This window comes from Nyctereutes procyonoides, unplaced genomic scaffold (genome assembly GCF_905146905.1).
Source record: "Nyctereutes procyonoides isolate TBG_1078 unplaced genomic scaffold, NYPRO_anot_genome, whole genome shotgun sequence".
NCBI classification, from domain to species: Eukaryota; Metazoa; Chordata; class Mammalia; order Carnivora; family Canidae; genus Nyctereutes; species Nyctereutes procyonoides.
This window is the reverse complement of record NW_026575020.1, coordinates 42,266,726-42,327,673: the sequence shown is the minus strand read 5'-3', so window position 1 is coordinate 42,327,673 and position 60,948 is coordinate 42,266,726. Positions and strand designations below refer to the sequence as shown.

Here is a 60,948-nt window from a genome sequence, read left to right as displayed (position 1 = left end):
TGGGACACTGGCAGCCCCAACTCATTCAGAGTGCAGCTCAAATGTCACCTCCTCAGGGAGGCCTTCCCTGACCGCCCTGCATGAGCTAGCCCACCTACTGGCAGTCTCTCCCTCCCACTCTAATTTTCTTTGTGTCACTTATCTCTAGCTGGTTGCCTCATTTGTTTTCTTATAAGCATCTTTGTTTCCTGCACATGGACCCCTGCCTCCCAGAATGTGAGCCACGTGAGGGCAGGGACATAGTTTTGTTCACTGCTGTATCCCAGGGCCTGGAACCATGCTGGGTACATAGTAGGTGCTCAGCAAATACCTACTGAACGAACAAACCAAGAATAGGCCTTCATCTTTGACCCCTGAACTTGGAACTTGACCTTGAATCTCTTCTCTGAGCTGAGATTTACCATCCCTGACCTCCACCCTCTGGTTTGTCGGGGATCCTCTGCACTGAATCCACATTCCTGGGTAAAACTCCAGTTTCTTTCTTTCTTTCTTTCTTTCTTTCTTTCTTTCTTTCTTTCTTTCTTTCTTTCTTTCTTTCTTCTTTCTTTTCTTTCTTCTTTCGACTTTATTTATTCACAGAGACACACACACACACACACAGAGACAGAGACAGAGACAGAGAGAGGCAGAGACACAGGCTGAGGGAGAAGCAGGCTCCATGCAGGGAGCCCGACCTGGGACTCTATCCTGGGTCTCCAGGATCACACCCCAGGCTGCAGGAGGCGCTAAACCGCTGCGCCACGGGGGCTGCTCAAAACTCTTCTTTTCTTTTCTTTTCTTTTCTTTTCTTTTCTTTTCTTTTCTTTTCTTTTCTTTTCTTTTCTTTTCTTTTCTTTCTTTTCTTTTCTCTTTCTTTCTTTCTTTCTTTCTTTCTTTCTTTCTTTCTTTCTTTCTTTCTTTCTTTCCTTCTTTTTTTCTTCCTTTTTTTTTATTGGAGTTCAATTTGCCAACATATAGCATAACACCCAGTGCTCATCCCATCGAGTGCCCCCCTCAGTGCCCGTCACCCAGTCATCCCCACCCCCCGCCCTCCTCCCCTTCCACCACCTCTTGTTCGTTTCCCAGAGTTAGGAGTCCTCATGTTCTGTGTCCCTTTCTGATATTTCCCACTCATTTTTTCTCCTTTCCCCTTTATTCCCTTTCACTATTTTTTATATTCCCCAAAAGAATGATAACATACACTGTTTGTCCTTCTCCGATTGACTTACTTCACTCAGCATAATACCCTCCAGTCCCATCCACGTCGAAGCAAATGGTGGGTATTTGTTGTTTCTAATGGCTGAGAAATATTCCATTGTATACATACACCACATCTTCTTTATCCATCATCTTTCGATGGACACCGAGGCTCCTTCCACAGTTTGGCTATTGTGGACATGGCTGCTAGAAACACGGGGTGCAGGTGTCCCGGCGTTTCATTGCATCTGAATCTTTGGGGTAAATCCCCAACAGTGCAATTGCTGGGTCGTAGGGCAGGTCTATTTTTAACTCTTTGAGGAACGTCCACACAGTTTTCCAGAGTGGCTGCACCAGTTCACATTCCCACCAACAGTGTAAGAGGGTTCCCTTTCTCCGCATCCTCTCCAACATTTGTGGTTTCCTGCCTTGTTAATTTTCCCCATTCTCACTGGTGTGAGGTGTAATCTCACTGTGGTTTTGATTTGTATTTCCCTGATGGCAAGTGATGCAGAACATTTTCTCAAGTGTGTGTTGGCCATGTCTATGTCTTCCTCTGTGAGATTTCTGTGCATGTCTTTTGCCCATTTCGTGATTGGATTGTTTCTTTGCTGTTGAGTTTAATAAGTTCTTTATAGATCTTGGAAACTAGCCCTTTATCATATATGTCATTTGCAAATATCTTCTCCCATTCTGTAGGTTGTCTTTTTTTTAAAAGATATATTTATTTGTTTATGATAGACATAGAGAGAGAGAGAGAGGCAGAGACACAAGCAGAGGGAGAAGCAGGCTCCATGCCGGGAGTCAGACGTGGGACTCGATCCTGGGACTCCAGGATCGCGCCCTGGGCCAAAGGCAGGCGCTAAACCGCTGCGCCACCCAGGGATCCCCTTGTAGGTTGTCTTTTAGTTTTGTTGACTGTTTCATTTGCTGTGCAGAAGCTTCTTATCTTGATGAAGTCCCAATAGTTCATTTTTGCTTTTGTTTCTCTTGGCTTCATGGATGAATCTTGCAAGAAGTTACTGTGGCCAAGTTCAAAAAGGGTGTTGCCTGTGTTCTCCTCTAGGATTTTGATGGAATCTTGTCTCACATTTACATCTTTCATCCATTTTGAGTTTATCTTTGTGTATGGTGCAAGAGAGTGGTCTAGTTTCATTCTTCTGCACGTGGCTGTCCAATTTTCCCAGCACCATTTATTGAAGAGACTGTCTTTCTTCCAGTGGATGGTCTTTCCTCTTTTGTCGAATATTAGTTGACAATGAGACTGAAGAAAGAGAAATTAAGGAGTCAATCCCATTTACCACTGCACCCAAAAGCACAAGATACCTGGAATAAACCTAACCAAACAGGTAAAGGATCTATACCCTAAAAACTATAGAACACTTCTGAAAGAAATTGAGGAAGACACAAAGAGATGGAAAAATATTCCATGCTCATGGATTGGCAGAATTAATATTGTGAAAATGTCAATGTTACCCAGGGCAATTACATGTTTAATGCAATCCCTATCAAAATACCATGGACTTTCTTCAGAGTTGGAACAAATCCTCTTAAGATTTGTGTGGAATCAGAAGATACCCCGAATAGCCAGGGGAATTTTAAAAAAGAAAACCATAGCCGGGGGCATCACAATGCCAGATTTCAGGTTGTACTACAAAGCTGTGGTCATCAAGACAGTGTGGTACTGGCACAAAAACAGACACATAGATCAACGGAACAGAATAGAGAATCCAGAAGTGGACTCTCAACTTTATGGTCAAAACTCCATTTTCTGGTGTTCACTCTGCTGCCTGGATTGTATTGCCTTAGGCTTTCCTCTGGGAGCTCAAGGCTGACTTCTGCCTTCAAATCTTTGATCCTCTCCCCAGGCTTTGCAGTGGGATTTTGGCCGAGTCCCTGCCCTTCCAGAGCCAGCAAACTTCTTTAAACAAAAGCTTATATGGGAAGGCCAGTGTGAGACAGATGAAAAGTCAAAGCTCAGGAAGGGGACCCAATCCCTGAGCGCCTGGTCTTTCCCTATCACCAACACACGTTTGCAGATCCCTATAACTTTGGAGAACACGGTTGGAAAACCCCAGACTTGATGTTTTCTCAATCTCTCTTAGCTCTGTAATCCCACAGAGGCCCTTGCTTTCCCTTCTCTTTCCTTTCTTTTGGGGTCCCTGAATCTCCTCTAAACGCTCTTCATTCATACCTCTTGTGTGTTGATGCCGTTTCTTGGAAGATGAGGGCAGTGAGCTTTAGGGCTCCTTTTCTCCTTCCCCTTCCCCACCAAACTGCTCTCCTTTTATTTCTTTCACCTAATTCTTCTCTGTCAGCCCTCCCCTTTATATGCCCCACTGATAACACTGGGACCACCCCTTACCTGATAAGGGATGAATGGATCAAAGGAGTGAAGTTGCTGAAAAACATCCTTTTCCCTGCCATCCCAACCTTTTCTCTTCCTGATTGCTTCTAGAGTTGCTGCAGTTCCGACAGGGGCAGTTCTATTTCCCGTGTCCCTTAGGGGAAAGAAGTTTTCCACTCTTCCTGAAGAGGGTATCAGCACTAAACTTCTTTTGCCCCCTTTTTGTCCCTTTTGGGGGCATTTAAGATGGAGAAATCTGTTTTGGTTTCATCGAATCACGATCACCTGTATTTATGGCTGGGAGAAGGCTGAGGGTGGGGGGAGATGATCATGTGTGCCCAGGGTTGGTGGGAAGCTCTGGGTGAGGGGTGGGGGAAGACTGACTGGGGACAAGGGGGAATATTTGTGGCAATTTTTTTTACTTCCTCTTGGCCCCCAGCTGTGACAGGTTTTGATAAAAGGAGAAACAATAAAGAGATAAACCATAAATAAAAAATTTTTTATAATAAATTTATTTTATATTGGTGTTCAATTTGCCAACATACAGAATAACACTGACTGCTCATCCCGTCAAGTGCCCCCCTCAGTGCCCGTCACGCATTCACCCCCACCCCCCGCCCTCCTCCCCTTCCACCACCCCTAGTTCGTTTCCCAGAGTTAAGGGTCTTTATGTTCTGTCTCCCTTTCTGATATTTCCCACACATTTCTTCTCCCTTCCCTTATATTCCCTTTCACTATTTATATTCCCCAAATGAATGAGACCATATAATGTTTGTCCTTCTCCGATTGACTTATTTCACTCAGCATAATAACCTCTAAGTCCATCCACATTGAAGCCAATGGTGGGTATTTGTCGTTTCTAACGGCTGAGTAATATTCCATTGTATACATACACCACATCTTCTTTATCCATCATCTTTCGATGGGCACCGCGGCTCCTTCCACAGTTTGGTCTATTTTTTTTAATTTATTTATTCATGAGAGACACAGAGAGAGAGAGAGAGAGAGGCAGAGACATAGGCAGAGGGAGAAGCAGGCTCCATGCACGGAGCCCGATGTGGGGCTCGATCCCAGGACTCCAGGATCATGCCCTGGGCCAAAGGCAGGCGCTAAACCCCTGAGCCAACCAGGGATGAGTCTTCAGCGCTCACTTGGCCATTCGTTTACTCGCCCATCAAACATTAACAGGCTACAGTTATGGGCTAGCCTGCCTTCATCCCTGCTTTCCAATGTCTTATGTCCAATTTCTGGTCCCCTTTTGTCATTCAACAAAAAGTCCACGAGTGCAGCTCACGTGCCTGGGTCATGAAATCTTAGAGAACTCAGACAGGGCTGCCACTGGCCAATACCATAACTTTGTGTGACTTATGGAATAGTCACTCCCTTTGGGGCAGATGCAGCCTTCCTGCATCCAACTTGAGCAGTAGACGGTGCCCTTGAATGAAGAAAAAAGTGACTGTGTTGTTGGCGGACAAAACTCCACATTTGGGTGCAGGCTGATTACATATCAGACCCCTTGTGTAGTGCAGAAACTTCATGGGTAGCTTGATGGGAGTACGATCTGTGTTTGGCTCAATGATATACTATTTTGGCTTTAATTTCTATTTATTTTATTTTTAAAGATTTATTTATTCATGAGAGACACAGAGAGGCAGGGATATAGGTGGAAGGAGAGGCAGGCTCCCTGTGGTGAGCCTGAGGTAGGACTCCATCCCAGGAACCTGGAATCATGACCTCAGCCCAAGGCAGATGCCACCCAGGCATCCCAAATTTTAAGTAATTTTTGAACAAGAGGCTGCATGTTTTCATTTTGCACTGGACCTCACAAATGATGTAGCCAGTCCTGATTCTATACAGAGTCCTGCTTAGAAAATAGCAGCCCCCATTACGCAGAGGGCAAAGCAAAGACCCAAGAAAGATCAGCTATCTGCTAATGTGGATTGAGGAGGCCTGCTGGGGCAGAGGCTGGTCTGCTAGCCCCAGCTGTGTGAGGCTGTACATACTCTACTGGGGGCGGGGAGTGGGGGGGAGCCAGGCGTGGTCCCCACCTGGAGGTCCTCAGGAGCAGGGAGAGAGGTGTGTGAGTGTACATAGAACATGAGACCTTCAGAGCAAGAGGAAGTACTGTTGGCTTGTTGGAAGTGCCTGGCCACAGCAGGTGCTTGGTGGCTGAAGTGTGGGGCAGTGCAGAGGATGGAGTGACTCTTTCCACCAAGGGCTTTGGAAGAGCCTTCTCAGAGGAGGTGATGAGGGACCTGACAGTAAGGGAGGAGGAGGATTTGAATCAGGAGGGGAGCAGAAGTGCGTTCCCAAGGGCAAGTCCAGTCTGAGCTGAAAGAGTAGAAGGGTGTGGTCTGGGTAAGAAAAGGCATGGAGAGGTAGTGAGCAAAGGGCTTGAATGCCAAGGTGAAGGGTCTGGATTTCATCCTCTCTGTGGGCTCTACTTGAGCTGGAGCACATCAGTATGAATTTTTTCTCTGTGTTATACATGAGGCACTTGGGATTTTGTAAAAAGAAAAAAAATTGCTGCCTTTAGAAATATATTTGAAAGCCACAGATATTAGGGGTTGAAGGGTAGAGATGCAGTTCAAAGTCCCCTGCCAGCTTCTGGCTCCTGTGCAGGGCTAGTGCTCTTTATAGGGGAGAAACCAAGAGGGGCGGGTGCTGGCTGTGGACCAGAGGCAGTTTCTAGAACCCAGGACTCCTGCCTCCTAGATCCGGGGATCTTTGCATGCTGCACTTGCAGGAACTCACATGTACAGGCCCCTGGGTGAGGCTCCTTTGTCCATTTTCGGAGGTCTCTCCAATGTGTCTGCATCTGAAGCCAGGAGATGCTCCGGTCTTCCTCCTTTCCCTGGCCTTCCTGGGAAAAGGTGGCCTATGCTGCCACCTGGTGGCAACTCTGAGGTAGGTGAGGCACAGCTTTCCTGCTCTGAAGCTGGCAGGCTGTCCTGGTCCAGAGCCCTTGTGCCCTTGTGCCCTGGGGTGAGGGTAGCCCTGGCCCTCAGGACTCTGGGGTCGTTAATGGTCGTATAGTCCACCCCAAATATGTTCTTCTTTGGTCTTACCCTATCTCAAGGACTTAACACCATGATTGTCTAGTCTGGAAGCCTGGGTGTTACCCTGGGCTGCCTCCCACTGCCTTACTCCCTAAATCCAGTCTGTCCCCAAGTCCTGTCAAGTCTGCCTTTTAGGTAGACCTGGAATGTGTCCACTGCTCTTTATCACCAAGACGAAGGCTCAGGTCCAACCACCACTATCCCCCACCTCCCCCCCATGCCCCATCTGTTGCAGTAGCCACATTTGGTCTTCTCCGCATCCAGGAGACCTTGCTAAAATGTGCAGCTGCTCATGTCACTCCTTGCTCAAAATCACCCCTGGCTTTCCATTGGTCCCAGGACAAAGTTCAACTTCTTTACCAGGGAAGCCCTCTGGAAACTCTCCCCTGCCAGTTCTCACGGGTCCCCCTTCGGCATCCTGAGGTGAGCAGTGCCACAGCACAGTGGTTACAGCTGTAGACTTCAGTGCCTGGCTGCCTGCTTTCACATTTCACCTTTGTCATTTGCCCCTAGTGCCTCCTTGGTTAGGTTCCCTAACTCAGTTTCCTTTTTTTTTTTAATTTTTATTTATTTATGATAGTCACAGAAAGAGAGAGAGGCAGAGACATAGGCAGAGGGAGAAGCAGGCTCCATGCACCGGGAACCCGATGTGGGATTCGATCCCGGGTCTCCAGGATCGCGCCCTGGGCCAAAGGCAGGCGCCAAACCGCTGTGCCACCCAGGGATCCCTAACTCAGTTTCCTAAACCATAAACCAGGACTGATGGCGATTGCACTTACTGCAGAGGGTTGTTGTGGGTATTGCATGAGAGGAGTTGCAGTGACATGGGGCCAACTACAAGGGCAGGGAGCAGCGTCTGCAGGAGACTGCCTGCCATCATTCTGACACTACTGTGAGTTTGGGAGGTGCTGCAAACTCCCCTTGGCTTTCATCATTTGCTAAAATACACAAAACTCACTGGAAGTCTTATGCTCATAGTTATTATTTATTACAGGGAAAGGATACAGATTAGGATCAGCCAGGGGAGGAGATACATGGGGCAGAGTCACGCAGGTCACACGGTTGGTGGTAGCTGAGGCAGGATTTGACCTTGGAGCCTCCTGAAGCAACAGTGCTGTCAGGGAAGGTGCACGGCTTACCCACCTCTGAGGGCACATCAGGTGGAGGAAGGTCCTGGAGGCAGCAGCAGAGAATCCAGGGAAGCAGATTTCAGTTTCAAGAGTTTAAGGACCTTCTAAGAACAAAGGCTGCCTGGTGGTGGCAGGGGTAGCAGGGGAGTGAGTGGGTTCCAGCCCTGCGAGGTCTGCTGCAGGGACAGGGACCAATCTGGGGGTTCAGGGAGGGCCAAGAGTGGGTGGAAGCAGGGCCAGGCCCCTCTGCCTGCCTACCCCAGGCTCCACTGGGCCCATGGTGGCAGTGGGGAGAGAAGGCTGGGGAAAGAGGAAGGAAAAGCCAGGCCAGGTGGAAATCAGAGAACAGTGGCAGGAGGAGCAGAGGAGAGCCTTGCCTTCCCAAGGCTTCTGCGGAGAGCTGGAATTCAAGCTTAGTTGTGTGTTCTGAGGAACAGGGCACTGTCGGGTTAGGACAGTTCACATGAGAAGGAAATTACTTGAAATTGGCCTTTTGGGCATATGGGGCAGGCTTGGGACCCAAAAAGAACCCTAACCCGAGAGCCTGCTGGTGAAGGAGCAGGGCCTAGGAGGGCCAGGAGCCCAGATTCTGGCTCCTTCTCCTGCTACTTGTCCTTGGGCAGTTTCTTTCCTTCTCTGGGACACAGTCTCCTAATCTGTTCCTTTTTTTTTAATTTCTTTTTTTTTTAAGATTTATTTATTTATTCATAAGAGACACACAGAGAGAGGCAGAGATTCAACTGTGGTTGAGCCTGATGCAGGACTTGATCCCAGAACCTTGGGATTACGATCCGAGGCAAAGGCAGACACTCAACCACTGAGCCACCCAGGTGTCCCTCCTGATTTGTTCAATAGAGTTTTGGGGCCAAGGATCTGAGGTCCCTTGTACAGAGAGGCAGCTTAGGCAAGAGGGGTGGGAGAGTACTGGAGGTCAGGCCAGCACTGGTTCTGGTGGTGTCTGCCCACGGCTTAGAACCAGTTCCCCTCTTTCCCCAAGTTCTCCTCAGTCCACCACACTGACTACAGCCTTCTCTTCTCCTTTTCTATTTTCGGACCTTCTAGGGTTTTGAGGAAGCCTGGGCTGGCGGCAGCCCAGGAACTCTATGCTGCTGAGGGAGGCAGCCCCAGAGCAGTTATATGTGTGCCAGTCACTGGCTTCGGAGGAGGTATTGGGGGCCTCCCTTCTGGGCTGGATAAGGGTCGTTTCTCCAGCCTGGCTCTGGCTCAGGCCCACCAGGGGTCTCTGGTTCCTGCTGGGGCCCAGATTGGCCAGGAGCCTGGTGCTGGGTGGGGCTAAAGAGGAATGCAGTCCTGGCCTTTAGCCAGGTCCGAAGCTTCACCTTGATCAAGACCCAGACAGTCTTGGGGCTGTGCCTGGCTGGGCAGGAGCCTGCAGCTGAGAGCTCAGGGGCTGCTGGATTCTGGCTCCAGTCTGACTAAAACCCCAGCCCTGTCCCCTACTGCAGCAGGAGACCAGACCCTGGTCTCCTCCTTTCCCCCAAGCCTTTTGAGGGCCTCCTGCTTGTTCTCTCAAAATTGTCAGGAACGGTCAGGTTCAGTGGTAAATGACTTTCACCAAAAGGGCACCCAGGATGCTTCTTGTCTCCTTTCTTCCCACCATCCCTGCCCCCCAGAGCATACATGTTACTATGAGACAGACAGGCAGAGAGACAAGGAAGTGCTGCTCTGAGACGATGTAGAAGGCAATTAATTTCCATGTTCATGCAGATGGCTTCTGGGAGCAGGTGTCACTGTCCTTCCATCTACCTCCCAGCTAGTCTGGTACCCAGACCTTCCTACTCTGGCTTCAGAGTCTGAGGTCTCTAGTTGATAGTGTCTAGTTCTTGCTCTACTAACTCTAAATGAACTTTGGCAGGTCCTTTGCCATTTCTGGGGCTCAATTTCCTCATTCATAAAACAAGGTGATGGGCCTGAACTCCTTTCCAGCGCTATGTGCACAATTGTGATTTCCTGAGCGAGGAATCAGCTTGAGCTCGGGGTTCAGCAACCTTGGGGAGGCTCTCAGGTAGCCTGGGATGACTGCTGCTCCCTTGGTAGGGAGAAAGTGGAGGGGATGAGGAGATGGAGGCATCTGTGTTCAGGAGAAAGAGTTACCCAGCCAAGGCTGGAACATGAAGCAGATTGTGCCAGAAATAGAGACAGGGATGGAGAGGGACTGAGCAGCAAGAGGGAGCTAGCAGCAAGAGAGATACTGAAAGAGGAAGAGAGTGTTCCAGACAGAGATGAAAAGATAGGGCCACCCACAGATAGAGGCAGAGATAACGAGAGGACAGAGAGAGAGAGAGTGAGAAACAGAGATACAGAGATACAGAGACCAAGACCGAGAGATAAAGACAGGAACAGAGCAGCCATAAATGATTAGAAAGAGATCCAGGAGGATGGGTAGGAAAGTTAGCAACAGAGTGTCTTGCCCCCTAGGGGTCAAGCCAGATCCTGCTGTTGCCCACACTGTGCCTGGGTCTGGTGGTTGCTCTTCTTCTCGGATTTCCTTTGGGACTAGAACCCTCTGGCCTCCCAATCTAAATGTCCTCCGACATAATGCCCCTGGGAGTAACGTGTGCAGACAGGAGAGCCTGCACAGGCTTGGGATGTCTGAGGCTTCATGGCCTCAAGTCTTCATTAAAGGGTAGAGACAAATGGTGGGAAATGAGAGGTAAATGGAGGTTATTACCTACAAGAAGATGCGGTTAGGGTTGAGGGAAGAGCAAGAAGGTAGAAAGTCCAAAGAAAATGTCCTCATCTTCCTTTAAATGAGGCATTAACTTTGTGTCTGACTATTTGGGGAAAGATAGGAAAATCTGGTAGTGGGAGTCAGGATTGGAATGTAGGTATCAAGTTTAGAAAGAAGGAGGAGATACAAAGGGAGAAAAACTGAGCTGGGCAGGATGGGTTTAGTTGGGTTGAGCATGGTTGGTTTTGTTTTGTTTTTTTTTTTGTTTTTTGTTTTGTTTTGTTTTGTTTTTTGGTTGGTTTGGTTTTGGTGGAATAGACTTGTGTTATATCATGTAGGGGTGGGTGAGGTGAATAAAATTCAGTTTGATTGGAATGAATGGAAGTTGGGTTTGGGTTTGGTCGAGTGGAGTAGAGCTGAGCTGGTTTACTTCAAATTGAACTTTGTAGAATTAAGCTGAGTTGTTTTGTGTTGAGTTGAGTTGACTCGAGTTGAATTTAGGAGAATTGTGGGAGATTGAGTTGAGTTGATTAGGTTGGGTTGGTCTGGATAAGAAAGTTGAAGATTGGGATCCCTGTGTGGCGCAGCGGTTTAGCGCCTGCCTTTGGCCCAGGGCGCGATCCTGGAGACCCGGGATCGAATCCCATGTCAGGCTCCCGGTGCATGGAGCCTGCTTCTCCCTCTGCCTATGTCTCTGCCTCTCTCTCTCTCTCTCTGTGTGACTATCATAAATAAATAAAAAAAATAAAAAAATCATTTGAAACAATATATTTATTAAAAAAGAAAGTTGAAGATTTCAAGTAGACAGGAGTAAGGAGGAGCCCAGATCCAACACAATCCAAATTATGTTGCCAGGGAAGGAAGATGAAGTGAGATACCAAGGACAGACCTGGTGAGGGGAGATATGCCAGGCTGAGATCTTGAGATCTCAGCAGATCTGCGAGTCTGAGATGGTTTGGCATATAAATGATCTATGTCAGTGTTTTCCCATCTTCTACCTTTCTGCACTTCCACTGGTATGGAAACTCACTAAGGATGTGATTTGCATCTTGCTATCAGAAGAAGGGAATATCAAAATCTCATTGAATGTGTGCATGTGCTTGTGTGTGTATGCGATTTGAAAAAATACCTAGAAGTGATTCTTAAATGCCTCCGTAGCAAGGACACACTCCTGTTGAGAATCAATATCCCATAGAATTTTTTTCCAGCTTATTGAAATCTATTTGACATACAACATTTATAAGTTTAAGGTGTACAACACGGTGATTTGATACAGGTGTGCACTGTGAAATGCTTAGCACAATAACCTTAGTTAACACATCAGTGGCCTCACATAGTTACTGTATCTGCGTGTGTTGAGAACCTTTAAGATCTACTCTCTTAGGGATCCCTGGGTGGCGCAGCGGTTTAGCGCCTGCCTTTGGCCCAGGGCGTGATCCTGGAGACCCGGGATCGAATCCCACGTCGGGCTCCCAGTGTATGGAGCCTGCTTCTCCCTCTGCCTATGTCTCTGCCTCTCTCTCTCTCACTGTGTGCCTATCATAAATAAATAAAAAACAAAAAAAAAATAAAAAAAAAAAAGATCTACTCTCTTAGCAACTTGTAAGTGTGCAATACAGTGTTATTAACCACAGTTACCACAATGTACATTGATACTTCCAAGGTATTCATCTTGTAACTGGAAGTTTGTATACTTTGACCACCACTCATTTCCTCCACTTGCCAGCCTCTGGCAACCACCAGTCCGCTTTCTGTTTCTGTGAGTTTGGTTTGGTTCAGTTTTGTGTTTGGGGTTTTTTTTAGAGGGGGGAGGGGCAGAGGGAGAGAATCTTTTTTTTTTTTTTATAAATTAATTTTTATTGGTGTTCAATTTACCAACATACAGAATAACACCCAGTGCTCATCCCGCCAAGTGTCCCCCTCAGTGCCCGTCACCCATTTTCCCTCCTTCCCTTCCACCACCCCTAGTTCATTTCCCAGAGTTAGGAGTCTTTATGTTCTGTGTCCCTTTCTGATATCTCCCACACATTTCTTCTCCCTTCCCTTATATTCCCCTTCACTATTATTCATATTCCCCAAATGAATGGGAACATACATTGTTTGTCCTTCTCCGATTGACTTACTTCACTCAGCATAATACCCTCCAGTTCCATCCACGTTGAAGCAAATGGTGGGTATTTGTCATTTCTAATGGCTGAGGAATATTCCATTGTATACATAAACCACATCTTCTTTATCCATTCATCTTTCGATGGGCACCGAGGCTCCTTCCACAGTTTGGCTATTGTGGACATGGCTGCTAGAAACATTGGGGTGCAGGTGCCCCGGTACGGGAGAGAATCTTAAGCAGATTCCACATTCAGTGAAGAGCCCGACATAGGGCTCCTTCTCACCGCCCTGAGTTCCTGACCTGAGTCCACACCAAGAGTAGGATGCTTAACTGATTGAGCCACCCAGGTGCCACTGCCAGTGAGTTTGGCTTTTTAATATTCTACATGTACAGACAGTATTTGTCTTTGTCTGAGTTGCTTCATTTAGCATAATGTTTTCAAGTTTGTTATAAATGGCAGGATTTCCTTCTTTTTTATGGCTGATTTTTAAAAATATTTTTAACGTAATATTCCGTTATATATGTGTGTATATATACATATATTTGTATATGTTTCTTGGTTATATGTTAATGTCCCCCATAGAACACTAACTTTTGCAAGAAGGAGTTCTCTTTGTGTGAACCCCTGGCAAGATTAAAAAGGAGAATAAAAGGGGAAAGCAAAAGCCAGAAGGCTTTCCCTGTTTGTCTCTTAATCCAATTCTTGGGTAGCAGCCCTCGAGGAAAAGGAAATGTAGCATCTATTGAACACCTACTATACACTGAGTGTTCCAACAGCCTTTTAAATCATCACATTATCCCTCTTTTTATAGTGGAGAAATTGTGACCCAAGGGATCTAAGCAATATGGCCAAGGTCACACAGCTAGTGTGATGGAAACCCAGGTGCGCATGTCTCTAAAGTCCATATTTTTTCCTTTATGCCAAGAGTGCAAGAGAATATTTAAAGCACATGGATGGGCAAAGGAGGTGAGAGGGTCTGAGGAGCTAGAGCAGGGAGGGGGGTGTACGGGGAAGGTGAGCAGGAGAGAAGCTGAGGGAGTGGGCACCCAGAGATGCCATGTTAGTCAAAGCCTGGTCATGGGACCTGTAGCCTCAGCTAGGCAGCAGGATCAGGTGCGGGTTTATGAACCTGCAGCATCTGGCAATTGCAATCCTCCTAAGGATCTGGGCAGGTGGGCCTTGCACGGAGATCCCCAAGGCTCCTTCCCCACCCTTAGTCTTTTGTTCCTCTGAGGCTCACCTCCGTGTCTGAGAGTTTTGTGAGGGCAGAAGTCTCCAGCAGCTGGCCTGGAAGTTGGCCCAGATTTATCTCGTGATTATTTGTAGGATGGGTGGGTGTGGAATTGAAAAATCATAGAGCAGTGAGGCCACTCCTGTGCTCTGGCTGTGAGATGACCCCAGGAGAGAGAGCCTGTTGCTGTCTGGAGGGTGGCTTGGGGGAGGGGACCAGATCTGGGGATTCTGGGGCACTTGCAAACCCAGCACTCCTCTCTGGCTGTGGGCAGGCAGCTGACCAGTCCTCACTCACCACCCAGTTCTTTGATGTGGTCCTGTGGTCCTGGCCACATGGCTGGGCCCCTTTCCTCCCAACCCGTTGGTCACACACACACACCCCACAGAGCACTGGGCAGCCCAGTGAGAGAGCCTTGGGTTGGATGGAAAGGAGAGTGGTCCTTTGTAGCAATGGGGTCAGACAATCTGTTCCTTTCCAGGTGCTCTGAGAGGTTGGAATGCCTGCAACTCCTTCTTCCCTCCTTCATTCTTGGCTTACAAATGGATGTTTTCAGGGGATTTAAGCAGAGAAGCCAGAGTCTGAAATTCTGGAGCTGCATTTGAACAACCAGAAGACCCAGGCCACCTCACCTCTCTGAGCCTCAGTTTCCTGTAAAATGTGTGTAACATTCCCTCCTAGGGTAATGGAAGTGGTCCAAGGAGATAACAAACTCACAATGTTTGTAAACTCCTGATTGTGTGTGTGTATAAATAATAGTCATTCATTTATTAATTTTTTGGCTCATTTAAGAAACACTGATACAGTGCTTGTTAAGCATTGACCAACATACCAAGCATTTTATAAGCAGTAGCTCTTTAATCCTCATAACAACACTATGAGGATGGTACTAATATTGTCCCCATTTTGCAGAGGAGGAAACTGAGGCACAGAGGGGTTAAGTAACTTGCTCAGTACATATAGCTACCAAGTGGTAAAGCTGGGAGTCACACACAGTCCTGTTTGATTACAGGGTATTTCATTCGTTCATTCATTCATTCATTCATTCATTCATCAAATATTTATTAAGTACATGCTCTGTGTCAGGCCCTGAGCCCACAAAAAGGAAACAGACTTGGTCCTCATGGTATTACGGTTCCCCTCCAAGCCAGAGGTAGCCTCCTGGAGGGAAGAGAGTTAGAAATGCATGGGGCAACTATGGACTGTTGCCCTTACTGGGCTTAATATTAGCCAGAGAAACTTCTTGCCCTGTGAGGGGCAATCCTACACAAAATGTCAATAGTGCCCCATAGAAAAGCATTGAAGAAAAGAGCACAGGCTTTGGAATCATGCCAGACCTGGATTGTTCCCAGCCCTGCCATTCCAAGACTGTGTGTGACTTGGACAAGTTGCCTTACCTCCCTGTACCTAAACTTCTATCTCTGCAAAACACGGTCAGAAAGATATGTCAAGTGCCCAACAGTATCTGGCAGGCCTTGAAATTGTTCAGCAAACGTGCGCATTCTCTCTAGCTCGAGCAAATCCCAGGAAGTACACAGGAGAAGCAGCTTTGGCTACTAGCATCCCTCTGAACCCTTCTCCCTCCCTCCTGGGGAGGCTCTGATGCTGTGAGTGTCCAACAGGCAGGCATACACTCACAACATGTAGCTCTTTCCTCTTCTCTCCATCCAGGCTGAAGCCAAAGGCAAGAAAGCCCCCCTTCTCAACAGCCCTGAGGCTTCAGGAGAAAGCCACTTACCTCTCTGAGTGTTGGCTTCCTTGTCTGCCAAGTGGAGAAATAGAGCATGGTTCTTTCTGCCTACCCTGCCTTCCTTCCCTCTTTTTTTGATAGCAGCGCCCAGTTTTCTTTTGGGGAACATCTCTCTCCCATTCTCAGTTCACATGGGTACATGGTCTAGGACTGGCCGGTCTGAATCAGGATATTCCATCTTCCTGGTCAAAATATTTGGTTTAGGGATGGGCACATGAGCTGAGCCAGAGCAATCAGAAATTTCCAAGAAGGAGGCATTTTCTTTTCATATGAGATTGGGGTGCTAGGGCAGTGTGAGTCTGGAGCAGCCTGAGCGCTTGGGGAGCACCTTCCTGAGGGTGAAGCCAACAAGAGGGAATAAACACACAGAGAGAGACAGAGAGAAACAGAGAAAACTTGACACCTGGCTGTAGCCATACCTGTCCTCAAATTTTCAGCTTGGGAGCCAACTCTTCCCCTTCTTTGCCAAAATCAGTTGGAATTGGGTATCTCTCATTTGTAATGGAAATACTGCTGACTTATTTAGGGCTGAAAACACCGACGTCAGAAGACTGCTGACAAAAGAAATGATGATGTAAGTGAAAATATTTTCCTAAACTGGGTACAGCGCAGTGACGGTAAGTTATTAATGAGGTGCTTAAAGCAGGAGCAGACATTCTATGCCAGTGATGAGTCAGTCCAGTTCTATCTGAAAGGCTCAAGAAAATGCACTTTTAAGGCTCTAGCCTGAGAACTGAAGGCTTGTTTGGAAGTGCATATTCTTGCCCACTAAACTTTCAGGCCATTGGGTATGAGGTTTCAAAGGATGAGATGTTCTTGCATCTGGGCACCACTGTTTCTACTGTAACTCATTCCAAGGCTGGTCATTTTACAAGAGGTCACATGGGTGGCTCAGTGGTGGGGCACCTGGGTGGCTCAGGGGTTGAATGTCTGCCTTTGGCCCAGGTCATGATCCTGGGGTCCTGGCATTGAGTCCCACATTGGGCTCCCCATTGGGGATCCTGCTTCTCCCTCTGCCTGTGTCTCTGCCTCTCTCTGTGTGTCTTTCATGAATAAATAAAATCTTTAAAAAGAAACAAACAAAAAACAAGAGGCCAGAGGACACAGGAGAGATACCTGGCCCCTTTGGGCAAGTCCCTGCTTCACCCTGAGTCTCTGAGTCTGTCACTGGAGAGGGGTAGTTGGTTTGGACCTTCTCTTAGGGCAACTCCTGGCTCTGACCTACTGCAGACTTGCAATTCTCAGACCCTATCCTGGGACAAAAAAAATTCTGCTCATCTTTGGATTTTGCAGCATATACTTCTTCCTGGATTCTCCTGGGGAAGCCACACACCGGAAACCACACCCCACACCAGAAAGAAATCCTTCAGCGCCTGGCAGACACTAGAGGTTGACTGGACAATCTCCATTTCCAACACTCAGTCCTTCCTGCTTAACCCAAAAACTCCATTTCCCATTTTCCTTTGCAGCCAAGCAAGGTCATGTGACACAGTTCTGGCAAGAGGAATGGAAGGGGGGCTCTGCTGAGGCTGTGGCTCCCCCTTCTACCCCATTCCTGCCTGGAACATGGCTTGAGGACATAACCCATCCCAAGGGTGTTGCAGAAGAACAATGGGAAGAAACTTCAAGAAGAATCTACTCCTTTTCCTCTCCAGCTTCCATATTTGGGACCTTGTTATTTATGGCCAAGTGCATTCCTTGTGCACAAGGCTAACACTTGACAGCAACCATTCCCTCTTACATTTTGTGTGCGTGTCTAGAACACGCTTTTTTTCCCCCACATCTGGGACCAGGCTGACAGAACTGGATTAGTTGTATAATAATAATTATTATTATTTTTAAATATTTTATTTATTTATTCATGAGAGACACACACACAGAGAGGTAGAGACATAGGCAGGGAGAAAGGCAGGCTCCTTGTAGGAAGCCCGATGTGGGACTTGATCCTGGGTCTCCAAGATCATGCCCTGGGTGTAAAGGCAGGTGCTAAACCACTGAGCCACCCAGGGATCTCCCTATATAATTATTAATTATAGGAATTCCATCAATGATGATCATCGACCAAGTGCTTCCTGAGTGCTGGGAATTTTGCTAAGTGGTCTTATCTTCACAGTGGTCCCCAGAAATAGATATTATTTTTGTTTATTTTCAGATGAGGATACAGTCTCAGAGATGACATATGATAGGTTCCCAGTCATACAGCGAGAATAATGAACCTGGGCTCCCAATCTAGTTCTGCCTGACTCCAAAAGCTCTGCATACCCCCCACCCCCCGCCCCGCAGAACATCCAATTCAACAGACTCATTTAACAGAGAAACTCAGGTCCAAGAGGGTAAGTGACTTGCCAAGGTCACATGGTGAGTTCAGGAGGTTGTGTTACTAGAAATGGGATCTTCTGGGTCTCCCTATCAGGGCTCTTTTCTATGGCACCTGCTGCTCAGGGAACCAGGAAACTTGAAGATGGAGCTAAGGTCTGGGGACCCTGGGAGCTACCAAATTTTCTGGGTAGAATTAGGATGGTATTTCACATTTCACATACCGAAGGAGAGCTATGAACATGGCTCCTCTTTCTTCACCTGTGGTGCAGAAGGAGAGGGGGGCAGAGACTGAGACTTTGTCCCAGCAACTTCTAGAGCAGCTACTGTCTCTTTAGCAAGACCACAGTTCATTTTCCCAGCTTGGTTCCTCCAGCTCCTCCCTTGTCACAGGCAGCCAGGCCCCCAGATCTCAGGAACTGATGATGTCTGATGCTCCGCAGATTCCGTTGTTGGTGGGGGTGGGCTGGGGAGGCCGTGTTGCCAGTGGCGTGACTGCTTAGCCATCCTGTGCCGATCACAGATCAGATGGCGCCAGCTGCTTATTGCTGGGGCCTGTAGGACAGGGGACCCTGCAGTGGAAACTCCCCAGATGAGCTTGGGGACTCTCCACTCACCAATCTCCTGCTTGTTTATCTGGCTTCTTGGCCTACCTCCACCAGGATTTGGGTGTTTGTTTTAAAGATTCAGGGGTTAGAATCCAAGAGAGCCAGAGATGGAGTGTATGTAGCAGGGAGTTAAGCTTGCAGATGTCAGCATCAAGCAGACCAGAGCTCAGAGCCCAGCTTTACCACCTCCTAGCCTGTGGCCTCTAGCAAGTTATTTTTCCCTTTTTCCCATTTACAAACACAGAGATGAGAAGAAAACTTATCTCATGGAGCTGTTACGAGTTATAGAGGAGTTGGTACACCCAGAGCACTCAGCAGACCGTCTGCTACACAGCATGTGTTCGGCAGGGGTTGTTAACTCCTCTTCCTCCTCCTTTTTTTTCCTCTGCCTCCTCCCCACCCCCCATCAGATCTAGTGAATTCCGTTAGCCTCAGTTTCCTCTTTTGCAATGGAGATAGTGATATCTTCCTCTTGGAGCAGTTGTGAGGATTTCCACGAGGAGGTGAACAGTATATCACCCATAGTGCATTTCTGCTTCCTCTGCTAACTCCATACACTTGGCTGGCTCTGCTGGGGCTTAGGTGTCTGGTACCTGCTATTCCAGAACACAGGGACTGGACCTTTGCATCTAACCTTTACTAGTTGTGCAAACTTGGACAAGTCATTTCAGCTCTCTGGGCTTTCATTTCTTATCTTTTATTTTATTTATTTTATTTTATTTTATTTTATTTTTTGCCGTTTCTTATCTGTGTAAAATGGAGGTGATAATACTTTATAAAGCTGTCAATGAAATTACAACTGATAGTGCATGCTGAGTACATAGCACTCCATGTGCCACATAGTAGGTACTCGAGAAATATCAGCGATTTTTATTATTACTGCCAGTGCCCAACCCTGGCCTGGCAGTGGTAAAATAGGTACAAAAGAGGAAGAGAAGTTTGCATGAAACCCTCCTGCTCGAGTGGGGGACAGAAGAGAAAGCAGGTAAAGCATTTACATTGGGTTCCTGGAGGTTTGGCATGCTCACATAGACCATCTTATTTTGTTCTCACAGTAACACTTGCAAGAGTAGAATTATTAACCCCATTTTACAGATGGGGAAACTGAGGCCCAAGCAGGGACAGTTGGCTGCCTAAGGTTGAGAGCTTAGAGCTGTTCAGGAGTTTGGGTGGGGGGCAGGGGAAGTGGGATTTAGAGAGCTGTTAGGTTGATTCCAGAGCTTTCCTGCCACTCTGTGAAGCTGCCTCCAGAGGTGGGGCTGGGTGGGGCCAGGTCCCTGTGTGATTCAGGTAAGAGTCAGCTCTGGATTTCTAAATAATGGGTGGGACCCAGTAGGGGTGAGACTTCTCCAGGGACATTAAAATCTAGGCCCTAGCTAGGGCCTCTGGTAGGGTTGCCAGAAGCCAGAGGTAGGGATATGTAGAGACGGAGAAACCCCGCCCCGTGTTGCCAGTGGGTACAGGAAAAGAGGGAAGAGTGTGTTACTGTAGCTGGGAGGGGCTCAGGGCCTGGGGTAGAGCTGGTCCTGTGAGTGATGGGGTGGTGGTCAATGGGCCCAGCTGGGGAAGACAGGGAACCTTGAGGCTGGGCACTTCCTTTTCTGGTGGCGGTCACGGCAGATGGATGGGTTGGCAGTCACCCTATGAAGCTGGCCTTGGACTCTCACTCACTTGTAGAAGTTCTATATTTTTTCATTCATTCAATCACTCATATTTTATTTAATCAAACAACATTTGCAGACATCTTCTGCATGCCAGATCTTGTACTTGGTCCCGGGGATATAAGAGTGACCGAGTCTTCCGCAGCTCGACATGATCCAGTGTGCTGGGAAGGCTGCTGTGGTCAGAGAAGGCACAGGAATTTCCGTGGAGAACAGAAAGAGGAGGAGGCATGCCAGGGGACCCTGGAGTGGAAGGAAGCTCACCATCCTAAATATTGGGGAAAATTCTCCAGATGTTGAGGCTTTGGAGTAGAGGGGCAGGGAAAGGCGACATGGCCTTTCCCGGGGCTGGGGCAAGGGCCAGCCTGGACCTCTCCTTTGTGAATCCAGTTGCATGCTGGACCTTGCTGCCCACATGGACCAAACAGAACGAGTCCAAATTTGAATGCCATCTCTCCAGCCTGCTCCCCTCCCTGACTCCTTCCCTGGGTATTATTGCCAGCATCAAGCCAGAAACCTAGGTGCCCTCCTCAGTACCTCTCTTTCCTTCGAGTGCCAACCGGTCACCAAGCCCTGACACCTTTGCTGCCACCTCTCCTGTCCCTGGAGGACTGCCTGCCATCTTACCTCTGTCCTCCTTCATTGCATCCATCTCAATATCTCCAGCACCAGTGAGGGCTCAGTCATTCTATGCCAGACCTGTTCGCAGAGACCATCTGATGTGACTTTTATATTGTTCGGATGGAGAAGCAGCCTCCTGGAGAGGTGCAGAGACCTGTCTAAAGTCAGTCCCTGGAAGAACTGAGACTTGGACTCAGTTCTCCTGACTCCCAGCCTAAGGCTCTTTCTCCCAAGGCCAGGGCCACTCAAGTGTTAGTCCCTTTGAGTATAAAGAGTAGCTTGGGGATAAGGAGTCAGCAGAAGGTTCAGGCAGGCCCAGAGCCTGGAGGGCCTGTAATAGAAATGGGTCTCATTCAAGCTCTCCGCTCCTTTCTTCAGCACCAGAAAGTCCCTTTTTCTTTGGTATCTGAACCCCTGAATCTCTACCCCAACCCCATCCCTTTTGCTGATTATCCATGACTTATAGCTCCTCGCCAGATACCAGGGGGCCCTGGACCTGTGTTAGGCGATGGGTGTGTGTGTGTGTGTGTGTGTGTGTGTGTGTGCACGAGGGGAGCTGAGGCCTGTCCCTGCACCCCAGGGCCCTAGGGCTTCTATCTGCCCCGCTCCCTCCCCAGGTCGGCCCTGGCTTGCTCTGTTTCCCTGGGGCAGCTGGCTTTTGTCCTAGTGGAGCACAGGAACAGTTTGGGTGGGGACCTAGGAGGGGCTGCCCAGCACATTTCACTTCTCCCACCTGGCATGGTTCCTACCCTACACCTGTGATTCTCACCCTCCCACCCTGGGAATTGGCCCAAGGACCTCTCAGTCTTTGTGCCAGGCATCCCTTCTGTGGAGCCCACAGGATGGCTCAGTGTGCTGGTGAAACTGAGGGAGAAAATCTGTGGATGATCAGGAGACTCTGTGTGACCTTGCACCCATCCCTTCCCTCTGCTAGGATCTGTCGCCCCATCTATAAAAACCAGGAACTAGATGTTGGTGTTGGAAGCTTGGCAGGCAGATGTGAGTCTGGCTAGAGTGCCAAGAGTTGGGAGATCTCTGAAAACAATGCCGCCTAATGACTGATCATTGCATCAGTAGGTTTGTGTACAGGATCTCACCACATCTTATATCAATCCTCGGGGATGGTTCTTGTGATTATCCCCATTTTGTAGATGAGACTACTGAAGACCAGGAAGGGGTAAATATCAGGTCCAAGGTGACACAGCTAGTAAGCTGTGAGTCTGGATTTGAGCTCAGGTCTCTTGGTTTTCTGGCAGCAGATGTCAGACAGACCTGTGGCCTCAGATGGCAGAGCCAGGCCCTCGGGGTGTAGCCAGTCCTCCCTGATGGATCTGTCTGAGTGGGTTTCTCATCCAGAAACTACATGCATGCCAGCCTGGACTGCCCCCCTTTCCACTCTGGGGGCCACTTCTAGCCTGATATACTCTGGGTTCTGCCCTGAAGACTTGGGTGACCTCAGCATTGCACATAATCTCTGGGCCTCAGTTTCCTGTCTACCAAATGGACACAATTTGGTGCCACGGGGCTTCAAAGGCTCAAGTGCCTCAAGGATCTCGGGGAAAAATCGCTTTAGTTGCGATCAGAATAATTAATAAAACGTTTCGGCTGGAGCGGGAGCAGAGGAAGTAAGAGGGCGGAGGCGCCGAGGTGACAGCGGGCTGGAGAGGTGGAGCTAGGGAATGGGGAGGGGGCGGGCCCGGCGCAGCGGGAGCTCCCGGCACAGACGCACCCCGGGAGCCCGGCAGTCTGCACCCCAAGCGCAGCAGCCGCCCAGAACTATGAGCCGTGAGTTCGACCCTGAGGCCCCCAGGAACCCTCTTCGCCTCCTGGTGGAGCCTCCAGTGCCAGGCTCAGCCCTCACCTCTCGCTCTGCAGGCAGGAGTCGCTTGCACCGGTGTCCGCTGCTCCTGCTGCTGCTGCTGCTGCCGCCGCCGCCCCCGGTCCTGCCCGCGGAAGCCCGGACCCCAGCGCCTGGTAGGCGGCCCACTCCTCGCCCCCGGGGGCCCCCAGTCCTGCGCCCAGGCCTGGCCCCTCCTCCCCGGGGGCCGACCCAGCTTCCCCTTTCTGCCCAGTGGGCCTGGGATGGGGGAGGGAACTGACTCTGCTGGGGGGAGAAGGGCGCTCTGAAGACCCCCGCGGGCGAGGGGCCTTGGCTAGGGCCCCACAGGCTATTTTGGGGGGAGAGGGCAGACTGGGAGGCTGGGCCTTGGTGGAAGGGATAGCGCCTCTGCGGCCCTGCGCCTCCCGGCCCCCAGCTGTCCCAGGCGCCTTGCCCCCAACAACCCCTGCCTTGCCCCCAACAACCCCTGCCGTTTAAATCCTCAGCTGTGAGGTTCCCACTGGGCAGGTGATTTAGGCTCAGGGAGGTGCCGTAATTCTCTCTAGCTCACACAGCACATGGTGGGCCAAGCGTTTAAACTTGAAATTGCAATCTATCTTACTCTAGGCACTTTGCAAGGTCTTTCCACAGAGCCCCAACCCCACCCACCCCAGGCAAGCACCACCATTCCCCTCCAAGGACCCTGTTTCATCACGCAGAAGATGATGGGGAAAGTCAGATCCTGTAAAATTCCACCACTCCTGCTCCCCTGCCATGCATGTACCAGGTTCCGGGTGAAGGAATTCAACTCCACCCTCAGCCAGCCTCCCTCCCCGAGCTTATGGCTGGCGTGTGTGTGTGTGTGTGTGTGTGTGTGTGTGTGTGTGCGCGCGCACACGCATGCATGCACATGTGCAGGTGTGCAAGTCCTGGGCATACCTTCCTCCATCACCTCGCCATATGATCTCTGGGTCTCCACTTCCCCTCTGGGGGAAAATGTGGGCCAGAGAGGGCTGGTGGGAAGGTGGTTGCAGAGAGGGGTCTGAGTTTTCTGTTGTGATGCTGTAAGGACTTGGAGCTCAGTTGAGAGAAGAAAGATGTCTATGAGGACTGTCAATCAGCCCAGATTTCCCAGAGGAAAGGCTTTTGAGTAGGTGGCATTTGGGGAAGCCAGGTGGAGGGTGCTTCCAGAGTTTGGAGATAAGCAGAGGCCCAGTTCATGGGGAGAAGAGAAAGAAGACTCATGTGACCAGCACTTTACAGTTTACAAAGCCCAGCTACGGGCCTCTACTTCTCGGTGCTCACGGCAACCCTGCCAGGGAGATGTGTCAGACCCATTCTACAGAAGGGAGAGCTGAGGTCCAGAGGGGTCCATTTATCTGAGACCCAGCAGCAGAGCTGGGGCAGACCAGGCTGCATGAGTGACCGATTTGTCAGCCCCTGGATCAGCTCACCACTTCCTCTGAGGCTTCAAACCCCCCCCCCCCCCGCCCCCCCCGTGCTGAGGCTCCAATCCCCCAGGGCAAGAAGGGCCGGCCTGCCTGTCTACTGGTGTGTTCACTAATGCCCAGTGAGGCCTGGTCTGTGCTGTTTTGTTTTTGTCTTTTCTACTTATCTTTATATCACAAGTGTTTAAATGGAATTATTCTTTTCACTCCACAAACATTCCCAAGGACTTGCTTTAAGTTTTTGGCTGGAGCTGGAGGTGCAGAGCTGAGAGGGGCCCAGATCTCACAGGGAGTCAGAAATGCCCATAGACTGTCATCCAGAGGGGGTCCGGGGTCACGACTGCGGGACACACAGGGGTGTGTGAGGCTCCAGGCAGGGAGCAGTTTCCTCTCCAGGGTGAGGAACCCAGGGCAGCTTCCTGGAGGTGCTAATGTCTGACTTAGATCCCCACGGAGGTGGTGAGAGACGAGAAGGGCTCTGAGGCTTTACTATGAGACTCTGTAAGGTCTTTCTGATGGAAGTGATGGCAGAGCAGAAGCCTAAAGCTCTGCACCTTGGGAGGCAGATGGGAACCTAGGAGTGGGACTTGGATGTGGGTGAGGAGACAGGACTCCGGCCTGAGGGTGAGTGGGTGGGACAGGTAACTTGGGGCAGAACTGGAGGCCAGGAGGCTTTAAGGAGCATTGTTGCCAAGGTCAAGGAAGGAACAGCAAGGAACTGCATGCAGGGGCTGTACTCTACTTCAGATCTGTGAGGCAAGACGCCTGGGCATCTCCCCTGGGAAGCCAGAGCCTCTGGGTGCCCTTAGAGGTACAGCAAAGGCCGGCCCCCAGGAGATGAGGGCTGCAGACTCACCTAGGGGCAGGTGGCAGATGGCAGGGAGAATGTTGCTTTGATTTCTCGTGTAGGGGAGGAGATTGAGTCTGGCTTGGAGGGTAAGGCCATGCAAGCAGAGTCTTAATGCTCCAGTTCATCACCTCCAGCACCTGGACTTGGCCTAGTATTCTCTCCTTGGCAAGAGATACATGGCTCTGAGCTCTGTGCAAGAGGGTCCTGAGGCCAGTGAGCCCTGGCACATGGCAGGGGGGAACCCAGCCTGAGAAGAGCCCCCGCTGCTGCACACAGCTGGCTGCTTCCTATCTGCAGTACCAGCTGGGCCTTTGGTGGGGGGGGGGGGCTTCCTCTCCAGCAGACTCTCCCAGCAGCGGGGGCCCAGCTGATGGGGCCTTGTGTGCTGGTGCCTCAGCTCTGGCTGCTATCTCCACTGAGTGTAGGAACTGGGGCCCAGGTCTGGTTAGTCAGGGCCTCCCTCCCCCTGCCCCCCCCGCTCTTTGGCAGCCAAACCCCTAGAGCTTCTCTAAATATTATTCTTAGGAGATTTCAGCTCAGTCTCTGTAATGGTCCCTCTTGCTACCTGCAAGGTACCCTCTGCATCCCGGTGGACATAGTGTTCCCATACCCTGCCCGGAGCCCTGACTCCTGGGCTTGGGGACATTTCTTTGTCTGAATCCTCAGAAAGTCCTGGAGCTAGACAGTACTGGATAGTCTCATCTGTGGGAATATGTGTGGGATGAGTAGGCTGGTCAACCCCACCTCTGGGGTGGCTTAAAGATTCAGTGAGAGCAAGTTGCAAGGTTCTCAGCTGATGGGCTGGGGGATTCATAGTGATGCAAATAATGGAGATTTATGGGGATAGATGTGTTTGAACCAGAGTAGAGAAGAAGGGGAGGCAGAAAAGGAGGCATCTCAGAGCTCTTCTGCTCCATCCCCTTTCTGGGATACATAGGAATGAGGACTGGAGGGTGGAAGGGACGTGCCTGAAAATATACAACTGGTAAAAAACAGCCACTCTCTTGATACATTTTCCCCAACACCTACCAGGTACCTGGCCCTGTACTGGGAACTCAGTACATTTGGTGCCTATATCTCCCCACTTCTCTTTCTGGATTTTTTTTAAGATTTTATTTATTTATTCATGAGAGACATGGAGAAAGGCAGAGACACAGGCAGAGGGAGAAGCAGGCTCCCCGCAGGGAGCCCGATGCGGGACTCAATCCCAGGACCCCAGGATCACGCCCTGAGCCAAAGGCAGACGCTCAACCACTGAACCACCCAGCTGTCCCTTTCTGGATGGTTCATTATACAGGGTGTCCTCCACTGAACACAGAGCAGAACTGGCATGAAAGCATGCTGGATTTAAGTTAGACTGAAGGAAGGCCTTTCTTTGTGAGAAGTCCTAGAACTCTAATTGCGGCAGGGAATGGTGATCCCTCTGAGGTCATTCCCAGTTCGTGGATCAAAGTGACTGTCCCACCCCATCCGCTTCCTAGATCCAGGCCTGGGAACCTCCAGGGGAAAAAAGGGAGGAAAAGAGAAGAGAGTCCAAGTCTTGGCTCTGCCACTTCAAAGCTGTGGGGCTTGGGGCCAGGCTCCTGCTCCTGAGCCTCACATTCCTCATTTGTGCCACAGGGAGTCTTATCCACCGTCCTATGGAGTGCCAAGCAGATAAAAAAGAGTAGGAGGCACGCAAGGCTGTGGAGTGGTTGCTAGAGCCCCGGAATTCCTGGCAACTGTGACAGTCCAGTGTGCTCAGGCTCATCCCAGGGAAGAGGCACTTAGCTCCTCCCTGCCCACCCGGACACCCAGGGACCCCAGTGACAGCTGTTGTCCTCACTGGGGAGCTTTTCCTGCCCAGGGCAGCTAGTGTTTATGGAGACATCACAAAGCAGGAGGGAGGGAAGGTTGGACAGCTGGGCCGGGTGGGAGGAGCCTTCCCTGGGCACATCTCCTCTGCTGGCAGGAGAGGGATGTGGGCAGGGCCTGGGTCAGACCTCTGGGGCAGGCAGCGGGAAGGCTCCAGGCTGGCCCTCAGAGCTGGCTACCACGGATGAGGGATGCTTTTTGGCCAAGGGTCGCCAAAGAGGGTCGCCATTCTCTTGGCTTCATTTTATGAACTCTGCAAACATTTGTCAAGCTCTGGCCAGCACATCTGGATCCTGTGGGTGGCTGGATCCTCTCGGGTGGAGCTCGAGTGTGGGCGTGGCCAGCGTTAGAAAGGAGAAAGTGGGGGGGAAGCATGGCCCCTTCTATGGGGGGGCTCACAGTGGAGAGAAAGAAGCAGGCCAAGTGGGAACATGGAGCAGGGCGAAGGACTCTCAGGGGAGATTTCCTGGAAGATGCAAGAGGTGAGCTCCCTGGGAGGGTCAGGTGGCCCTGGAGGGCTTTGTTAGGGAAGAGCAGCCCTCTGGGCAAAGGAAGAAGAGCTTTCGGCTTTGGGGCCAAGGGATGGGGCTGCCACAGCTCCTGGAGTCCTTCTGAGAGCCCTGCTGCAATAAGGTTGGGGAAGATGAGCCCAGAGAAAGGCTGGGCTTTTAGCCTTGTGCCTGCTTGGTGGTAGGACTGACCCATCTGTGACAGAGGGCCTCGTGTGTCAGGCTTGGGAGCCACATGGCGGGGGCCTTCCGGGGCTCCTGGGCAGGTGAGGGGGGCAGGTGGACAGAGCGTCCTGAGCAGGAGGAATCAGTGAGGAGAGCCCTAAGCCAGCTATGGGTGATCATCCACTCACCCTCCTTGGCATTTCTGGGCCTGTGGCTTTGGGAGGGGAGGCTGAGTCCTGTCCGCTGGGTCTGCCTGTGTTGGCTTGATAAGGCCATTTTTGTCCATCCCTCTTCCGGTTGGCCCTACCCTGCTGCATCCCTACAGGGTTCCACAGAGACGCCATTGTGGGACTGTGGGAGTTGCCAGGGCTTAAGAAAAACTATTTGCATGATTCCTGCGATTCTCTTCTTGCTGGCACACCTGTGTGTGTGTGTGTGTGTGTGTGTGTGTGTGTGTGTTGGGGGGAGTGCTGCTGCTGGGGTGCTCCCCTGGGTGGGGGCCAGGAGGACTCTGCTCTCCAGCCCCCATGCTGCAAAGTGAAGAGGCTGAGAGTGAAGGGGTCAGTCCTCGCCTAGGGTCATGCCCTCTGATAACAACACCCTTCTACCAGCTGTTGCTACCCTCTTGGCTCCCATTAATCAGTGGTGCAAAGAATAGGAGTTCCAAGAACTGTCGGTTCTGAACTTAGATGAGGAAGTGTGTTTGCTCAATGGAGTCTGGTGTTTTTGATATGAGACCAGGGAAGCAGCCCTTGCCAAGATCCAGGAGACTTGGGTCTACAAGGAAAGCCCTGCTCTGTTCTATGTCCTTGACCAAGCCTCCCCCTCTCCCTGATCCTCGGTTTCCCTCACTGAGCTGTAATGAACACCAAATGAGCCCTGAGAAGTCTCTGACTCTGCTGTTGAAGAATCACTAAAGCAGTGCAGATCTGAGCAAAGGGGCTGTGGTCAGCAAGACCTGAATTAGACACAAGGAGGGACTTACTGGTGGGGATTTCACCAGGAGGCAGGAGGGCTGACACCAGAGCTCCATTCACCAACTCAGGAGATTTTTCCAACCCTACCTGTGCTGTTTCCTTGGTCCCTGACCTTCCTCAAGATCCTGGAGCCCAGAATCCACTCTGACATGGGCCACGGCTGGGACTTCTCTCAAACCCACACTTTGTCTACAGGGATCTGGGAAAATTCTTCCCTTGGGCTTGAGTGTTGAGTCTGGGGGTGGTGGGGTGGAAGTGAAAGGCAGTTTGTCTGGTATGACTTTCTGGGTGACCTGCGTGAGGTTCGCCTTATCTGGCCTCAGTTTCCCTATCTGTGAGTGGGCATTACGATTCTCGCTCTTACCCCACTTCTGCAGAAATAGAGAGAAGGTGGACACTCTCATCTTCCTAGTGTCCAGGTGCCTAGAGTTTAGGGGCTGGTTTTTTTGGGGGGGCTGGTTTGAGAGAAGCCCCCCTTCCTTATCCACAAACCCTGCCCTTGATGCTGGGCCCTGACCTGGCAGGAAGTGAACACTCTAGAAATCTCTGTGGCTGCAGTATCTTATCAGCTGTTTCCTAACCTTTGGTGTCACAGTTGGGGTCTGAACTCTTTCCCTACCCTACTCTGACAGCAGCAGGGAAGAGAGGGGACTTCCCCTGGGGGCACAGTGTGGACCGGGCTGGAGACCAGAGCAGGGCCTGAACAAGGCAGGGCCGGGGACTTCTGTACATGACTGGGACAACAGAGAGGACCCCTGAGGTGAACACTGAAGTCTAGAGAGGGCCCCTGAATGAGTTAGAACAGAGCTGTTCACAGAACTTGAGTCCATGCCCTAAATCTGGCCCTACACTTCCCTGTCAGGGCAGAATGGGGGTTGGGGGATCACTTTAGAGTGGTCTGTGATCTTTGCTTCTTCCCTGCAGTGAACCCATGTTGTTACTACCCATGTCAGCACCAAGGGATCTGTGTCCGCTTCGGCCTTGACCGCTACCAGTGTGACTGCACCCGCACGGGCTATTCTGGCCCCAACTGCACCATCCGTGAGCTGGGACTCCTGCCCCCACTCCTGTCCTGGCTCCCCTGACTCCCCTGGGCTAGTCCCGAGACCCACGGACATCCTGCCCTCACCCCTGGCCAAGGCTCTGTCTTCCTTCCTTGCCTGGCTTTGACCTCTGGCCCTCTCCTTGACCCTGCTGCGGCAGAGCTCACACCCTGGCCCCAGCCCCTGCCCTCACTCACATCTGCTTCTGGCTCTGTCATGTGTCATGTCTCCCAACTTTCCACCCTTACCCTGCCCTGTGTGTTCTACCTGGTTCCATCCTGGCCAAGTTTCCAGGTCCCATCTTCCACTCCGGATACTTCTGATCCCGACTGAGTGCCTCCTACTATCCCTGCAGCCGAGCTGTGGACCTGGCTCCGGAATTCACTGCGCCCCAGTCCCTCTTTCCTCCACTTCCTGCTGACGCATGGGCGCTGGTTTTGGGAATTCATCAATGCCACCTTCATCCGTGACATGCTCATGCGCCTGGTACTCACAGGTGAGTAGAGTGCGCCCCCCCCCCCCGCAATCTGGGGAGCAAGAAATCCTGCCAGCTCTTGGAATTCTTGACATCCGATAAGGACAGTGGGTGGGAGACTGTGATGCCAGATTCAACATGTCCAACCCAAGAGGAGGGAGGGAAGGGGGTGTAACAGGGGATGGGAAACCCATTGTCACCACTGTTTTCATCCTCTATAGCGCGTTCCAACCTTATCCCCAGTCCTCCCACCTACAACATAGCGCATGACTACATCAGCTGGGAGTCCTTCTCCAATGTGAGCTATTACACTCGTGTTCTGCCCTCTGTGCCCCAAGATTGCCCCACGCCCATGGGGACCAAAGGTAATGGAGATGGGGTTAGGGAGCTGGGCCTAGGGTTCACAGAGATGCCCTGTTCTCTTTGGGAAAAAGCAGGCGGAAGAGCAATTATTGACCCATTTCTGAGACGGGTGGACCAAGGCAAGATATATGACATATCCAGAACCACAGACAAGGACAGGGCTAGGGAATGAGGGCCTCTTGCTGAGGTCACCTAGAAAGTTAGGGCAGAGTCAGACTAGTGCTTCTGTATTTCCAGGGTGCCTCTTTACTTGAACCCTTGTCTCCTGAATTGGTAGGATCCTGCTGGAATGGGGGGGGGGACTTAAAAATTGAAATGTAGGAAGGAATAGTGTGCTATTTTTTGGTTGCTAACTCCATGTTTGGCTCTTCACTGGTGTAGTTTACTGTGCTTCATCAGTAAGAGTTCTTTCCTTTAGTTGCCTGAGACCCCACTTGGTCTCACTGGCAGGAGTCTTCTTCCTAAATCTTTCTTCCCACTCCCCCCTTGATTGCCCAAAAACCCAGGGCTTTACTCAGTTCAGAGCCATGAAGTCTGCTTCAAGTATAGAGGAAACAAGAGAAGCGTTGGTCCACCATTGACATCACTTCTGTTCCTGGCTGTTGAATGCCTGTCCTGTGCAGTCCCGTGGTTGTGAGTCTTTGCTGGTTCAGAATGTTGCATATATATTGATGTCCTTACTTGGGTCTCTAGGGCACTACTCTGATGGTTTGTACTCACATATTTAGCTACTATACCTAAAGCATGACTATCCTACCAGATAGCTGGATCTGGCAGTTTCTGGACTCTGCCAGCCTTTTGCAGGAACCAGTCCTTGCTCAGTGTCAGACGTCTGAGTCATGATTCCAGGTTATAGGGTGTTGACCACTCCCTCCAACTTCCCTTTTGGTGAGTTTCCTTTGGGGTGCTTGATCTTCTTGCCTGCTGGAGGAAACCAGTTGGCCATCTCAATCCAGAGAGGTTCTATTGATCTTGAACCTTCAACACTGGGACTCGTTTAAGGTATTATAAAAGGATGCCTTTACCAAAACACAAAAATTCCGTCATTCCTTTCTGTGTGGGCATTCGGTACTGACTTATCTGATACTGATGTAATTAAGAAGTCTCTCTCTCTCTCTCTCTTTTTTTTTTTTAAAGATTTTACTTATTTGAGAAAGACAGAATGAGTAGGTAGGGGGGTGTGGATAGGCAGAGGGAGAGGGAGAAGCAGACTTCCTGCTGAGCAGGAAGCCTGACATGGGGCTTAATCCCAGGACCCCAAGATCATTACCTGAGCTGAAGGCAAATGCCTAACCGACTGAGCCACGCAGGTGCCCCAAGGAAGGCCCTTAATACTTATTCTTATGATGACAGACACCTGCTTCAAGATGACCTGTTGTCTTTTCTCCAGACGGAAAGACTGGCGTCATTTAACATAGGTTGGCAAACTCCAGCCTACAGACCAAATCCAGTCTACTCCCTACTTTGTGAATAAAGTTTTTTTAGAACTTGGTCACATTCATTTGTTTAGGTATCATCTATGACCGTTTTCCCCTACAGCAAAGCAGAATAGATGGTGACAGAGCTCATATGTTGGCAAAGCCTAAAATATTGACTAGCTATCTTACAGAAAAAGTTTGAAGTTCACTGATCTTTGATTTATAAGATCCCATCACACCAGGGCTCAGTCATGTTTATATTATCTCATGAATGCCTCAAAATACTGCGTAAAATAGGTATCATTTGCCTTATTTTACAGATAAAAAAAATGAGGCTCAGAAAGATGTAGTGAATTCTCTATGTTTACACAGTCAGCAGGCAGCATCCCCAGTTGTAATTAACTAATTGCTTAATTATTAATTAATTTTTAAATATTTATTTATTTATTTATTTATTTATTTATTTATTTATGAGAAACAGAGAGGCAGAAGCAGGCTCCCAGTGGGGAGCCTGATGCAGGACTCACTCCCAGGCCCCTGGGATCATGACCTGAGCCAAAGGCAGATGCTCAACCACTGAGCCACCCAGGTACCCATGTCCCTAGTTTTAAACACAGACTACCTTGCTCCAGGGCCAGGAAGTCCAAGTTCTTTTTTTCTTTCTTCTTGTTTTATTTACTTTTCTTTCTTTTTCCATCTTGATTAACTTTTTCAAAGTTGCAAACACATCCAGAAGTTGAGAGGAAAACATGATAAACTGCTATGTATCCATCTCTCCATTTCAAAATGTACCCATAATTTGCCAATCTTATTTCATCTCTTATTTTTTATGAGTAATCTATAGCAAATTCTAAATATCATGCTATTTTTACCTATAAATATTTCTAGGGTCTTTTGGTAGAGAAAGTGCAAGGGCTATCCAGTAGGAGGGAGGCTGTTCTGGGCTTCCTCTGTGGACCAGTTTGGTCCAGAGAACCCAGAAGGTCCTGGGGCAGGGAGACTGAGGCAGAAGGCAGCTACTGCCCCTTCCCACCTCCCCAACCAGGGAAGAAGCAGTTGCCAGACGCCCAACTCCTGGGCCGTCGCTTCCTGCTCAGGAGGAAGTTCATACCTGACCCCCAAGGCACCAACCTCATGTTCGCCTTCTTTGCACAACACTTCACCCATCAGTTCTTCAAAACTTCTGGCAAGATGGGTCCTGGCTTCACCAAGGCCTTGGGCCATGGGGTGAGTACCTAGGAGGGGCCCAGGACTTCTCTGGACCCCAACTTAGCACGTGCAGGCCATCGCCGCCGAGGCAGCCCCTGGGGATCTGAGTGGACCCTCTTTCTCTCCTCAGGTAGATCTTGGCCACATTTATGGGGACAATCTGGACCGTCAGTATCAGCTGCGGCTCTTTAAGGATGGGAAACTCAAGTATCAGGTAGCACCGGGCTTACAGGTGGGGCAGTGGGGGAGGCCTCCTGTGGTCTTCCCTGGCAGAGGCTATAGTGACAGCCTAGGAGGGCCAGCTGCAGGAGCTGGAGGTGTGTGTGAATAAGAGAGACAATGAACCCGGGGAGAAGGTGCCAGGCCAGAGAAGCACACCGGGAGCAGACATGGCCTCTCATGTTCTCCTGGGAGGTAGACTTCAAGGCTTGATAGATGGACATTTCCAGTCTGCATATGTACACTGAATTTTTCCACCATATCATTTGGATACTATGATGTGCCTCATGTAGGTGACTGAGCATTGACCATGAAAGTTAATGGGTCCTGACCTTAAGGAACTCACAGCCTATCTAGGGCCACCCCCAAATGCTAGGATGCCTGTTCCACAAGGACTTTGTGCCTGCACAAGCACCGTCTACTAGAAATATGATGTGAGCCACATATGTCATTAAAATTTCTCTGGTGGCCACATTGAAAAAGGTAAAAATAAACAGGTGAAATTGATTTTATTTTTAAGATTTCATTTATTTATTCATGAGAGCCACAGAGAGAGGCAGAGACAGGCAGAGGGAGAAGCAGCCTCCTTTCAGGGAGCCCAATGTGGGACTTGATCCCAGGACCCCTGGATCATGCCCTAAGCCAAAGGCAGATGCTCAACCACGGAGCCCCTCAGGTGCCCCTGAAACTGATTTTAATAATGTATTTTATTTAACCCCATGGATAGCCAGCACAACATATTACCATTTCAACATGGAATCAATACAGAAATTATTTTTTTATTTTATAGATATTATATATTTTATTTGTATTATGTGTATGCATCCCATAGAATAATATACCACATGTATTTATATTTTCCCCATAATATATTTTTTAATAATAAATTTATTTTTTATTGGTGTTCAATTTGCCAACATACAGAATAACACCCAGTGCTCATCCCGTCAGGTGCCTCCCTCAGTGCCTGCCACCCAGTCATCCCCACCCCCTGCCCTCCTCCCCTTCCACCACCCCTAGTTCGTTTCCCAGAGTTAGGAGTCTCTCATGTTCTGTCTCCCTTTCAATACAGAAATTATTAAACAAATATCTCACATTCTTTTTTTTTCCTGCTAAATCTTCAAACTGATCTATATTTTATATTCACAGCACATTTTACTTTGGATACCAACTTTTCACTAGAGATCTCTGATCTGTATTTAGATTTCACAAAGTTACAGTTAGAAAGTAGATTTACATGCTCAAAGTTGTTCTGAGCATAAAGATGTTCCAATTGCTGACGTAGCCATTTTAAAATTTAAATCTACATGAAATAAAGTTACAGATTCAGTTCTTCATTCACACCAACCACATTTCTAGTGCTCAACAGCTACATGTGACTAGCTGCTCCCCTATTGGACTACACAAATCTAAACAAACCAAAATCTAGGCAAAAAATTCACTGCTGAATCTTTAAGGCTAAGAACAGAACTTGGCTTGTAGTAGGCCCTACTACAGGTCCGTGTATGTTATTGACTAAATGAAAAATCTGCCATAGAACCAGTTACACTTGTGATCGCCCACTAGGAAGGGGCCATGAGAGTGCTGGGGAGGTGTTAGGGTGGGGAAGGTTTCCCTACTAGGAAGATCAGATAAATCAAGAACTTCAGGGAGGATGAGGGGAGTTCAAGAGGCCAAGAGGGTGGAAATGGGCTTTCTGGGCTAACAGTACCTGGACTTGGACTTGGAGAGGATGGACAGCTTGTGCTACTCAGAGGGAGTGAGGGAAGGGGCATGCGGTTGGCTGGACACCTGAATGACTGCAGGTGAGGGGGGAGACACCTATGGGGCGTGTTTAGGATTTCCAATTTCTGCCAAGAGCAGAGAGAGAACGTGGGAGGGTTTGAAGCCAGGACATGATACTAAATTTGCGTTTTTTAAAGGATTACTCTGGCTGCGGTGCTGAGAATGGACTGTCTGGAGGCAAGGGTTGACATAGGGAGCCACTGACGAGAAGGGTCAGCGTGGAAGATGAGGGTGGGTTAGAAGTAGGGGGCGGCAGAGGGGATAGAGAGAAAAGGACCCATTCTAAGATTTAGGAACTAGAATCAGCTAGAATTAGCAGGCCTTGGTTAGGGAGGGTGGGCAGTTGCTCCGTGTGACATGGACAGCTGTAACTAGGGAATGTCAGCTGTGGCAAGTGCAGGCACCCATGCTGTCCCCGGGTTGCCAGGTGGTCCCATCCCACAGGTTCTGGATGGAGAGATGTACCCGCCATCTGTGGAGGAGGCGCCTGTGTTGATGCACTACCCACGGGGCATTCTACCCCAGAGTCAGATGGCCGTGGGCCAGGAGGTGTTTGGGCTGCTTCCTGGGCTCATGCTCTATGCCACACTCTGGCTGCGTGAGCACAATCGTGTGTGTGACCTGCTGAAGGCTGAGCACCCCACTTGGGGTGATGAGCAACTCTTCCAGACGGCCCGCCTCATCCTCATTGGTAAGGACTCCAGACCTGCCCTGTCATGTCCTCTGTCCTGAAAGGCAGGGGTTGGGGGGCTTGGGGAGAGAGAGTTGGGATGAGATGCTAGCTATAAGCCCTTGAGCAGGGCTCTTCTGCTCTGTGAGGCTCAGTTTCCAAATCTGGAATTTGGGGCTAATGATGATTGTAAGGATTTGTTGAGATGATGACAAGCACTTAGCACATAGTAGGCCTTCAGAAAATGGGTGGCTGTGATGGTTGATCATTAGCTGGGTGACCTGCAGCAGATTTGATTAGCCACCCCAATCTGTTTCCCTGTCTACTGCCCCAGAGGCACACAGTGACATCCCTAACATGTGCAGGTCAGACTCCAGCCTGACCAGCCTTCTGGAATACTCCTGTTTCTGCCCTGTGTGTATCTGCCTTCCTGGGGTTTGGTAGCTTCTGGGTGACTCAGGGACAGGATATTTTTGTGTCCCCTATGGGGGCGTGTCTGCAGCCTAAAATGTCAGATGGTTTCCTGCCTGGGAGCTTGGTCCCTGACACCCCTGTCCAGACTGTGTTCACTCTGAGTCACCAGGAATCCCTTTCCCCTGCCTCTGGGCATCACTGGGCATGGCTGGTCCCAATTATATCGCCTGATTCACTAAAGCCTGGAAGAGCCAGGCATCAGGGACAGGAATAGCCTAGAGAAGGAGAAGGAGCTGGTTCTTAATTCCCAGCATTTTGGAGACTTTGATCAGAGAGGGCAAGTCTATAGCTGGAGGCTGCTCAGAGTATTGACTGCTATTCGAAACTATGAACAAAGGTGATGAAGCTGTATATCCAGTGCTTTGGTTCATCCTCCCCAACAACCTTCATCCCAAGGGAGCTCCTTCCTGAGTGGAGCAGGAGGGTTCCCCACATGCCTACACCTAGCACTCTTTCCCACTTGCATGTGATCATTCTCCCAATTATGTGGGGCCCTGGGCCAGGTAGATGCTGTCTATTATTCCCAACGGCCCTATCCATAGCATCACCCCGCACATTTTACAGAGCAGGAAGGTGAGGTTTACCTTCACAGCCCAAGCTCAGGTTGGCTAGAAATGGTTACGCCAGGTTCTAGATGCTGCTGATGGCCAGTTTCATGGCTCCAAATCAATTTGCTAGAAGCCAGTTTGTCTCCTGACTAATCAGCCAAAAGCATCCATTTCTTTTCCGATCTAAATGACTAGTTTTCACTCTGTTACGGAATGTTTAATTTGTTTCTTTCCTGGCTCTTTACTCTATAGCAGGTTACTGAGAGGGCCGAGGAAAAGCCATTTATGAGAATTCTGATATATAAGAACATATGAGAAATATAAATGGGACTAGATGCATCTTCTATCCTCAGCCTCCCTGTTTTGCTGCGGTGGCAGCTGAGAGGTCTCTCTGAAGCCCCCTGTCAGCCCTGGAGGGTGTCTGCAGGCTGGAAGCCCTCATGAAGCTCATCTCCACTTTCCCATTGTTGCGACCGCTCTCACCTCTTTTCATGGGCCATGGGAGGGTGGTCACCCCTAGCCACAGAACCAACTGTTGGGCACTTCTTCTCCATGTCCCGCTTAGTGGAGCCGACAACCTCCCTTTGGAATGTGGTAGTAGCTGAGGGCTCTTGTCTTGGGACACGGGTCCAACCTGAGACGGAAAGCTTTGTTTTCACACCCCCATTTAAAAAAAGACAAAGTGAAAGTGGCCTCCCGGAATTCAACAATAATCACACTAAGGAAGTGAAGAGCAAGCAAGCACCTTTCACAAACTGGCCTGCCTCCCGAGCCGAGCCCGGTGGCTGAGTCTCGGTGCTTCCTTGACCCTTGTCCCCATCCTCTGTCCCAGGGGAGACCATCAAGATTGTGATTGAAGAGTATGTGCAGCAGTTGAGTGGCTACTTCTTGCAGCTGAAGTTCGACCCGGAGCTGCTGTTTAGCGCCCAGTTCCAGTACCGCAACCGCATCGCCATGGAGTTCAACCAGCTGTACCACTGGCACCCGCTCATGCCAGACTCCTTCTGGGTGGGTTCCCAGGAGTACAGCTATGAGCAGTTCCTGTTCAACACCTCCATGCTGATGCACTACGGGATCGAGGCCCTGGTGGATGCCTTCTCTCGCCAGAGCGCTGGCCGGGTATGCCTCCACAGAGAGAAGAGGGAGAGGGCAGGGCGTTCTGGGATGCATCCGACCCAGACCCAAACCCCAGTGTTCTCTTCTGTTCCATGGGGCAAGGTCACTCCCACATTCCCTCATCCATTCCTTTATTCTTCCTCTTGTTCTTTTGTTCATTCAGCAATACCAGGTGCTGGGGGTAGAGTGGCAAGTAAGATCAACATAGTTCTTGGGTCCTTGTCCCCTTGGCTCTGACACCCTAGCGAGAAATGATACTCCTATAGCAGCTAACATCATATGAGCATGTACTTTGTGTAAAACATTGTGTCAGGTGCTTTCTTTTTCTGATGTTATTAGAATTATAAAAGCAGGGCAGCCCCCGTGGCACAGCGGTTTAGCGCCGCCTGCAGCCTGAGGTGTGATCCTGGAGACCCAGGATCGAGTCCCACATCGGGCTCCCTGCATGGAGCCTGCTTCTCCCTCTGCCTGTGTCTCTGCCTCTCTCTCTCTCTCTCTCTCTCTCTCTCTCTCTGAATAAATAAATAAAATCTTTATAAAAAAAGAATTATAAAACCATGTTAAGAACCACAATATGAAGAGCCTATGATGCTCTGGGAACTTGGAGAGGGCTTGTGACCCAGAGTTGAGAGCTGTAAGATAAGGAGATGATGTCTGAACAGAGATCTAAAGGATGAAGAGAGCTCTCTCAGGGAAAGAAGTAGTATTGATGGCAGGGGATGACCGTACTCCATGTGGAGGGGACAGCATGGCAAGGGCCTGGACATCAGAGGGCATGGTGATTTGAGGACCACGAGGACATTCAGGATATGGTAATGTATGTGAAAGTGTCTTTACATAGTAGGGCTTTATGAAATTACAGGCCTCTGTTTTGGGCTGAATTGTCCCCATCCCCCACTCATATGTTAAGGTCCTAACAACCAGTGTCTCAACTGTGACTATATTTGGAGACGGGGCCTTAACAGAGGTCACTAAGTTTAAATGAGGCCAAAGAGTGAGTCCCACTGTGACTGGTGTCCTTACAAGAAGAGGAGGTTAGGATACAGACATGCAGAGTGGGAAGACTTAGGGAGAAGAGGGCCATCTGTGAGCTAAGGACAGAGATCTCAGAATGAAACTCACCTTGCTGACACTCTAATCTTCAACTTCTGGCCTCCAGACTGTAATGAAATTTCTGTTGTTTAAGGCACCTGTGCTGTGATACTTTGTTATGGCCACCCTAGCAAACTAATACAGCCCTTTCCCTGGAATTTCTAACTAGCTCCCTCCTAAATATCCCCTCCCCCATGCTTGGAAACTCCTATCTCCTCTGTCTCGGCTCCCTTTACCCCTGTTTCTCTCTGATCCTTGTCCCCAAGCCTTATCATGACATTGTGGCACCATGTGGATTTAGGTTTACCACTGGTAATTTGACTGGAATTAGTGTGCACTGCCACCAATGGGCAGCTGCTTGTTGGTTTATGGCCTCTGTTCTCTGTGGGGACACAGACATGAACAGAGACAGTAGCTTTAGCTTTGTGTTGGGCTGTATGGATTGCAAAGCATTTTCAAGGAACAGCCATGATACTGTATGAAAAGCCCTGGCGTTGTACTTGGTCCAAGGCAGAAGGGCGACAGAAGTGTGTTGGCTCTTGGGATGCTCAAGAAAGCATGAGAAGCGATAAAACAGGGCTTTCTCTGATCATTGCTACACATAGCTGCCATCTTGGGGGTTACCATGGGACCAACACTATGATAACTGCTTTGCATACTTTATCTTGCTTGTTTACCGCAACCAGATCAGGTGGGTGCTCTTACCTTCCCCATTTTTGCATATGATGAAACTGAAACAAGTAATTTGCCCAAGGTCCCTGCCTTAGTTTCCCAGGGCTGCCATAACAAAGGACTACAAACTGAGTTTATTTTATTATTTCATATTCCTGGAGGGTAGAAGGTATAAGCAGGGCTGTGCTCTCTCTGAAGTCTCCCGCGGAGAATGTGTTCCATGCCATTGTCTTCGCTTCTGCTGGCTACTGGCAATCCTCTTAGACACATCACTCCAACATGGAGTCTCCCTGAGTCTCTGTTTTCTCTATCAGGATACCAGTCATTATTGGATCAGGATCCCCATAATGGACTATGACCTCATCTTTGCTTGATGACATCTATTTCCAAATAAGGTCACATTCACACGTGCTAGGGGTTAAGACTTCAACATATCTCTTTGGGGGACACAGATCAACCCACAAGGGTCCCACAGCTTGTAAATGGCAGAGATGAGATAGGCACTGGCCTCTGCTAGCCTTGATCCAAGGTGAATGATTTCATCCTACCATGGTTTTCCTCTTTCCTACCCCATTATATTTGTTTTATCTAAACAAAACTCTTTCTTAAGCATTGACATTGTCAATACATCCCAAGCAATGAGATGAAAGAAAATTGAGTTTTCTTTAGACTAATACTCCTTAACTGTTATGAATCAGAATTTTTCTCTGCGGACTTTTGATCTTACCAGGTTCCCTGAACTTTGAACTCTATTTTATCTCCCTTCACAGGATATCACACCACCCCTTGGTCTTGGAGTTAAACTCCAAGTTTAGTTAAGCTAACATTGTGTATACACTATGGTTTTCATGGCAAAATTTTAGCTCCCTCCCTGCTAGCTTATGACCACTACCCCCCAGGACACTTGGCAGAAGGAGAAACAACACATAGTCACCTGTGTTCCCGTGGGTGGCTTTAACTGCTGTGAATGATACTCTGTGTTCCTACCATCTGGCTCTGAGTTTATCTTTCCTAGTGGTGGTTGGTTAATAGTGGTTCACTTTTTTAACAGGGAATGAAAACCAGTTGAAAAACACTCCTTAGTAAGACCCCCATCTGTATTCATTGATAATAATGGATTTGAAGAATGCCATAAAGTTTCAGCCCCCCAGACTAATATCCGTCCATCCATTTGTTCCTCATTTGCTGTCTCAGAAACCCCTCTGCCTCTCTACATTTCATTCCCAGAGCCAGAATGCCCTTCCCCTCTGTTTGAGCTGGTGCCATGCTGGCCCCTCTTTTATGGAATCCTAGTTAATGAACCTAATAGTTGTAGAACCTCCTGTAACTGGAAGTTGGGATTCTCACCTAAATGCAATGGAGATGTCCTCCTGGCCCACTGCCACTTAAATGATGAGGAAGCTAAGACTCAGGGGTGTCCCTGAGAAAGCATGACAGCAGCAGACCCCAGGCCAGGTCCCTAGCATGGTGGCTGCTGAGTCCAGCCGTGCTCTGTCTGTGCTTGGGAAGAGCTCCTGACCTGAAGTTCTCCGGGACAGTGTGGCCTGGCTTTCAGACTGCAGTTATGTTTATGTCTTGGCAGATTGGTGGGGGTAGAAACATAGACCACCATGTCCTGCATGTGGCTGTGGAAACCATCAAGGAATCCCGTGAGTTGCGGCTGCAGCCCTTCAATGAGTACCGCAAGAGGTTTGGCATGAGGCCCTACACGTCCTTCCAGGAACTCACAGGTGAACAGCTGTTTCCTGAACATAGGGCCTGCCTTTGAGGGACTCTCAGTAGAGTGAGGGGGACATTGTGGAAAGAGTGGGGTTATTATCACCCCCCCAGTGCTATGACTGTGGGGATCATGAGAGGTGTGAGCACCGTGTTGGGAAGGGGGATGGGGATGATGGGAGCAAATGACCCTACTTGGGGGAAGAAAGTGGCTTCTCAGCTGGGTTTGAAGGAGATAAATAGGGATTTTTCTGGATGGAGAATAGGGGGAAAGGTATTCTATGTGGAAGAACAGAAAGTACAAAGGTGCAGAGGTCATAAAGAATGAGCCTGTTAGGGAGAACAGCAGTGGGAGCAAGTTGCTTATGTGTGGGGAGGGTGGGAGTTAGCGATGGCAGATTGGAGCCAAATTTGGATTCTGTGTGAAAGGATTTGGGTTTTACTTTACCTAGTGGTTCCTAAATACCCACTTATGGACCAGCTGCTTAAGAATTGCCTAGAAAATGGTTTAAAAATACCAAATCCCATATCTCTCTCCCCGAGATTCTGATTCAGTAGGCATGCATGGTGTCCAATAATCTGTGTGTGTGTACAATATATATACTTTCTTCTTCTTCTTTTTTTAAGATTTTATTTATTTATTCATGAGAGACAGAGAGGGAAGAGAGAGAGAGAGAGAGAGAGAGAGAGAGAGAGAGAGAGAGAGGCAGACATAGGCAGAGGGAGAAGCAGGCTCCATGCAGGGAGCCTGACATGGAACTCAATCCCGGGTCTCCAGGGTCAGGCCCTGGGCTGAAGGCGGTGCTAAACCACTGAACCACCAGGACTGCCCCTTTCTTCTTCTTCTTTCTTCTTTCTCCTTCTTCTTCTTCTTCTTCTTCTTTCTTCTTCTTCTTCTTTCTTCTTCTTTCTTATTTCTTCTTCTTCTTCAGAAAGAGTCTAGTCATTGGGCAGCCAAGAGTTTGGGAACTCTTGTCACAAACAGTGGGAGGATTTGACCAGGGTGTGATATGACCCATGACTGTGTACTACTGCTTTCTAGAGGGTGGGTTTGAGGAAATAGATAGAGATGCTCTATGTATGTCCCCTTTAGTCACTGTCTGTGAACATGTGGGCCTCACATTGTGAGGAGAGAGTTCCCCATAATTCTGTTACTCTTTAATCTCCCATGACAGTCCAGAGAGGGAAAATAGCACTGTAAATAAATCTCTGTGTGAGGTTGGACAAGTTACATTACATCTCTGAGCTCCAGTAGCATAAAGGGACTTGAACCAGATGGAAAGTGTCTCCCTCAGGCAGTTAGGGCACCAAGAAGATAGATGAGTTGCTGAAGGTCACATGCTATCTGGTGGCCAATCTAGGCTCTTGACTCCTTCTACAGCAGCAAATTTCTCCTCTAGATGCAGCCCTGGAAGAAGGGTCAGTGAGCCAGGCCAGATGTTAGGGCATGTGCTCAGCTGTTCAGTTGCTCTTCTGAAGTTCCGTATTCTCCCTCAGAAAAAGGTGGGCCTAGAAGTTTCCCTCCTCACATTAACCTTAGTGGTACCACATCTCTGACTCTAGCTTCCCCTCCTTTCAGGGGAGAAGGAGATGGCAGCCGAGTTGGAGGAGCTGTATGGAGACATTGATGCCTTGGAATTCTACCCGGGGCTGCTTCTGGAGAAGTGCCATCCAAACTCCATCTTTGGAGAGAGTATGATAGAAATTGGGGCTCCCTTCTCCCTTAAGGGCCTCCTAGGGAATCCCATCTGTTCTCCAGAGTACTGGAAGCCGAGCACATTCGGTGGTGAGATGGGCTTCAATATGGTCAAGACAGCCACACTGAAGAAGCTGGTCTGCCTTAACACCAAGACTTGTCCCTATGTTTCCTTCCGTGTGCCTGACCCCCACCAGGATGGCGGGCCTGGTGTGGAGCGGCCGTCCACAGAGCTCTGAGTGGGCAGAGCAGCAGCATTCTGGAGGGTGGACTTGTCATCCCAGAATGCTGAGGCTGGGGTTAATAATCCCAAATGTTGGGTCTTTGGTTTGCCTCAAGAATATCAAGGTCAACATTTAGAACTTTGTGTCTCTCACCCATTATCTGGAATATCATGGTCTTGTTTGTTATTCTAGAATGCTGAATTCCTGGTTGACCATCTAGAATGGATGGAGTGATGCTTCTTTGGCAAGCCAGAACACTGGTTCCTGGCCGACAACCTAGAATGTCAGACTTCTGGTTGACTTAGGACGTAGGCATTCTCTAATGTGAAGCTCCTGGCAGAATCATCTAGAAAGATAGGGGATTCTTATTTTGCATTCTAGAATTCTGGGCAGCCCTCCAGCATGTTGATTTTTTTTCACTGGCAGTTCAGAATGTTGTGCTCTTGATTGCTGATCCAAAATAGTGGCTGGTATGCCAGATCAGTCTTGCTCTGAATGCCTAGAATGGTAATTTGATTCATTTTCCTGTTCAGTGAGATACCCACAAAGCAGGAGAATCTACAGTCTAACCAGAGTGCATTGCCTGCCTCTGTGCCTGCCCCGAGGACTTAGGGGGCAGAGTGTTCTTCCTGGGACGCTGACTCAGACCCTGGTCCAAGGAGATAGAACAGGTGGGCTTTTTCCAGGTCATTGGTTGGAGGCCACCAGAGCTCTGTTGCCATCTTTGTCTTGACTCATGACAGCTGTTTCTCATGAAACTAATAAAATTCTTTTTCCAAAATGCCTATTATGTATTACTTTTCATCCCATTCCCAGATGCAGAAGCGACACTGGAGTGGTCTTTCTCCAAGCTGCCAGCTCAATGTGCTAGAGGTTGTAGCATGATACCTTCCACTGACTCTAGAGGCTGTCATGACCTAACTTTTCCACCACTGATGCTCCATTTCCCCGCTGTGGGTCAGGCATTGCCCTTCCACGGGCTGCTCTCCTAAAAAGATACAAGCCCCAGGAGGCAGAGCGTTCGGTTTCCACTGTCTGGTTAAAATGATTCCCTCAACAAAACAAAACAAAATAAAACAAAAAACAAAACAAAAAAACTATTCCCTCCCTTACAAAGCATACAAGGGCAGAGAGGAAGGGTATCTGGGAAGGAGGGCACTTACTGTGTGCCAATTTTCCACATTTAATTCTCATTTATTCTAACCCAAGAGCGTGAAGTATGTGGTATAATCCTCATTTCAAAAACAAGAAAACTGAGACTCAGGATGGCTCAGTGACATGCCCCACAGGTGCCAGGGACAGGCCAGGACCTGGATCTGGCTGAATCTGGAGCTGTGCTCTCTCTCTGATTCCTGATTTGACCCAGTTCCAGGCCTGATCTTGCCTCTCTGACTCAGGATCAGGGGCAGAAGATGGGGTGTAGCTATTGCATGCTATCCTTTAAGTCACAAATATCTATTTTGCTAAGTGCTTTCTACACAGTAGCCACTGTTATAGGCTTGGGGCTGTGGCAGTGAGTGATCAGGACAGACAAGGCTTTTGTCTGTGTGGAGCTTACATTCCAGTGGGGGTGGAGGAGATGAGAAACAAGAAAATAATGAAATAAAGACAAAGGCAGCGTGAGCATGCCTTTCTTTCTAATCCATACTCCTCTGCCCTCCCCTGCTTGGCTCCTGAGACCCTTTGCCAGCCACATAAACCACCCCCCTAGCCCCTGTCCCCCTGCCCATGTAGCCAGGCAGGGGAGGACAGGTCAGAGGGGAAAGGTAAGAGATTGGGAAAGTTCCCTCATGCTCCCAGTTGGGGCTTATATTTTCTCAGTAAGAATAATGGCCCAGAAACAATGAGAGAAGATGGGGTCCAAGCTGAGGGTCCCCAGGGCTAGGCTTCCTGTCTTACAGTCCAGAAAGATCCTTGTTTCTTCTTAGTTGGCTGGGGACTGCTTACACCATGCCTTCCTGGCCCTGTTGAATGCAGATAATGTAATTCTTCTCAGCTTCCCCTGTTGCTCTGGTGATCACGGATCCTTTGGCTGCTGAGAGTGGGCATGGAATGGCTGTTTTGTCCTTGCTTACTTGGTATCTATTTTTCCCTCTTTGCTAATACCCCAACTTTACCAGAGGTTCCTCCCCCATCTCATTAATTCCACTGCTGGTGGTTCCACCAGGGGCCCTATTATGGCCAAGGGGTGAGTCTGTGAACCAATCCTGGCCAGTCAGACACCCTCTCCTTATAAATTGGCCACTGAGTGGAGTTGCATGGAGATTTGAAATGTCCAACGGCTTCATCCCCAAAGCTGGGGTCTGAAAAGATTGTCCCTGAGTCCCTGCTTCCAAGGTCACTAGGGAAGCCTGGGTTCCTGTCCTTCTTAAGACCTTAGCTCTTCCTTCCATCCTGGGGGCTGCTCCATGAATTCCTCTTTCACATAAGTTGGTCAGAGTTGGTGTCTATTGTGTGCAGCCAAACCTTAATGGCTGTTGGCTTGAGATGACAGAAGCACTGAGTTGGCCTGAAAGGATTTTTAATCAAGGGAGACACAGTTAGACTAGTGTTTTGTATTTGTTTTTAAAGATTTTATTTATTCTTGACAGAGAGAGAAAGAGGCAGAGACATGGGCAGAGGGAGAAGCAGGCTCCATGCAGAGAGCCTGATGTGGGACTCGATCCCAGGACCACGGGATCAGACCCAGGCCCGAAGGCAGATGCTCAAGCGCTGAGCCACCCAGGTGCCCCAGTTAGGCTAGTGTTTAAGAAAGAATATCGTGGGGCTGGGTGGACAACAGAGCAGAGCAGGAAGGGCCAAAGGTTGGCAGAATGGTGAAGAGGCTGTGGCTGTAGTCCAGCTGAGAGGCCACAGCAGTTGGAGGCAGGTAGAGGGCTGTGGGGGATGGGAGGATGGGATGGATTCCAAGGATAGTTTTCTCTTGAATGCAGGTGCCTAGCTTAGGTGGATTTTCTGTATGGACAGCTATATGTGAAATTTTTGCACATAGAAACTTATGTTGAATGTACCAAGAAATCTTCTTCAGAGTGAAAGCTCTGAATGCTCATAAAATGAATGCTCATTCCTGGAATCTTGATCTGGCTGGTATAATGGTTAATTTTATGTGTCACCTTGGCTGGGCTACAGCACACAGTAATTTAATCAGATGGTAATCTAGGTATGGCTGTGAATGTATTTTGCAGATGTGGTTAACATCTATAATCTGTTGACCTTAAGCAAAGATTACCCTGATAACATGGCTGGGCCTCATCTAATTAGTCAAAAGGCTTTCAGAGTAAAAACTGAGATTCTCCAAGAGAAGAGGAGATGGGGTGTAGCTATTGCATGCTATCCTTTCTGCCTCAAGACTATGCATCAGCTCCTGCTTGAGTTTCCAGCCTACCATATGGATTTCAGACTTGTCAACTCTGATGAAGTGTAAGCCAATTCCTAAAAACAAAGCCACCTATCTATCTGTCATCTATCTATCTACTATTATCTATCACCTTCTATTGGTTCTGTTTTTCTAGAGAACACTGACTGACGTAGTGGGTGACACTCAGGGCTCTGAGTGCCAACAACAGAACTCCCTCCAGCCCGTTTAAATTGGAAGGAATTTTTTATGGGACACTGCACAGCTCATGGAGCCATTGGCAGGACCAGGAAATAGGCTTGAGGCTTTGTGCCCAACAACAGCAGCAGCCACTGGACACAGGCATCTCAGATGGCCCCTCTGCTGCTAAAACCCCACTCTTGCTGCCCCTGAGACTTGGCAGCATCGACAGCCACCCCTGCCAGAAAGCAGATTCATTCTACATGGTGCCTACCTCCCTGATTTTCCCTACTTAGAATTAAAGTAGCTTTTATTTCATGTCTGATTAGGGGAGCCTAGCCCCCATGCCTGCACTCTAGCTCCAAGAGAAGAGAGGCAAGTGAGTTTTCTGGCTTGTACTCTGGGGAAGAAGGACGCATAATGTGGGAAGCTCATACATAGGAAGGATGTTCAAAGGGGCTGAGGAACATAGAAGGTCTAATTCAGTGGATCTGAGTATTCTTGGGTCTGTTTGCCTCTGTGAGTCCTAGCCTCAGAACACAGCAGAGAGCATTACCATGGCACCACTATTGGTCAGGCAGCAGCTTAATGTAATTGCAAGCAAAGAATATAAGCAGTGAAATTTCAGAAGTACAGAACAGTAGAGGAACAAAGACTGTAGAATACACATAGTCCACTTTTTCTAATAACTTTTGAGTAAAAAGTGTCAAAAATGTCAGACATGCGGTTGTAACCGGCTTTCCTGCTTAATCATGCGTTTCCTATACAAATGGACCCTAAACCAAAATAACTCTGTGAATGACAATAAAGAATATTAAAATTTCAATAACTCTTTTATAGAGCACTCTTCAGGGAACTACAATAAAACACTTTCCTCATGATCTCGATTTTAGTTGTTATATGTGTTTCATTCATTTAAAGTTGGTTTCCTCCCAGGCTGGGTCCAAAAAAAATTTTTTTCCCCCCTTAATCTTTGTACTTTTGGTCAAAAGACTTTTGAACCACTGGCACAACTTTAGGCTTGATAGTTTGGGTTTTAGGGCAGTGTGGCAGTATATTTTTGTGGACTTGTGCGGTGGGTTTTCCCTGGCTACCCACCCCCACCTCTACCTTGGAGTATAACATGCATACAACAAAGTGCCACAATCTTAAGTGCATACCTCAATGAGTTTTTACATGAACTCAAGCTACCACCCAAAACTCAAGATACAGAACTTTTCCAGCACTATAGGCTCTTTTGCGGCCTTTCCTAGTCAAAAACCTACAAAATGTTACCACTAGTCTGACTTCCCTCCATTGGTTAGTTTCAGGTTATAAATTTAATTTGAATAGAGTCATACAAAAATAACAGTATATATTTGTGTGTGTGTGTGTGTGTGTATGTGGCTTCTTTTGCTCAGTGTGTCTGTTGACATCCACGTTGCTGTGTCTATAAGCAGTTTGATTTTTTAAAAATTGCTTCTAAGAGATGTACACTACAAAGGATTTATCTAGTCTACTGTCAGTGGACACTGGGGTTATTTGCATTTTTTTGACTTACGAATAAAGCTGCCTCAGTGGCAGATTTTAACTCATAACAGAGTCTATTTAAAACATCATCTTTTATTACATTTATTATGGGAAATGTTTCCTGTTCTCTATTCAAAATCACCTGCTGTGTCTTCTGCTTTACAGCTTGATGGAAAGAAAATAGATTCACAAGTGGGATAGGCACCATTAGAGAAGAGGAAAAGAAATATATATTAATTAAAAGGCTGCTCTGTGGCACGTATTTTACCTGTCGATTTCATTAAGTATTAGCCCCCTGCACACATTTTCCTGTTTCACAAGGGAGGATGCTGAGATGCAGAAAAATAAGGTGATTTGTTCATACTCATGCAGCTGAAAGGGGTGGAAGGCTGCAGTGAAGCTCTGATGTATGGCTCTATGTCCACCATGTGACCCATCAAGACCTCCAGAACTGGAATCACAGTAGAGATGGGGGTACAGAGGGTGCAGGGTGCAGTGATGTGGTAGGTGCTGGTGATATTAATATACTTCCAGATGAGCTGTCTGACTGACCTTCAGTGGGGCCGGTAGCACCATGTTCTCTTGGGCGGGCGTCACCAGGCTCTTGGCCTGGGCCATGCAGCCGCAATGGATCCAAGTTCAAAATATGGTAACTCTAAAAGATATTACCAGGCGACTAAAGTCCATTAAAAACATCCAGAAAATCACCACATCTATGAAAATGGTAGCAGCAGCAAAATATGCCCTAGCTGAGGGAGAACTGAAACCAGCTCAAGTGTATGGAATAGGCTTTTTGGCCCTGTATGAAAAAGCTGATATTAAGGTGCCTGAAAACAAGAAGAAACACCTTCTTATCGGTGTGTCTTCAGATCGAGGGCTCTGCTATTCATTCGTCGGTTGCTAAACAGATGAAAAATGAGGGGCCCCGCTCGAAGCAGCCGGGAAAGAAGTTATGCTCATTGGAATTGGTGATAAAATCAGATGCGTCCGTCATTGCCCTGGAACTGCTGAATTCTGGATATGAATGTGATAAATGATAATCTATAATCGGTTCAGGTCTGTCATCTCCTACAACACAGAAGAAAAGCCCATCTTTTCCCTTGAAACCGTTGCAAGTGCTGAGAGCATGAGTATCTATGATGATATTGATGCTGACGTGCTGCAGAATTACCAAGAATACAATTTAGCCAACATCATCTACTATTCTCTAAAGGAATCCACCACAAGTGAGCAGAGTGCCAGGATGACGGCCATGGACAATGCTAGCAAGGACGCTTCTGAGATGATTGACAAACTGACTTTGACATTCAATTGCACCCGCCAGGCTGTCATCACGAAAGAGTTGATTGAAATCATCTCTGGTGCAGCAGCTCTGGATTAATGAAAACCAAGTTTCATCCTCAGATAAGAAGTAAGGAAGGAAAATTCAGCCCGCTGATTTTATTTTTAGCTTACTGCTGTCCTCATCAGAAGAAATTGTTGATCCATTGTTTAAACTACTAAAGACAGCAAGATGTTTGTAAATTATCTTACAATAAACAGCTTACCATAAGAAAAAAAATATATGTACTTCCAGATGATTCTGTTAATGAGCTTCAGATGGAGACCACTGCACCATATCATGCAGGCTCTTGGTCATTGTTTTCCTCTTTAGATGGGCAACGTTTTCTTTCCCTTCCCCATGACTCATTTTTCCAGGCTTGCTATCTCTTTTGGGATCTATGACTTGCACTCTGTACAGCATGATGATGATCACTGAACACTGGTTCCCTGAAGTCTGAAAAGCTGGGTTCATTTATCTCCTTATCACTGCTGACTGCCCCTACCCCTCCCTTCAGCCACAGTTGTGATGCTCAGCCCGTGAGCTCTGCACTTCCCCCACCACCACTCAAGTGCCCACTCTGTTCTTGTTTTCAGTTCTTGCCTTTATGTGAGGGATTCAAGACAGATCCTTGTTTCTTCCTCCCCCTTAATCACCCTATGGGCTGGGGAAGTGAGTTTGGGAATTTTTAAAAAAATTATTATTATGGTAAAATATACATAACAAGGTTGACCATGTTAGAAGTTTTATTTTATTTAATTTTTTTAAAGTAGGTTTCACACCCAGCATGCAGCCCAACATGGGGATTGAACTCATGACCCTGAGATCAAGACCTGAGCTGAGATCAAGAATTGGATGCTTAACTGACTGAGACACCAAGGTGCCCCCATTTTAGACATTTTAAAGTGTACTTTTGAGAAACATTTATTACATTCGCAATGTTGTACATCATCACCAATATTTAGTTCCAGAGCATTTGTATGATCCCAAAAGTCATCAGACTTAAGAGAAAAGTTACAGTATGTCACATAATCTAGGCAACATTTTCCTGGCCTTTGTGGTGTTAAGGCAAATCTATTTTGGATAATTCACTCTACATCATACCAAATGTATTAAAGTGCATCCATGTACCACATTTAATATAATTTACATATCTGTTGAAGTGGGTTTTACTTGCCTAGTTAACATATTACATTGTGTAAACATTTAATTATTCATTTATGAATTTATCATTTTATTTTTTAAAAGATTTTATTTATTTATTCATGAGAGACACACACACAGAGAGGCAAAGACACAGGCAGAGGGAGAAGCAGGCTCCACGTAGGAAGCCTGATGTGGGACTCGATCCCGGGTCTCCAGGATCAGGCCCTGGGCTGAAGGCGGTGCTAAACCGCTGGGCCACCGGGGCTACCCTTATTTTATTTTAACACTTTGGATAATACATTCTTTCTTCCAAATCTTTATTTTTTTTTTAGGGTTTTGTTTATCTATTTGAGAGAGAGAGAGCATGAACAAGGACAGAGGGAGATGGAGAACAGACTTCCCTGCTGAACAGGGAGCCCGACAAGGGGCTTGGACCCTGGGATCATGACCTGAGCTGAAGGTAGAAGTCCAACCAACTGAGCCATTCAGGTGCCCCTCTTTCTTCTAAATCTTAAAAATTCCATAAGCCCTTGAAAAACTCAGCGACCATCAAGCACTGTGCCCACCAGTTTATTGAAGAGCCTGGCTCTGATGTCCCTCTGAAACCCTATATCATCATTGTTGGATGGCATTCTCCTCATGCTCTGAGCCTGAATATCCTTATCATGAGGCCAGGAAAAATCAGAGGTGATTTGGAAAAATATAAACATAAGTTTCCCCAACTGTTTCCAATGAGATATTTTTACATATCTTGCTTTATAAATATAGCTGAATTGGTAGCTGACATTCATAATGGTAGCTGTGTCTTACATGTCATTGGTCTGGGTACTTTAAAAAATTAAATTATTAATGAACATATACTGTATTATTAGTTTCAGAGGTAGAATTTAGTGATTCATCAGTTGCATACAACACCCAGTGCTCATTCCATCAAGTGTCCTCCATAATGCCCATCACCCAGTTACCCCATCCTCCCATCCACCTCCCCTCCAGCAACCTTCAATTTGTTCCCTACAGTGAAGAGTCTCTTATGGTTTGCCTCCCTTTCTGTTTTCATTTTATTTCATTTTCCTTTCCCTTCCCCTATGTTCATGTTTTGTTTCTTAAATTCCATGTATGAGTGAAATTATATAGTATTTGTCTCACTCTGCCTGACTTATTTTGCTTACCCTCTAGCTCCAACCACCTGGTTGTAAATGGCAAGATCTCATTCTTTTTGATGGCTGAGGAATATTCCATTGTGTATATACCCCACCTCTTCTTTATCCATTCATCTGTCGATGGACATCTGGGCTCTTTCCATATTCTGGCTATTGTGGACATTGCTGCTCTAAACATTGGGCACAAGGTCCCCTTCAAATCACTATGTATGTGTCTTTTGGATAAATGCCTTAGAAGTGCAACTGCTGGGTCATAGTGTAGCTCTATTTTTAACTCTTTGAGGAACCTCCATACTGTTTTCCAGAGGGGCTGCTCTGGTTTGCATTCTCACCAACAGTGCAAGAGGGTTCCCTTTTCTCCACATCATTGCCAACATCTGTTGTATCTTGAGTTGTTCATTTTAGCCATTCTCACTGGTGTGAGGTGGTATCTTACTGTGGTTTTGATTTGTATTTTCTTGATGCCAGGTGATGGCACATGGCCTTTTCTCAAGTGCTTGATGGCCATTTGTATGTCTTCTTTGGAGAAATGTCTATTCATGTCTTCTGCCCATTTCTTGACTATACTTTTTGGTTTTGGGTGTTGAATTTGATAAGTTCTTTATAGATTTTGGATATTAGCCCTCTATCTGATAGGACATTTGCAAATATCTTCTTGGTCTGGGCACTTCTAATTTCTGTCAAATGAGAAGAAGGTAGGGAATCTCACCATTGAATGGACTTTGAAAAGTTTAAAGCTTGGCAAATGATAGGGCTACCTATAGGCCTAACCTTGCTAGTGGGATAGACAAATCATCAAAGACTTATAGCAGTATCATGGTTTAAAAATTATTTTATGGTATATAATTGAGGGGTATTTTACATACATTTAAATACACAAATCTTAAGTGTACAGCTTGGACTTTTTCTTAATCTTGAGGTAACTTACTATGACTTCAAGCAGTATAGATGAGTTTAACCTATTCTTGAACTTCATATGAATGGTAACATATACATGTACTCCTGTTTCTTGCTTCCTTTTCCCAATGGAATGTCTTGTAAGATTAACCATGTTTCTGTGTTTATCATAGTTTGTTCTTTGTTAATTCTGGATAGCATTCCTTTGTGTAAATATACAGCAATTTGTTTATCCTTTTACTTGTTTTTTTTTTAAATATTTTATTTATTTATGAGAGAAAGAGAGAGAGAGAGAGAGGCAGAGACACAGGCAGAGGGAAAAGCAGGCTCTATGCAGGGAGCCTGACGTGGGACTCGATCCTAGGTCTCCAGGATCAGGCCCCGGGCTGAAGGCAGCGCTAAACCACTGAGCCACCCGAGATGCCCTATCCTTTTACTTGTTGATGGACATTTGGATTGTTTCTAGTTTGGGATATTATGAATACAACCACTATGAACATTTGGTACAAGTCATTTGTCGATATACACACATTTGTTTGTCTGGGATAAATATCTGTAGTACAATTTCTGGATCATATGGTGAGTGTATCTTTAACTTTATAGGAAACTGCTAGATAGTTTTTTGAAGTGGTTGTACCATGTTGTGCTCCCATCAGCAATGTGTGAGGATTCTAGTTGCTCTGCATCCCCGGTAATACTTGGCTATTTTAAGTTTTTAAAATTTCAGACACTCTCCTGGTGGGTATTAAGTGGTATCTCACTGTACTTTTAATTTTCATTTCCCTGACAACTAATGATGTTGAAGATCACTGGTTCATTTGCAGATCTTCTTTTATGATGTGCCTGTTCAGATCTTTTGCCCACTTTTTAATTGGTTTGTTTGTCTTCTTATTACCATTGTGAGTTACAGGTATTGCAAATATTTTCCCCTACTCTGTGGCTTGCCCTTTCATTTCAATAATGAACATATTTTAAAGCATTTTGATAAAGTCCTCATGATTAATGGTTTTTAGAAAATTAAAAAAATTTTCCCTCAGGATTAGTGTTTTTTTTTTTTTGTATCCAAGAAAGTTTACTTACTGTGAAGTCATGAAGATTTATTTTTTGCTAGAAGCTTTATAGTTTTAGGTCTAACATCCATTTTTACTTGATTTTTGTGTATCATGTGAGATAAGGTCAAGGTTTACTTCATATATATTTTTTTTTTCTAGGAAACCTTTTTATTTATTTATTTTTTAAGGTTTACTTCATATATTTAGACATCTAGTTGCTCTAGCATCATTTGTTGAATAGACCTTTCTCTTAATGAATTACACTGGCTGGCACCTCTGTTTCTGGACTCTCTGTCATATTTCACTGATTTATTTATCCTTATGACACCACTACACCAGCATGTAGCTTTATAGTATGTAGCTTTTTAGTAAGTATTGAAGTGCAAGTCCTCCAACTTTGTTTTTCGAAGATCACTTTTGCTTTCCTAGGTTCTTGACATTTACATACAAAACTTGGAATCATTTTCTCAGTTTCTTTTTTTAATGATTTTTAAAATTTATTTGACACAGAGAGATCACGAGAGAGAGAGAGGCAGGAGAGAAGCAGCTCTCTGCTGAGCAAGGAGCTGGATGTGGGGCTCAATCTGAGGACTCTGGGATCATGACCTGAGCTGAAGGCAGACACTTAACCGACTGAGCCACCCAGGTGCCCCTATCTTCTCAATTTCTATAAAAAATTTTTGATAGGGACCATGTTGAATCTAGAGATCAAGTTGAGAAGAACTGACATCTTAATATTGAGCCTTGAATTCAGGAGCGTGATGTTTCTTTTCATTTATTAATATCTTCTTTAATTTCTCTTGGCGTTGTTATATAGTATTCAGTGTATAGGTCTTGAATGATTTTGTTAAGTTCATCCAGGAAGTAGTTCAGGTTTTTGATGATATTGTAAATGGAATTGTTTTTTTTTTTAATTAATTAGGCTTAGATCTTTCCCCCCAGGCATATGTTTTATTCATGGCAAAGGTAGCTCTACGGAGTAGTGCTAATAGGGCAGTATTTTTAATAAATGATACTGGACCTAAATATACAATTGAATAGTCATATGGAAAAGAAAAACTTTTCCATACCTTACACCATACACAAACAAAAATCCAGGTGGATTGCAGATCTAGATAGAAAAGGTAAATCAATATAGCTTTATTATTTTTATTTATTTATGATAGTCACACACACACAGAGAGAGAGAGAGAGGCAGAGACACAGGCAGAGGGAGAAGCAGGCTCCATGCACCGGGAGCCCGACGTGGGACTCGATCCCGGGTCTCCAGGATCGTGCCCTGGGCCAAAGGCAGGCGCTAAACCGCTGCGCCACCCAGGGATCCCTCAATATAGCTTTGAATAAGGAAAGCTATCTTAAACAATATCAAAAGCATTAACCACCAGACAAAGATTGGTGAATTAGGCTGCATTAAAATTAATAATTTCTATCAGTGAGGGTGACAAAACATGAGAGACACCTAACATTGGGAAATGAACAAGGAGTAGTGGAAGGGGAGGTGGGCGGGGGTTTGGGGTGACTGGGTGATGGGCACTGAGGGGGGCACTTGGCGGAATGAGCACTGGGTGTTATCCTATATAGTGGCAAATTGAACTCCAATAAAAAATTAAAAAAATATTCCAACAATTATAAAATAAAATAAAATAAAATTAATAACTTCTGCCCATTATATAATACCTTTAAGAGAATGAAAAAGTGTGGTTTGATTTTTTTTTTGCTACTACAGATAAAGAAATACGATTGATGTTTGGATCCTGTAATCTTGTTAAATTCAGATATTGGTTTTAGTAGATATTTTTGCAGATTCCTTAGGCCTTTCTATGTAGTTAATAGTGTTTTTTGAATAAAACAATTTTACTTTTTCCTCTTTGATATATTTGCCTTTTACGTCTTTTTCTTTCAAATGCTGTATGACTAGGAGCTCTAGTACAAAATTTAATAGGATCCATGAAAGATGACATCCTTCTCCTGTCCCCAATTTAGGGTGGTTGTATTTTTTTTTTTACCATTAAGTGTGATGTTAGCTATAAGGGTTTTTGTGGAATGAGCTTCACCAGTAAGAGGGCTTTCCTTTTTATTCTGAGCTGAGAAATTTTTTTTTTTTCTTTTTTTTTTTTATTATAAATTAATTTTTATTGGTGTTCAATTTACCAACATACAGAATAACACCCAGTGCTCATCCCGTCAAGTGTACCCCCCAGTGCCCGTCACCCATTCACCCCCACCCCCCACCCTCCTCCCCCTCCACCACCCCTAGTTCATTTCCCAGAGTTAGAAGTCTTTATGTTCTGTCTCCCTTTCTGATATTTCTCACACATTTCTTCTCCCTTCCCTTATATTCCCTTTCGCTATTATTCATATTCCCCAAATGAATGAGAACATACACCGTTTGTCCTTCTCCGGTTACTGTGGCCAAGTTCAAAAAGGGTGTTGCCTGAGTTCTCCTCTGGGATTTTGATGGAATCTTGTCTCACATTTAGATCTTTCATCTATTTTGAGTTTATCTTTGTGTATGGTGCAAGAGAGTGGTCCAGTTTCATTCTTCTGCATGTGGATGTCCAATTTTCCCAGCACCATTTATTGAAGAGACTGTCTTTCTTCTAGTGGATCGTCTTTCCTCCTTTATCGCATAATTAGTTGAGCATAAAGTTCAGGGTCCACTTCTGGGTTCTCTGTTCTGTTCCATTGATCTATATGTCTGTTTTTGTGCCAGTACCACACTGCCTTGATGAACACAGCTTTGTAGTACAACCTGAAATCTGGCATTGCGATGCCCCCAGATATGGTTTTCTTTTTTTAAAATTCCCCTGGCTGTTTGGGGTCTTTTCTGATTCCACACGACTTTCTTCAGAGACTGAGCTGAGAAATTTTTTAAAGATTTTATTTATTTATTCATCACACACACACACACACACACACACACACACAGAAGCAGAGACACAGGCAGAGGGAGAAGCAGGCTCCATGCAGGGAGCCCAACGTGGGACCAGATCCTGGGTCTCCAGGATCAGGTCCTGTGCTGAAGGCGGCACTAAGTCGCTGAGCCATCTGGGCTGCCCAAGAACCTTTTTTATTGTTGAATTTTTTGATCAATGCTTTATATACATCTATTGAGATGATCACGTTTTTTCTTTTTTATTCTTGATATGTGAATTATGTTGGTTGATTTTTTAAAAAAATTTATTTTTTAGTAATCTCGACAGCAAACATGGGGCTTGAACTCACAACTCCTTGGTCAAGAGTCTCAGGCTCTACTGACTGAACCAGCCTGGTGCCCCATGTTCATGTTTTGTTGTGTTGTTGTTGTTTTTATTAATTTAACATTACATTATTATTATTATTATTATTATTATTTGTTTTAGAGACAGAGAGTGGGGTGGGGAAAGGCAAAGGGAGAGGGAGAGAGAGAAAATCTTAAGCAGGCTCCATGCCCAGTGCAGAGCCTGATATGGGGTTCGATCTCTTGATCCTGAGATCACAACCTGAGCTAAAATCAAGAGTTAGATGCTTTACCAACTGAGCTATTCAGATGCCCCACCCTGCCCCCGTTGTTATTTTTGTTTTCATTTAAATTTTACTTAGCATATAGTGCGATATTGGTTTCTTGAGTAGAATTCTGTGATTCATCACTTACATACAACACTCAGTGCTCATCACAAGTACCCTCTTTAATCTCCATGATCCATCTAGCCTATCACCCACCCACTTTGTTCTTTATTGTTAAGAGTCTCATGACTTGTTTCCCACTCTCCTTTTTTCTTTCCTCACTTCTCATATATTTATTTGTTTTCTTTCCTAAATTCCACATATGTGTGAGATCATATGGTAATTGTCTTTCTCTAACTGACTTATTTCACTTAGCATAATATATTCTTGTTCCATCCACATCATTGCAAATGGCAAAATTTCATTCTTTTTGATGGCTGAGTAATATTCCACAATATACATATATCATATATTTTTTATCCATTCATCAGTCGATGGACATTTGGCCTCTCTCCATAGTTCAGCTATTGTTGATAATGCTGCTATAAACATTGGGGTACAAGTACCCCTTCAAATCTGTATTTTTGTATCATTTGGGTAAATACCTAATAGTGCAATTCCTGGTTCATAGGGTACCTCTATTTTTAACCTTTTGAGGAACTTCCATTCTTTTCTTCAGAGTGGCTGCACCAGTTTGCATTCCCAACATTGGTTGATTTTTAAATGCTGAACCAACTTGGCATTCCTGGGATAAGCCACCCTTGGTCATGAAGTCTTATATTTTTGTGCCTAAGTTCATGAGCAATATTACTCTGTAAATTCCTCTTCTTGTTTATATCTTTGGATTTTGATACAGGGTAATGCTGGTCTCATAAAGAGAATTGGGAAGTTGTTACACCTTCGTTTTCTGAAAGTTTTCACAAGGCTGGTAATATTTATTCCTTAAATGTTTGATAGAATTTATCAATATAAACATTTCACATTATCAACATAAACACAACATTTGCATAAAATATGGGTGAGGAGGGGCAAGATGGCGGAAGAGTAGGGTTCCCAAGTCACCTGTCCCCACCAAATTACCTAGATAACCTTCAAATCATCTTGAAAATCTACGAATTCGGCCTGAGATTTAAAGAGAGACCAGCTGGAATGCTACAGTGAGAAGAGTTCGCGCTTCTATCAAGGTAGGAAGACGGGGAAAAAGAAATAAAGGAACAAAAGGCCTCCGAGGGGGAGGGGCCCCGCGAGGAGCCGGGCTGAGGCCGGGGCAAGTGTCCCCAGGACAGGAGAGCCCCGTCCCGGAGGACCAGGAGCTGCACCAACCTTCCCGGGCGGAAAGGGGCTCGCAGGGAGTTGGAGCAGGACCCAGGAGGGCGGGGATGCCCTCGGGCTCCCGGGGACACTAACAGACACCTGCGCGCGCAGGAGAGTGCTCCGAGCTCCCTAAGGGCTGCAGCGCGCACGGCGGGACCCCGGAGCAGCTCGGAGGGACTCGGGAGCGGCTCGACGGAGGGGGCTGCGGGGCGGGAGCGCGAATCCAACAGCGCAGGCCCCGGAGCACAAGGCGCCGGGACAGAGCCCAGGATCCGGCCTCCCCCGGGACAGGCAGAGGCCGGGAGGGCCCAGGACAGCAAGGACGCTCCTGCCCGGAGCTGAGCAGATCAGCGGCCCCGCCCAGAGCCTCCAGGCCCTGCAGACGGAGAGCTCTGGAGCTACTATGGGAGCTGACTCCAGGGCTGCAGAGCTGGCCCCGCCACTGCGGTTGTTCCTCCTGGGGCCTCACGGGGTAAACAACCCCCACTGAGCCCTGCACCAGGCAGGGGCAGAGCAGCTCCCCCAAGTGCTAACACCTGAAAATCAGCACAACAGGCCCCTCCCCCAGAAGACCAGCTAGACGAACAAGTTCCAGGGGAAGTCAAGGAACTTAAAGTATACAGAATCAGAAGACACTCCCCCGTGTTTTTTTTTTTTTTTTGGTTGTTTGTTTGTTTGTTGGTTTTTGTTTTTGCTTTTTTATTTGTTTGCTTCCCCCACCCTTTTTCTTTCTTTCTTTTCTTTCTCCTTTTCCTCTTTTTTCTTTTTTTCTTCCTTTTTTCTTTTTTCTTTTTCTCTTCTCTTTCCTTCTTTCTCTCCTCTCTTTTTCTCCTTTTCCCAATACAACTTGTTTTTGGCCACTCTGCACTGAGCAAAATGACTAGAAGGAAAACCTCACCTCAAAAGAAAGAATCAGAAACAGCCCTCTCTCCCACAGAGTTACAAAATCTGGATTACAATTCAATGTCAGAAAGCCAATTCAGAAGCACTATTATACAGCTACTGGTGGCTCTAGAAAAAAGCATTAAGGACTCACGAGACTTCATGACTGCAGAATTTAGATCCAATCAGGCAGAAATTAAAAATCAATTGAATGAGATGCAATCCAAACTAGAAGTCCTAACGACGAGGGTTAACGAGGTGGAAGAACAAGTGAGTGACATAGAAGACAAGTTGATGGCAAAGAGGGAAACTGAGGAAAAGAGACAGACAATTAAAAGACCATGAAGACAGATTAAGGGAAATAAACGATAGCCCGAGGAAGAAAAACCTACGTTTAATTGGGGTTCCCAAGGGCGATGAAAGGGACAGAGGGCCAGAATATGTATTTGAACAAATCATAGCTGAAAACTTTCCTAATCTGGGAAGGGAAACAGGCATTCAGATCCAGGAAATAGAGAGATCCCCCCTAAAATCAATAAAAATCGTTCAACACCTCGACATTTAATAGTGAAGCTTGCAAATTCCAAAGATAAAGAGAAGATCCTTAAAGCAGCAAGAGACAAGAAATTCCTGACTTTTATGGGGAGGAATATTAGGGTAACAGCAGACCTCTCCACAGACCTGGCAGGCCAGAAAGGGCTGGCAGGATATATTCAGGGTCCTAAATGAGAAGAACATGCAACCAAGAGTACTTTATCCAGCAAGGCTCTCATTCAAAATGGAAGGAGAGATAAAGAGCTTCCAAGACAGGCAGGAACTGAAAGAATATGTGACCTCCAAACCAGCTCTGCAAGAAATTTTAAGGGGGACTCTTAAAATTCCCCTTTAAGAAGAAGTTCAGTGGAACAATCCACAAAAACAAACACTGAATAGATATCATGATGACACTAAACTCATATCTGTCAATAGTAACTCTGAACGTGAACGGGCTTAATGACCCCATCAAAAGGCGCAGGGTTTCAGACTGGCTAAAAAAGCAGGACCCATCTATTTGCTGTCTACAAGAGACTCATTTTAGACACAAGGACACCTACAGCCTGAAAATAAAAGGTTGGAGAACCATTTACCATTCAAATGGTCCTCAAAAGAAGGCAGGGGTAGCCATCCTTATATCAGATAAACTAAAATTTACCCCGAAGACTACAGTGAGACATGAAGAGGGACACTATATCATACTTAAAGGATCTATCCAACAAGAGGACTTAACAATCCTCAATATATATGCCCTGAATGTGGGAGCTGCCAAATATATCAATCAATTAATAACCAAAGTCAAGACATACTTAGATAATAATACACTTAGACTTGGTGATTTCGATCTAGCGTTTTCTACACTCAATAGGTCTTCTAAGCACAACATCTCCAAAGAAACAAGAGCTTTAAATGATACACTGGACCAGATGGATTTCACAGATATCTATAGAACTTTACATCCAAACTCAACTGAATACACATTCTTCTCAAGTGCACATGGAACTTTCTCCAGAATAGACCACATACTGGGTCACAAATCGGGTCTGAACCGATACCAAAAGATTAGGA

At 47.2% G+C, this 60,948-nt stretch overlaps 1 protein-coding gene and 1 pseudogene across 2 annotated transcripts; both read left to right on the top strand.

The window, feature by feature from the left end:
• Positions 1–22,403: 22,403 nt before the first annotated feature.
• Positions 22,404–44,074, top strand: PTGS1 (prostaglandin-endoperoxide synthase 1). 2 transcript variants are annotated; one of them, XM_055331757.1, is made up of 11 exons: positions 22,404–22,487; positions 22,578–22,676; positions 29,249–29,365; positions 29,723–29,863; positions 30,064–30,207; positions 32,669–32,850; positions 32,963–33,046; positions 35,281–35,527; positions 37,361–37,647; positions 40,991–41,138; positions 42,704–43,852. In XM_055331757.1, exons 1-11 carry the CDS (start codon positions 22,481–22,483, stop codon positions 43,057–43,059), a joined length of 1,812 nt encoding a protein of 603 aa, XP_055187732.1. In that variant the 5' UTR covers positions 22,404–22,480; the 3' UTR covers positions 43,060–43,852. The 2 variants fall into 2 exon arrangements, with proteins under 2 accessions (XP_055187732.1, XP_055187742.1); XM_055331767.1 differs by having other exon boundaries at positions 22,406–22,676; positions 42,704–44,074.
• Positions 44,075–48,341: 4,267 nt separating this feature from the next.
• LOC129512629 (ATP synthase subunit gamma, mitochondrial-like) lies at positions 48,342–49,651 on the top strand (annotated as a pseudogene).
• The last annotated feature ends 11,297 nt before the right edge of the window (positions 49,652–60,948 follow it).

Excerpts from the sequence above, each read along its gene's own strand:
- PTGS1 (XM_055331767.1), top strand. The coding sequence starts at position 22,481 with ATGAGCCGTGAGTTCGACCCTGAGGCCCCCAGGAACCCTCTTCGCCTC. Across the intron at positions 22,677-29,248 it reads AGCCCGGACCCCAGCGCCTG|TGAACCCATGTTGTTACTAC; the intron begins GTAGGCGGCCCA and ends TCTTCCCTGCAG. Across the intron at positions 35,528-37,360 it reads GGCCCGCCTCATCCTCATTG|GGGAGACCATCAAGATTGTG; the intron begins GTAAGGACTCCA and ends CCTCTGTCCCAG.